This window comes from Haemaphysalis longicornis, unplaced genomic scaffold (assembly GCF_048455015.1).
Source record: "Haemaphysalis longicornis isolate Haplotype H1 unplaced genomic scaffold, Haemaphysalis longicornis Haplotype H1 scaffold_7, whole genome shotgun sequence".
NCBI classification, from domain to species: Eukaryota; Metazoa; Arthropoda; class Arachnida; order Ixodida; family Ixodidae; genus Haemaphysalis; species Haemaphysalis longicornis.
Window position 1 is genome coordinate 119,113,144 of NW_027526422.1, and position 72,089 is coordinate 119,185,232.

At 45.8% G+C, this 72,089-nt stretch overlaps 2 protein-coding genes across 3 annotated transcripts; one reads left to right on the plus strand and one right to left on the minus strand.

Annotated features, from left to right (window-relative positions):
• Nucleotides 1-3,374: 3,374 nt before the first annotated feature.
• On the minus strand, nucleotides 3,375-12,121 carry LOC144146884 (uncharacterized). 2 transcript variants are annotated; one of them, XM_077678843.1, is made up of 3 exons: nucleotides 12,059-12,121; nucleotides 9,936-10,034; nucleotides 3,375-6,303 (listed from the first exon to the last, which is right to left on the minus strand). In XM_077678843.1, exons 2-3 carry the CDS (start codon nucleotides 10,003-10,005, stop codon nucleotides 5,462-5,464), a joined length of 912 nt encoding a protein of 303 aa, XP_077534969.1. In that variant the 5' UTR covers nucleotides 10,006-10,034; nucleotides 12,059-12,121; the 3' UTR covers nucleotides 3,375-5,461. The 2 variants fall into 2 exon arrangements, with proteins under 2 accessions (XP_077534969.1, XP_077534970.1); XM_077678844.1 differs by lacking the exon at nucleotides 12,059-12,121 and adding an exon at nucleotides 11,936-11,955 and having other exon boundaries at nucleotides 9,936-10,036.
• Nucleotides 12,122-48,115: 35,994 nt separating this feature from the next.
• Nucleotides 48,116-56,054, plus strand: LOC144146885 (uncharacterized). Its single transcript, XM_077678845.1, has 3 exons — nucleotides 48,116-48,258; nucleotides 49,031-49,134; nucleotides 55,584-56,054. The coding sequence occupies exons 1-3, from the start codon at nucleotides 48,131-48,133 to the stop codon at nucleotides 55,931-55,933; spliced, it is 582 nt and encodes a 193-aa protein (XP_077534971.1). The 5' UTR covers nucleotides 48,116-48,130; the 3' UTR covers nucleotides 55,934-56,054.
• Nucleotides 56,055-72,089: the final 16,035 nt, after the last annotated feature.

Genomic DNA, 72,089 nt, shown 5'->3' on the forward strand with positions numbered 1-72,089 from the left:
TTGTGTTTCACTGTAACTCTTGCTAAGCAAATTGCACCAAGATGGTGCGCTCGAGCGAGTGATTCAGTGAGTAAAACACGCTTTATTGAGCCGGTGAAGTGGGAGTGGTTCCCAATTTCAGAAAGCCATGTGATGAGTGGGCAGCCTTCGCTCTGGAGGAAGAATTGTCTGGACATCCTGATCGCTGTTAGTCACCGGGTTCTCCCACAGCTCAAGGGTGAGAAGAGTAGATGGAAGAAGGGGAAACTTGCTTTGCTTGCACTCTTAATATGATTTGAAGAAGAGTGCTAGGTTGCAAACACAACTTGAATTCGGCAAGAGATTGCGCTGGGAGCACACGATGGAGGCCCACTGGATGAGGGGTATTTTTCCTCATGGGAAGTGCCACCTCAGCAGATATGAACAATGGTCATCGCTACAGTTTTATCACAAGTAACATGGGCTCCCTACGCGGGGCGCGGGGTTGCAGGAAGTCCCAACAGATGGCGAGCGCTACCCTTTGCGAATTTTGCCGGTTCCGTTTTCTCTTTTAGATTTATGATAAATGATAGGGTTCCAACGGGAGGCGTGTAGTTGCAGAAAGTGCCAACAGATGGCGAGCGCTCTGTGAACACGGGAAAATTCAACTGAATTCCACCTTCAGAGGGGTGTAAATTAAAAAAACCCGCTTGCCTTTTTTGCGTATGTTGGGACAAAATCCTGAATATGAATTTTGTGCATTTGAATGGGCAGCATTTGCAAGCAATAACGAATGAAATATATCAAATGTCTGTGTGGTTATTAACGAATCTAAAAACACATTGTTTTCCTGAAATCTGCTTGCCTCTTTTGGGTGGGTGTCATAGAAAACTGTTGTAGAACAGTGTTCAGATACCTGAGTAAGTTACCTCTCTCAACAAAAACAGTGAAATCTGCTTGCCTCTTTTGGGTGGGTGTTATAGAAAACTGTTGTAGAACAGTGTTCAGATACCTGAGTAAGTTACCTCTCTCAACAAAAACAGTTCAATATCTTAAATGACATCTATAAAAAAATTATTACCTCAAAAAATATTATACCGCTTTTCACTACCCCATGGTGGAATTTCTACAATTTTCAGCAATATTCACCTCCAACACCATAATCACAACGTGCCCATTAAATCTCTAGCCGTTTAAAAGAGCAGTTTGGCTAGGTGTAGACGTCACCTAGGCCTTTTTGGCTCATCGGCCGTGTCATTTGTAAAAACAAATTTGGCCCGTTTAGCAGCGTCGCAGGCCGAAATCCTTATAAATGGTTGATTGCATTTGTATGAGTAACCTATGCTAGGAAAAGTCAGTTGGATAAATGAACCAGTGAAACATTTATTTGATAATCTTTAGGAACACCGATTTTTTTCTGCAATGCGGAATCACCTCGACAGTGTGGTTTAGGTCGAAATCCAAAAACCACTTTTTAGATATTCTTAAGGGCTACATATATCACCAAAAAGTGCTGGAATTGTGAGATGGTGAAGGAGGTAATACGAATTTAAGAAAACACAATTTCCCTCTTTCCCTCGGTTGGGAGTACAATTTCCAAAAGTCCCCCCTTAGTGAGCCTCTACGCCATGTCGCAAATGTACTCCCGAAATTTCAAGTCTCTAGATGTAGCAGTTCTCGCTGGGCGATTATAAGTCAGTCAGTCAGTCAGTCAGTCAGTCGGGCACTTCATTTTATAGGTATAGATGACAGGGCTTTTACGGGAGGCGCGTAGTTGCAGAAAGTGCCAACAGATGGCGAGCGCTATGCGAACGCGGGACAATTCTACTGAATTCCACGTCCAGAGGGGTGTAAATGAAAAAACCTCGCTTGCTTTTTTATCCGCTTGTGAGGGCAAAATCGTGAAATTGATTTTTGGGCAATCGGATGGGCAGCATTTGCAAGCAGAAACGAAAGGGATATATAAACTGGCTGTGTGGTTAATAAGGAATGTGTAAAAACAGTGTTTTCCTGAAATCCTGCTTGCCTCTGTTGGGTAGGTGTCATAGAAAAATGTTGTAGAACTGCGTTCAGATATCTGAGTAACTTGCCTATCTCAACAAAACCCAGTTCAATATCTCAAATGACGTGAGATAAAAAAAAATAATATCTGAAAAACTATTTCACCGCTTTTCACTATCCCCATGGTGGAATTCTTAAAATTTTTAGCAATACTGACCTCCAACACTGTAATCAAAATGTGCCCAATAAATCTCTAGACGTTTGAAGGGCAGTTTGGCTAGGTGTGGACATCACCTGTAAGGCCTTTTTGGCTTGTCAGCCGTGTCATTTGTAAAAAACAATTTCGCCCTTTTAGCCGCGACGCAGGGCGAAATCTTTATAAAAGGATGTCTGTATTTCTACGAGTAACATATGCTAGCAAAAATCAGCTGGATAAATGAATCGGTGAAAGGTTTTTTGGTAATCTTTAGAAACACCAATTTTTTTACCAAACGCGAAATCATCTCGATAGTGTAGTTTAGGGCGAATTCCAAAAACTACTGTTTAGATAATATTAAGGGCTACATATATCAGCAAAAAGCGCTTTAAAATATGAACCGGTGAAGGAGGTAGTCAGGAATTTAGAAAACACAACTTCTTCCTTTCCCTTGATTGCGAATAAAATTTCCAGAAGTCCCCCCTTTGTGAGCCTCTACGCCATGTCGCAAATGCACTCCCGAAATTTGAAGTCTCTAATTGTAGCAGTTGTCGCTGGGCATTGATGAGTCCGTCAGTCAGTCGGTTAGTCGGGCACTTAATTTTACAGGCATAGAATGCCTCTTTGGTTTTGTTTTTTTCGCTCCCATTCTCTGGGGTAGTCCTTTTGTTTTCTGCCGCGTTATTTATGATAGATCAGGATTGTCTATGTCTATATCGCACATCTGTATACTTAGCCTTAGCTCCCTGTCATTATTGTTCCTATTTTCATGCGGGGCTTTTGTGTCATGTAACGCTTGGAGTGCGCTGTCTTTGTAGAGGCCAATTAAGATGCTGCATAGCTCTTTGTGCGCCTCATTCTGCACTTGCGATTCCATGACACGCGCAAAATTCTTCTATTCGCGTCAACTTCGATTTTTGTTATCGTTGCACTTTCATGGTGGTTTCATGTGCGGAAGAAGAAGATACCCTTTGGCGCCACCTTTGAAAGCAGCCTTCTTGAAGTCGACACCTTAATGACCCAACACCACTGCGCGTGATTGGAGGTCATTTCTGAAGTATGGTTAATAGCTGCTGTAGTAAAAGTATAGTGAACTAGAATACTTGGTATTCTAGTTCACTATAATGAAAGTAGTCATTTTTGCGATGCACCTTAAGCATCCATCGCCATTGACAAGTTCATCCACATACCTTAGAAAGTATCTCACAAAACAGCTTCATGTTTTTAATAGTTAGTTATTCATTTATTCAGTTACAGCATACCCTTCAACGCTAAGGCATTATTAAAGCAAGGTAGTGGGCGTGAAATACAAATGGCAAGAAAGTCACTCTCTCAGTCCACTATTTTTAAGTCATAAAAAGCTAAAGAGAAGCACACAACTCAAAACAAAAAGAACGGCATCACCATTCACTAAGCGGACAACCAAACGTTCCAATGTTAGCCGAAGCAAGAGTAATTAAATTTATTGATTTCAACATTGATTGATTGATTGATTGATTGATTGATTGATTGATTGATTGATTGATTGATTGATTGATTGATTGATTGATTGATTGATTGATTGATTGTATGATTGCACGAAGCTACGGGTGTAATGGTGGCGAGGCGTATATGGTGGTACTGGGTGTGTTTTTATGGCGATGCTATTTATAAATGCGTTCTTGAATACAAATTTATTCACATGGGTGTTCTGCGATGTCTGTAAGTACGAATATAAAACAAGAGGCTCGTGACATCTTCTCATTCAGGTTTTCTTTTCACTCAAGACACAGACATGGTACGCAAACACAATTTCTAGCCACGCATTATCTGAAAGACTAAACTACAGCAGGAAAAAAAGGCCTTTAGTTGAAGCTTTTAAGACTATGATGGTCAAAGACCTACTAACCACATAAAGCTTAGTAGCGAAATATTTGGCATAATTTCTTGTTTAAATGTGGCGACGTCGCTCTGCTGACGCTCTGAGACATCGAAAGCAGGTGTCACGTGTCCCTTATTTTCTGAAGGCTATGCCTTGCAGTAGTCTATTCGAAAAAATATCTGGCGATATTTTTCCTGAGTATATGATTTCTTCTATAACGCATGGTATTCATATTATTTTTACCACGTCACAATGACACGGTATCCAAGGCGGTAAATAAAGATAATCTGGTGGTGATGTGTAGTTGTCCAAAAGTATTTATCTCTACGATATAGGTACCAAATCATTACATCCGTCCCGTTTCAACACAGACAAAGCAAAGTTCTACAAATATCCACTGATGGCTATCTTTACAAAAGGGCTCAATAACGTTACAGAAAGTTAAAACCACATGACATAGTGCGTCACCTGAAAGAAGTGTTTGCAGGACATTACTTGCCAATATCGACACAAACCGCGAAACAAAATTGTAATGATTATCCCTTAAGCGTTTAATTCAGCAACAGCACGAAGGAGTATTCAGCCTTTGTAGGCTTCTAACAAATCTAAAAATATTATCTCATCACGCAGTTACTATTTGGGTTCAATGTAAAGGGGATATTTAGGCCAATTGAATAGATGAATCGTAGAGCAATCTCATTCAGAACGTTTGAGCGACAAAAGACACTAACACACAAAATTATGAACACTCACTATAACGCAGCTAAGTTTACTTGATTCATACAGAGCTTCACAAGGCAAGTTTCAATATTTATTTTTTTCAAGATCAGACATTTGACCACCTCCTCATTAAGACTGACAAAGAGGAACACTGGGAGGCCCTCCTCCAACACATTGAAGCAGTTCTTCGGGGCGACTGGTAATAACAGCCCCCCCCCCACCCCCCACCGCTAAACAGACGCTTTATAGAAGCGCAGATGAAGATGTTTCTCTCTCTCTCTCTCTCTCTCTCTCTCTCTCTCTCTCTCTGTCGGGGTAGAGTTCAGCAGGTGAAAAACCAAGGCGTTTTTTTTTCTGCGCACATTGAGCAAGAAATATTAACGATAATTTATTCGCTCAGCTCTTTTTGCAGCGCCTTTAAAAAATCCGTTGTATCGACCGACGCATGTTTTGAAACAGTTGTCAGTGAAACTGAGAGCCTTTCCCAGCAGGAATGGAAGCAGTGACGTTTTGGTATTTAGGTCCGCAATGGCTCCAATCATAATGCCGCATGAGTATCCTGCTCCGCCCGCACAAGTAATACTGGACAAGACGCTGTGTCCAAATTCGCGAGTGCACTTTTTCTGAAAAGCGTGCAATGGGATTTCGGAACTATCCTTCTAAGCCAGTTTTGTTCAGAGCCGACACTGTCATCCTGACGTCCGTAGGCGACTTCTGCATATGCTTCACTCAAGGTCCAGAATTAGTTTTCCACTTTTGGCCTCCAGGGGCCGATCAGTACCCCCACTTCCGGATGCACCTGTTCCTGTAACAGGTCCCGATGCTCCGCTACTTCCAGACCCTCCGGAACCTCCAAGCACGCCCGATGCAATTCCCGTGGGTATCAACACTACTGCGCCAGCACCAGGAACGCCTCCGGATGCACCGCTTCCGGTACCGGCGATGCCCCCCATACCACCCGAGCCGCCGATTCCAGGGATGCCAGCAATTCCACCACTCCCAGCACCACCGATGCCAGGGATGCTTCCGGATCCGCCACTTCCGGTGCCTCCCATGCCAGGAATGCTTCCGCTTCCGCCATTACCAGTGCCACCAATTCCAGGGATGCCTGCCATTCCACCACTTCCGGTGCCACCGATGCCCGGTGTGCCTCCAGTTCCACCACTTCCCGTGCCACCAATTCCAGGGATGCCTACTATTCCCCCACTAATTCCGGTGCCAGCTATGCCAGGGATGCTTCCACTTCCTCCACTGCCAGTACCACCAATGGCCGGAATACCTCCGGTTGCACTACTTCCGGTGCCATTGACTCCTGGTATACCTCCGGCTCCACCGCTTCCACTACCGCCAATACCCGGAATGCTCCCGGTTCCGCCGCTCTCACTGCCGCCAGCACCCGGTATGGCCGCAGCTCCGCTCCCGGATGTCATATTGGTTGCCGCACCACCACCTTCGCCGCCTTCAGAGCCTCCGATAGCACTTTCAACCGCAGTGCCGTTTTCGCCACCGCTTTCATGACCAGATGAAGCAGGCGTTTTATTTTCCATGCCTGAGTCGCCCGTTGAACCTGCATTTATCAAATTTTCTGCTTCAGTCTGCGGTTGACACGTGGTTTGAACTGTCCCTGCCACATGAAGTTTAAATAAAAGTGAGGAAAAGGTAAACAATGTCCACAAACACAACACTGTAACGGTATGTTTTCTCCAACGCGCAACTGTTGTATGCTTACCACAAAACGTAGAACCCGGGCATTTTTTGCAAGTATTCTAAGCATGTTTCAGCAGTGTTTAAAATAAAAGAAAAAACTTCAAACTCCTAGAAACTGAAATCAAATTTTTACATGACGTTTTTGCTAAATACTGACCGTGCTCGTTACTGATTGATTGATTGTAGGGTTTTAACGCGCCGACGCAACGCAGGCGATGAGGCGCGCCGTAGTGGAGGGCTACAGATTAATTTGGACCACCTGGGGATCTTTAACGTGCGCCGAAATCTCGTACCCACGGGCGTTTTTGCTTTTCGCCTCCATCAGAAAAGCGGCCGCCGCGGCCGGGAATCGAACCCGCGACCTCGTGCTCAGCAGCACAACGCCTTAGCCACTGAGCCACCGCGGCGGGTCTCGTTACTGGATATTACCATTAGTTACTTAATTTACCGACAGACTGACTACAGACTCAGACCGTCAATTTTCTTCACTTCTGACTGTTTTGTGTTTTGTTTTATACCTTACCTCAAACCCACCGTCCCAGCACCGACCAACCTGCTTACTGGATCGAGTATTTATTTTGTTCACTTCTGACCATTTCATTTTGCACTTGATTAACAACCTTAGTACCTTCTTAGCTTAACAAAAATGCAGTCATTAGTTTGGCTGGGATTGACTAACAGGCTTCCGCAATTTTTGCTTCTAGATTCTTTTATGCAAATGCATTCTGCGCTATAAGGGACAAAAGACTGGTGTATTCAGTAGCGAGTGTCCCATACTTCGCACGTGCCCTGACTAAAACAAAAAAGGAGAACCTGTCGCGGAAACGGGAATCCAACTCACTGACAACCGGAATTACGGAAATCTGCCAACCACTATTATGCAGCTGCCCCAGTCGAAGCGCGGTTATGAGGAACAATTAGGCCTGCTTGCGTGCTTTGGATGCCAAAGCGTAGTGGCAGTCCCCGGCGATACTTTACTTCTTCATCGCAAGTGTGTCATGCTGTTTTCTGAAAGCTAGTGCAAAACATACTCGTAGCTTTTCAGTACCTACATATTTCAGTGTGACCTTCAGACTGGCCACGTGCGGCCAGTGACGGTGAGAAGGCTTTCGAGGTACACTTATGTCTGATTCCACGCTTTAAATCTGTAAGCTTTATCACTCACCCTGGCTATATTTTCCTTCTGCATCGCGTATCTATATTGCTGATTATATGGATATGCAGTCGTACGTATTTGTGCTTCCTCCGCAAAGACATTCTAATTACACTCAGGGCAATGTTGTGCTCACTCAAAAGAATTGGCCGATGACAAAAACCCAGCTTTCAGAGTACACTTAAGTCTGTATACGCGCTTCAATGTGAAACGGTACGGCTTCTTCCCGGAAGCTCCTTTGCGGTTATATTGGTTGTATTACGCTGGTTTCATGAACATACACCACATCACAAGTTCGTAGTTCCTCAGTACATATTTTCCAATGATTTTCCAAGTGGTCACATACCCCCTTAAGTGGTATTAACCGACCACGATGACAGCCACCTTCGGAAGATCAAGTCAACTCACCAATTCCCATATCGCAGCGTGAGAACATACCCACAAACCATTTCCAGATACCAGATCAGAGAGATTGGCCTGTGCAGATTACAGTTGCCATTGGAGGCTCACGGGCAAATAACCAAATTATTTTGCCGTAATGCTTTTCCATTCCAACGACGTACAGAGACTTAATTTCCCCAGTAATTTTATTGATGAATGCGTGTATTCCATCAACTAGCAAAAAGCGCACTGTTTTGCTGAATTTTCACTGGGTGCAAAATGCGCAAATGTCAGTCACAGTCCGGATACTTAAAGCTACTGAAAATATCAAGCACATTGCATATTTCCAAACTGCATAAAAATCACGTTCATGTAACATCAAATTAAACCCAGCCTTCACGTCAGAGAATAAACGTCTGAAACTCGTCGGTAAAGCAGATTTGAACTCCCCTCACCTTTACCAGCTATTGTTTTAATACCAAAAAACTGACCTCTTCCATTCTGCACTGACCGTAGGTGTTTAGGGAAATTAGTGTTAAAGTGGGGCTTTCTTTGGTTCTGCCCGGGGGTGTGCGCTCGTGATGATATCCTTGCCTAGTAGGTTACTCGCGTGATCACCTAGAGTAGCCTCGCCCGTGCGTCCAAAAGAATGACGCTAAGAATCTGGATATACGGGTGAAGACAGTTCAGCCTTCGCTTGTATATCCTCCTCAGGTGCGAGCGGTATCACTTTCCACTACTACGGGATCGTCTAGGCTGAGAGTAACAAAATACTCCTGTTGCGTCCAATGGACAACTCAATGCTTTTCACAAAGAGATCCATGCAGTCTTGCTCATCCCTCATAGGAAGTATTTATTTTTTTGTGCAAGCATTTTTGTGCGGCTACAATCAAACGTTTATACGACAACCTAAGCAGTTCGTCTGATTTGTGAATTCAAAAGTGTCAATCTATAACTGCACACCGGCAGATCTCACTTGCTCGCGCGGGACTGCTGTGCCTAGGGCGGTAAAACAAGTGACCAGAGTGTGAACGCGAGCACGCCCCGTACTGATAGAAAACTAATCTAACCAGAGGCACTCTTCGATTATACACAAGGCTCTGCGCATGGGCACCTTCCTTTTCTTGTTTATTATTTCTGAAGCATTTGATCTGCCAAGCGCCGCAGACGATATGCAAGTTCTTTTCATTTTTCTTCTACTTTCTGAAACAGACACTATGCAACATGTCACCGACCATTAATGGGATTTCCAAGGCCTGTTACAGACCCTTGCGGCAAATCCAAGGTTTTCGCTCAGTGGGACATCATTGCATTCCCGCTGAAAATAGCCAGGTTAATCGAGTTTTCGGTATGCCGGGCGTGTTATGGAGCCGAAGCACTAATAAGAAGTAAGCAAAATACCGCAAGAACTCGAGGATTACTTATATGAGCATGTACAGCAACACCAGGCACCAACATCACTTAACTTAAGGAAAAGTATCACGCGACGCTTTGCCCTACAGAAACTGAAACGTGTACGTTCTACCCGCCAGTTTATTTCTTACTCTGAATTACGTCGTTTGGACAGGCCAGCTCCAGCCTTTTAGATTTGGCGCGCAGCTGACGTTGGCGCACACTGCTGTACTGGATGTAGGGGCCAAAATTCCAAGTAAGTTGGATGTAAACATAAACAAGCTGATCGTCGTCTAAAATGGCATAGCCTGATGAGGTGTTCTAGTTACGTGATGAATAAAGTAAAAAACAACTTTCTCGTTTCCCTACCTAATGGCGGGATGCAAGTTCAATATACCTTACGTTATTATTAAGGCCACATGCTCTTGGCGGCGAAATACGCCGGACAAATGTTTTCATAATAAGGTATCGTTTTACAGAAAGCTGTTTTCAAATGTGTGGATGGAAAGCAAGTGCCCACTCAAGGTAAGAATGCGCTTGTATTGCTTTATTAAACAAACACTTACTGCAGAGATGTGCCAGAAAGATAACGAGCAGCGCTGTCCCCACGCTGCGCTTGAACAGCCACGGTAGCATGTTGGGTGCTTAGTACAGGTTCGAAGTTTCTCTGTCAAAGCAAGAAGAAAAACAGTAAGTTCGCAGGCCAAATCCTAATGACAGCCCTAGATGTGCATTGTCGTTGTTGCATACGAACCAAAGAGGAGTGCCTTGTGTACGTTCCACGGTAATTCTACGACTATTTTTGCGGTGTGAATATGGGCTCGTTTGTGCCGCAGGCCTACTCCGTGCCGTAGTCGCCCAAGAGTGTGCAGTTTTAATTCGAAAAGATCAAGTGCCCCCTTAGGCGTTTGCTTTTTTCATGGTCGACGTCAATTAATGGCCGACAATGAAAAAGCAAAAGGCAAACAAAAATGGAGTGGTGTATGATATAAACACGGGTACTACAGATTGCGAGTACAAAACGCACCCCTGCACGCGGGGCCTTGTCTTCATAAAAAAAGGTTGACCTAGACCTCGAAACGTTTGTTCCAAAAAGTATTTTCAGGTTTTGGGCATGAACACGTCCAACTTGCACCTCGGGTATAAGGAACGCGGTAGTGGAAGGTTCCGGATAATTTTGTGTCATCTCAGTATCTTCAAAGTGCGCCTAAATCTTGACACAGGGTCCTTTTCACTGTTTCATCTATCCGAAAAGCAGCCTTCGCGGCCGGAGCAAACTCACATCCTCGAGCTGACCAGCATCTCGCCTTAGCCACTGTGCCACCACGTGGTGTTAAGAGATAGATTAAAACCTGCAGATTTTACATGCACATTCCACTTACCGAGTAGCAAAGCACTTTTACCGCCAATATCGAATATGAACAGCTTTGAAGAAAAAAAGAGAAAACGATAACGTTAACAAAAAGGATAACGCTAAGAACAAAGCGAAAAAGGCCCGTGGCGATGCTGATGTGATGACACAGTCGCACCACTCGATTCCTACAGGTGTAATTTATACAGGCTAATCAATAAAGTGGCGAAGCATTTAGTCTATGTCTGTAAATGTAGGGCGAAGAAGGGTGATTCCTCAAGCCTTTCATTCATAGTAACAGAGAAAATAAGGCAACGGCGAAAAAAAATGGTGGTAGCGATGGCGATTGGAGGACACAATATAACCACTGGAGGACTAAATGAGGACATAAACATGGTAATTACCAAATTAGCAATGAACGTATACTCGAATTGTCGTAGTAAAAAAAGTCATACTAACCCACACAAAATTCGGGCAATCGGAAACATTAATGGCAATGGTAACGAGATGCCTGGCAATCACCATATACGCTTTGTCTTTGCTGTATATAATGCGCCGGTCTTTGAAGCGTCTACCTTACCGCCTACGCGCCGACCAACCAACGTTAGTGATTACCTAACCTGGATGGCCACGAAGTACGCAGCAGGAAATGCATTGAAAGGCAAAAATGCACCGCTGCTAGCAAGGAGGCAATCACCCTAACGGGCTCGCTACCATTAAAACCACTACCAGCCGACTCCACCGAAACCGTCACGGAAGAAGGCCCTCCCGCAAAGCATATAAGCATACATTCCACTTGTCACGCAGACATCGTCGCAATATAAGAAAGCAAACGACGACAGGCCTAACACTAGATGCAGAAAATCCCGCAGCTTCAAATAACTGTCTAGCTTTCGCAACCCCACAAATACTGACTTTCAACGGTTCCTCGGAAGTTTTAAGCTACTCTGAATAATGCCACCCTTATCATATGACTGCCACTTAGTCACTGCCGGACAGGGCCCATCGCATAGTCATTCCCACAACGGCTCTCTACCTGAGCCGTTCGAATAAATTCCTTAACCATAGCTTCCATGCACCGAGTTATTTTGTTTCCCTGCATCTTATCGCGTGCCCATGTAGAATTTCATTACACTTGAGGTCCGCAACTTGTTAGTGCACCCAATCACACGGCCGTACTAACCTCACTATGGTGTAACGAGTTAAATAACTTACACTAAAGGTTTTTAACCAAGCCTCTCCGTATTTCTCTTCCGGGGGTAATAAAGTCCACTCAAAGCAAATGCCATTATTCCGGGCATTACAAGTTGCACCCCGCTGAAATCAAGCTATACTCACCAGATATCTGGATGAACGTCTGTCTACCGCCGTCTGTTTTCAAACACTGCGCTACTTCTTTGGAAAACAACCCTGCTTTATTTGCTTCGCAAATACAGTCCACCGAAAATCACGTGCACGTCACGTTGCCGTAGCGCACGCATCGCTAGCGCAGCGAGGATAGCACGCAAAACAACAAACAATACAAGAAAACACAGGTTACTTCCGAAAATGGAGCGGAAATATTAGACCAGCTGGAGTACTGCGCATCGGCGCAATTCAAAATAGCAATCGTAAGAACAACAAGGCTAGAGTAAGGAGAAGGGGGATAGAGAGAAAGCAAAACAGATACTGCGGTATTTTCCAGCCAGATTCCAGAGCGAAAAAACATGTTTCTACTGAACCACACTTTGTGTTTCCGCGAAAAAAGAATGTACGATAGCAAAATTAACCTACCGGAACGCTTCCTACCTGCGTCACGGAAAGGTGTAGTATCGTCTTCTCTGTACAAAACATAGTCCGCCTTGGTGGTTGTTCTTTAGGAAGGAGTACAGCGCTGCCTGAAATAAATCCCACCGCCAAATGCGCATGCGTCACGTTGATAAGCTTTGCTTTCAACTAGTAAAAGCTCAAGTACAACGTCCAACTAGCAGATATTGAAAGAGGATTTAAAAAAACTCACCTGAAATACGCTGTAACAGGCACATATTATTTTACGTAACTTCGGTTGTACTGATTCCGCAATTCAGAGCATGAGCAACAGCTTAAATACCTTATAAGCATGTGTTTACGCTGGCTAGTTAGCGGGTTCTTAACGGGTGGCTTTCAAGTGCATACTACCTAGAAACAATTCCTTTTCCTTCGCTCTTTCCTCATAGGTGATGCTTGAATGTAGCAGAAAGGCAGAAAGGTCAGGAGTGTATGCTTTTAATGACATCGACTCCGTATATGAGCCGTTTTCTAGTTTATTCCTATTTGTAATTTTTGTTTTCACACTTTGTTTGTAATAAAGGAATTATATTCACTGTTTACACCCTCCAGGGGCACAAAACACGAAGCTTCCTTTCTTAAGCTAGACCACGCTTCCTAAACACAACAATCTTGCACAAAAGACTGCAGCCCAATAGATTGCACACTTTAGGACGCTTCTATGGTGACCTAGGATAGGGCACACTATGTTATCGTCTGTCCTTACCGTTCCCATTCTTTTTAAGTTTTCTTCTTTCTTCCCTGTTTTACCCTCTCCCACGTCTAGGATAGCAAACTAGGTCATAGCATGGTCAACATTCCACCTTTTCGTTAACCTCTTTCCCTTGTTTGCATTTGAGTAAGTTTCAAGCAGACAAACAGGAGTGCCTATGTGTGTGAGCCTAAATGACTGTTCTTCTTTTTTTTCGTCGAGACTGCAGAATAGTACTACCACCTGCAGCAGAAGACACAGCAACTAAAGGGTCGATAGTAAACTGCGTACACAGCATAATGCGAATGCCGGTGAGCTCCCGGAAAACAAAGCTAAAGATACTCCTCTGTGCGGCGTACTATCAGCAGCATTGGTGGTAGCCAACGTTACTACAGCTGCGCAGCAGCATTTAAAAAACATGTTTGTATACGCTTGGCGTCTGTTTTTGTTTAGTGCCTTGCAGGTTCAACTCGAACAGCAAGCACGCCATTATACCTTGAATCCTGCTCGTCAGAAGGCCTTTCGCTACGTCGCAGTTTTTTTTGTGTGTGTACCTCAGGAAGGGACCACGCCGCGAAACTAAAGGAAGCAAACTACGAAACCTCATTCAAAATTTTTCTCATTGTTTCCCAAAACCTTTCAGTCTTATCTTTCATAAATATTTCTTGCTTACGCTTGCACATAAGCTTATGCTGTAACTCACAACGCTTCCTTTATATCAGTAGGCATTATTCGCATGATTTCTATCTCGTTGACAGCGTTCAATGAGTGAAAGGTTGATGCCGAGTAATCCAGCCATTTTTGTGGCAGTGATAGTAGGGCCGCCGCCCTCGCCTAACCAGCTGTGTTTCCCAGAGATAAGTAATAAAATCTCAATTGAAAGAGGAAGGCATGAAGGATGCGTGAAGATGAATCACACTGTATCCACAGTCAGAAGTCTAAATTCGCCACAAACGATCACCTGTGATTTGCAAATTTCCTAATGAGTGAGAAAGTAATCAAACAAACTCGCTCCTGATTATTCGATCCCACAAATAACGTTATAAAGCTCAGAGAAAAGGCCTTCGACTTCCCTACTGGGCCCAGTACAAGGAACTTTCCTAAGATGGTATCCCCGTGCTGGCTGCTTTTCCTATGGACGCGAAAGCTAAAATACCTGCGTGACAAGATTTCCACGAACATAAAGGTCACGGGGGGAGGTAAAAATTAATCATGAGATCTCCACTACAGCGCTCCTCATAGCCCAAGTGTAGCTTCAGCGCGTTCAGCTCCACAATCAATCAATCAATCAATCAATCAATCAATCAATCAACCGAGCTGACATCTCAACATTCGATGTGGTGGTTGGGGTGAAGCCCTTCTTGTTTACACCGGCCGAACCAACTCCGTGGCCCACAGCCCGACAATTCACACCGTAACTAAGGGAGGTGTACTCAATCGTTCACATGAAGCCTACAATTCATATCATATCATGGTCCTGCTGGGACCATGGCCAGAACCGCAGTGTTTCAACAAGGCCTGCAAGGCAGTGATGGCATTTTTATAAATCAATGGTTTGGCAGCTAGATTGTAGCCCAATCCCGCTGTGGTAAACTATTGTACCTGGGGAGCTTTTCCAGAAGGCCCGAGTTCCGCCTACTCCCGAGTTTCCAGCTGCTTGGGTTATAAAAGTATAGATAGTGGAGCATTCGAAACACCTAGGGCGAAACCGCCGGAATCGGGCACAGCATGCCTGGCATATTGAGCGCGCTGTATTGGGGACGCTTACGTTTATAAAGTACGACTTGTGTTATCTTCCGCATGCAGCACCACCTGAAATCAATCTGCAATACTCATTCCCTAGCATAAACTAGATAGCCCCACTGCTACTTTGAAATCCCCAGCCTGGCTATTGGCCACGCCCTGCGCTGGGCGGTCCGTTTTTCTCGGTGCTCTGTTCTTTTACTAGAATATGTTTCCTACTTGGCTTGAGAAAAGTCCCAGTGCAGCTCTAGACAAGCACAAACCAAGTAATCAAAGGGGTCCATTGATGCGAATGAAACGCGCCCAGCTCCGACCATCAAATATGGGATTTGGTTACGGCTTCCTTGAGTGTGCACGGCGGGCGTTTATCAGAAATTGTCCGATGTCAAGAGCGTGTTTAAGCATTGGCGAGTGCGTTTTGCAGGGTGGTAGTGAGACCTACCTGTAAAGGTTCCTTGATGTGTGCGTCGCTGCCTGAAGGAACCCAGACAGTTATGTCGTCTGCATAGAGAGTGCTGCGGAGGTGTGGGATAGTGTGGAGGGCTGTAGCTAGGGGGATAAGAGCTATGTTAAAAAGAAGAGGTGATAGGACAGCCCCTTTGGGTGTGCGGCGGGCTGGCATAGGAAAAGGGGGGACTGCAGGGTGCCCAGGCGTATTGTTGCCGTACGGGGGGAGAGAAAGTTCTGGATATAGGCGTACCTGCTGGTGCCGAGGCCGAGTGAAGTGAGTAGACGTAATATGGCGGTGTGGGAAATGTTATCAAATGCTTTGTGCAGATCTAAAGAGAGAATGGCCGCATTGTCATGTGTAGGGCGGTGATGTAGAATGTCGTGGTGGACCTGTATAAGAGCATCCTGGGTTGAAAGATGCGGTCTAAATCCTACCATATTTGGGGGAGAAATGTTGTATTCAAGGTAGTGGGTGATTCGTGCGTGCATAACATGTTCCAATAATTTACCGAGACAAGAAGTCAGACAGATTGGACGGAGGTGCAGGATGCCCAGAGGTTTATTAGGCTTGGGGATAAGTGTTATATCGGAGTTGGTCCAGCTACTGGGGAGAGTGTGGTTGTGCCAGTGTGTGTTGAGTATGGTAGTGAGGTGGTCAATGGTAAGGTAGTCAAGATGTCGGAGGAGTGTATTTGTGATCCCATCCGCTCCGGGAGCAGTATGGCGACGGAGTGTGAGTAACGCGGCTTTCACTTCTTCGAAAGTGATGGAGGCATCGAGTTCGTCATTGGTTGGGCCATTGTTTTCAGGCTGCTCAGGTACGTCGGAAGCAGGGGGAATATAGACTTGTTTAAGTGTGCTAAGAAGTGCGTCGGGGTCCTGATTGAGGGAGTGCATCAGTTGTTGTACCCGGCCGTTGGTGTGGTGTTTGGAGTTTTCCGGATTGAGGAGGTGACGTAGAATGGCCCAAGTGCGTTTTGTAGAAAGCGTTCCGTTGAGGGAGTCACACAGCTGGTTCCAGTTGGTGCGGGCGAGGGTTTGTGCGTGTTGCTGCATGTCCAGTTGGAGACGAGCTAGTTTACGTTTGAGGGTACGATTGTGTTTCTGCTGCCTCCAGCGTTTTTTCTATGCCGCAGTAAGCTTCCCATAGGTGTTGCATGCGGGAGTCAACATAAGGTGATGGGGTACCGGGGTCTACAGGGTGTTCATGTTTGGTGCGGGTGGTAAGTAGTGCTCCACGCCATTCTTCCAGGGCATCGGGATCCTCGGAAGAGGGGGCTGGAATTTTGCGGCTGTCTTGGCGGAACGCATCCCAGTTCGTAATATAGGGTTGTTTAGATTTAGAGGGCCGGTAGGTTAGAGAGGGAAGGGCGAGTTCAATAATGTAGTGGTCGATGCCTAGTGTATGTGGTAGTATTTGCCAGTCTGCTGAGTGCATGTTATATGAAAAGGTCAGGTCTGGGTGGGTGTCTTTTTGTATGCTATTGACGCCTGTGGCAGCCGCTGCTGCAGAATGGTTTATTTTCATGGTCGCCGTAGCAGGCATATTTTCACCCCGACAGGTTTTTTAAACGAAGGAGGAATTTCGAGCTTGTTTTTAGCTCTCGAAGAGTGCTGCGCATTGTTGTGCAGTCGTCTGGTGACAGACCTTCGTTTGCGACCACTTAGAGGCAGCTTTCGCTCCATTACCGTAGAGGAGGAGCAAGTGTAGTGCGCGCTGCGGTTTTACGCGGCGGGCAGCTTCAACAGAAGCGTTGGTGGTGACCGCACCATCGACCGCCACCAGTCACCATCAACTGGTGCGTGCGCAATACGATCAGTGGAGATGTGTTTCCAAGACCCCCCTTTTTTTAGGTGATTTGGCGGACCACGGCCGGACTGGAGCAGCGGCGAGCGCGCACTTTGTGCGCGCCCGCCGCTCCTCCAGCCCGGCCGTGGGCGGACATGGCTTCCGCAGGTTCCTACCGCGCGTCTATCCGTCTGCGGCCGGAGCTTGCGCTTCAGTTATCGTCTGCTCGCAAAATAGTTTTTAACGAAGCGTTGCTTAACTGTGCATTTTGTTTATCATCAGCCCGGCAGACGGGCACCCTCAAGGGGCTGCGTTACGCTCATTTCTTGTGAAACGATTAGTGCCAGGATAGCTTATACGTCTTATATATGCTGTAAAGGAGACAGTCGCCGCATCCATAGTCGGTTGAGGTGGTTTATTCGCAGGGGGAAGTTGATAGGAACGCAAGTCCAAGCGTTGAGATAACCTAGCTCGTTTCTCGCGCATGCACCTGATGGGGTTCATCTTCCCATGACACGTCTTTGGAACATAGCATAGCGTCGGGATAGGGCATATTTCTACCTTCCTCTTCCATATGGCTGATGCTGGTACGCCGCATACCCCAATAGCTTGATGGCCTGTTGCATCTGATCATTATCCTCACTATAAAATCAGTGGCGTGTGCCTATTGTCAGAGGCGATCTTTACGCGTTCCACCGGGTTTTGTTCAGAGTCACCATCGTATGGCAGCAAGCAGAGCATGGAAAGGCAGTAAACGGGAGAGCTAGGAAAAAAGTAACCACGTGACACCAGTGGTAGTGGGAAGGGCGCGAAAAATGAGGGGGATATGAAGGGATTGAAATCTATGAAAAAAACGACTGTGGAGAGCTTCGAGCAAAAGCGGTGAATAGCAAAATAAAATCACGCAAACAAATCCGAAAACCTCTTCTCCTTGTTGCTATTCCTTCCTTCGTAACGCATGGCCACTTGGGGGATTGGCCCGCAATTGGGGCTTTGAGGAACTGACGTGCCTGGTTCGCAAAACTCCTAACACTGTGAATTTGAAAAGTAATAGTGCGTGCAGGCTCAAGCCTGAGCGTGATGTCAGTGGAGTAGGACAGGTGCACACACCCACCCAGAGCCCCGATTCTAGGAAGGATGTGGCGTGTTCGAGACTGCTCACCCACTAAGACGAAAAAAATAAACATAATAAACTGACGCAAACACGAAACAGCAGAAAAGAAGCCGTTTAAATGGTCCCGGCAGGACCACGATAACTTACCCATTATACGGCGCTCCAACCTTCTCTCTGCACTGTGCGTCGGTATTTTTTAAAAGTGGAGCTGTTCAAGCTTCAAGTAGGTCCGGTCACGTATGCAAAAAAATACCATGTAAAAAGACAGACGCTGTGATCCCTGGCGAGGAGGGAGAGCGCGAAAGCAGCGATCCTCAGATCACCCCTGAGGGCCCGCGCTAGCCTCCTGGCCTAGCCTCCCAGCAGGGTTCAACTCTAGTCAGGCCCAGCTTCCAGCAGCGCCGAGAGCTATCCTCGCAGCCGGGCTCCACTCAACTCAGGGGACGCGCAGAAAAAAAAGAAGGTGCGTTTACAAACCCAATAACTAGTGACTCCGCGCCGAGCACATCGTTTGGACTCCCGCAGAACATGAGTTGGCCAAACAACGAAGTCTGCAACTCCCGCGGAAGAAGAAGGCCAGCGCGAACGCCGTCATGTCGCTGCTCGAGAACGTCTTCAGAAATCCGGCAAAAGTTGGCCTCACCTCTCAACACTTAGCCTAGCCTACCATAAACATCGCATAACCTAACAAAACATAGCAAAGCCAAGAAAAACCTAAAATAATTTACCAAAACCGCAAGAAGCTAGGTCGACCCACATCTCTGATGTTTCCCCAGCCTTGAACCAGTAGTGAAATCTGTGCAAATTGTTTTTTTAAGTATTGGGACAGCTTCACAAAGTGCTATTATTCGTGCCTGACATGTTTAGAATCTTGCGTTTCTCAGTGAGATCCTTCGTTTTATCATACGGTTTACAATGGTTCTCTTCCCGCAAATACGGCGTCTATTTTTCGGTTGTTATTTGTTCCATCCTCTATATCCGCATCCTCAACTGCTAAGAGTGCGAGTTCATGTCGAACTGGGAGTGTAAGCCCTGAAATCATGTCACTTACAGATTATCAATCTAGTTTTGTTCCATTTATAGTCTTGCCGCCTCTCCTCTAGCCTACCCTAACTCTGCTGCTCATCCTCGGCTGTAAAATGCCTAAGATAAGCCTCCTAGGACGGCTTGGAATCGTAGCAAGCACATTCGAGGCCTACGCAGTGCAGGAACGCCCTCCGCGTCACCGCAGACGCTCAAACGCCAGGCTCAACAGGCAACATGCTTGAAACCTTAACACAGTTTCTTAAGAAAATTAGCCTCATCCCACAAGACACGTCTTTTGAGGAGCAGTTGCTGCTCTAAATTTGAGATGCCCGACATTAGAATAATGAATTTAACCAATCATACCAGGCACTAATCGCATTCATTTCTCATCGCATGCATGTAGTCTCCATTTGATTGTGAACAATACTATAAAAACTTCAAGGCTTCTGGCAGTTGTTCTGACAATTACAGATTGCTTCTCTTGATGACAACGCGACACTCAACTTGATATTGACAAAGCTCAACGCTAATAGAATTTTAAGCATCCTAGAATCCTTGCTTTTTCTGCTCAGAACCCGAAGACGCCCTCATAAAATGACGGAAAAATCCCACGACAAGCTACAGCGTCAAATATCCGAGCGTCATTGCACTTCCCTTTGGCAACTATTCTTAAACGTAAACTATTCCTAAACTATTCTTAGTCAGGCCATGCAAGTCGTCATAACGTCTTCGATCCCTGCTGGAAATGTACCTTACCTATCACCTAAACATCCAGCAGAGTACCAAGACTAACGCTTCAAATGCTGTCGACTCCGTTTTATGTGGACCCATTGAGTACTTTTCTAATTAGATTCAGATTCTTACGTTAGCTCAAGTAGGCACTCATTATCTTGAAGTTCTCCCCACTCCCGCCAGCATAAGTGTCATTTCACTTCACTTCTTCCTGCTACAAATTCCGAAGCTTGCTGTTGCTTGTTATCGCGAACTTTTAATCGCGAAATATTGCATTGGAATCTACGCTTAAAATGAATACAAAGCGTTCATATCACCCTTTGTATTAGAAGTCCCAACTCGCTATCCTATTTCTAAGCGAGCAAATTTTATCCCCAGGATATAACAGCGTCGCCAAGAAATAACAGAGTCACTAAGACCTTCATCTTTCTGTAGCCGCCACTGTAGCCCAGTGCCTAAAGCATTAGAGCACGAGGTCTACTTTTGAGCTCCCTGCGATAAAGGCTATGTTACCTGGTTCGGGCGAAAAAAACACACCCAAAAGTCGAGATTTAGGCCCGCTTTCTTTCAACGTTTGGTATTGTTTCTGCGCGTAAGACAAAATTCAAGTTCTTTCTTTTTTAAGCGATCCTTATTAGGCTGTGATCCGATATATATGACCTGTGCCGGCCCGCGAAAACCCGCAGTTCAGCAAAGACATCTTACAAAGACCTAGCTTGTCGCCGAAGTAAACGCCTAGCGCCACTCGTATCGTAGCAGAAACAGTCCCCTGAAACGTGAGATGGAATGGAGCGGAATGAGAGTTTATGAGCCAACAAAAGCAAACGCCTACCGCCACTCGTGTCGGAGCTGTGTCGCTCTGATTTTATGACGTAATTTGTGACGTTGTGTGCACCTGGTAAGGCGACCAAACGCACCGTGTTGGAAAACAGAGCCCCCCGTGTGTGCTGTAAAAATCAGTACCAGCCAAAGTCGCAAGTTGTAAAAACATTAAAAACATGACGTGGACCTGAGGCTTATACGTTTGTTCCCTTGTATTTGCAGTGGAATAGTTATCATTTGCATGCAGAATATTACACATTGTGGAGTGAAAATAAAAATGTGTGCGTGCATATATGTGTTTCTTATGGACAGGTACCGCCAACACTCAGCCGAAATGAAATTTCATCGTACCTAAACCCTCATTTCTATTCCCGAAATCTTCTAAAGAGCGTCCGAGACAAACGTTTCGGCCCACTTTCCCAGTTCTACCCTTGTCCCTGTAATACCTGCCGCATCCAAATGCGCATAGTAGATACATGTTTACAATTCAAGAACTGGAACAAACGCACATCCGTCGGACAAGAAAACTGTGGTTTATTCCTCTGTCACAGGAAACGGTAAAACACGAAAGTGAAATGTGTAGCGAAATCTGCAGCTGAGCATGATTTGCGGGTCGGCGGCTGTCTTGTGGGTGTGCTTGGAGAGCGTCTTCCTGCTGGCGGGTCGCGTCGGCAAAGGTTTACGGGCGTCGTTTCCGTGACGGTTGTGACGGGAGTGAAATCGAGGTGTATCCCGGCATAAAACACGTTCGTGTTAAAATATAAAACCCGAAAACAAACAACCCTAAGTATAACGTACTCTTTAGTACTCAAGGTTGCTTCCACACAAGAAGAACATGTGTACACGGGTGCACCTTTTATAGCCCGATTGCTTCCTTGACCTGGCGTCATTTCCGTGACGGATATGACTTAAGTCAAATTTTGGTGTACCCGGGAATAAAGCCCTCTCGTCTTAAAATACAACGCCTGCGAAAGACAACTTTACAAACAAGAGGCCTCCACATCTCTTCTCGCTCGACTCGCGGTCGGCCATCACGAACTACACCAAGAACAATATATGTGAAAGTGCAGTGCACGCGGTGAAGTGCAGTGCGGTGATCAGTGGAGCGGTGCCGGCCACCCACCTTCGGTGGTTCCCGGCGCACACCAACATCAGAAGCAACGTGGGCGACGGTCTCCCCAACCACAACGACACGGCGGACGCAGCCGCGCGAGGACTGACCAACCGCGCGGCGGCGATCTCTTCCCCCTGCCGAGCTCCGCGACAGAGGGAGGCCAACGCGAAGACAACGACGACGAAGACGACAGCGACGACGTGGAGTGGGACCCGGAGCCCCTCCTCACGTACTGGGAGGTGCTGGAGTGGTACCGGCTCGGCCGGCGCACCGCTCCGGCGCCCCACCCGGAACTAACACGACAGCAGGCAGTGCTACTACGCCAACTACAAACACAGTAAGTGATCACGCCGGCGCTCGCGCGTCACGTGTGCCCATACGTGTACGCCAGTGACGTGTGTAGTGTGTGCGGCCAACATCGCGCAACTCTGGCCCACATCCTGTGGGACTGTGCAGTGCACCCTGTGGAAGCTGCCGACCTCTACGGCCGGCTGCCGGATACCATAACCAGTGCCGTATATTCGACGGACCTGGACGCACAAACTCTAGCCGTCCAGCAGCTCGAGGCTGCTCTCGCCAGACAGAAGCGGATCGAGTCGCAGACGGGGGGGAAAGGGACAAACTCCCGAGTACCTTTCGCGCCCCGCTCACGTCGACGCCGGCGGGGCCTAGTCCCGAAGACGTCGTGAACGTGGGTGGAATGTGGAGGCTCTGCGCATCCCGACCTCCCACTCCCTGCTGACCATAAATAAAGTCTTTCTCTCTCTCTCTCTCTCTCTCTCTCTCTCTCTCTCTCTCTCTCTCTCTCTCTCTCTCTCTCTCTCTCTCTCTCTATACCGCAAGCTCTGGGAAGTAGGATTCTATCCGCCCCAGTAGCAGCATTCTGAAATACTTCTCATACCCAAACTGCAATAACTTACAAATATCGAAAGCCTCACCCGTTTTGCTAACGTCGTCGTAGACAAGATTCAAGAACACGTGGTGCTGTACCGCCTGACGAAGTATTTGGAAAATAACGGCCTTTACCCTCCTTGCCCCTCCCCCCCTATATGTTTCTCATCCGCAATGAACTATCTACAAAAGACGCCACCCTTCTAAAAAAATTGGCCGCCTATCTGCGTCTTTCGTTGCAAATGTCGTCAAAAGACGATAGTCTTTATCGACTTTTGCCAAGTAAATTCCTCCCTTCGCTTTCCCGCTCACCTCGCATGTTCTTCCTCTTGCGTCGCGTTCCTCCCAAGGTAAAGACGCCGAAGGTTTGCTTAAATCATTTTAAATTTCTCGCGTTCCGCTGCTCCAAAGCGGGTGTCTCGATGCCAACGCTGCCGTACGGCGAAGGCACGTGTGAATCGAGGCACCCTACTTCAACGTTTATAGAACCGCGTTTCCCTAGTCCACGTGCGTTCCAAGCAGAACGTGGAACTTATCTAGTGGAACCTTTCGTAACTCTTGCAACTTGATTTCTTCAAATGCCGTCAGAAGCTATATGGCGCGGGCGACAGCAGGCGACGGCGGAGTGATATTTTTTTCTTCAGTTCATGAAGTATTTAATCTCGCCAAAATCAAACATCTACGATTCCTTATAAAGGAACGCTGCAAATATCGCTTCTGTATTAATTTGTTGTCTTATATATGCGTAATGCCTTGTTGTTCTTCAACAATATTGACAAGTATGAACATTACACTGGACTTAGACGGGCACATTTAGCTGTGAATATATAAGACTATTGCGCAGGCATTGTTTTGCTTTCGCCGGGTGGCTGAATCGAGTCACAGACAGACAGACGGACAGGCATACAGACAGTCATACAGACATACAGACAGACCAACATTTCTGGGTTTAAGTAGCCCAAGAAAGACTATCGCCTTTAAAATGCAAGTATTTAATAACCTCAGCAAAACACTGCCCAGCTGCATATTTCCCTTTGATGTGCACGGTGCCATCGACAACGTTACACCGTTCTACAAGGCCTTCATGCAGGCAACTGTTCACACGCAATGGAAATTATGTCTCGGCATTTAAAAAAACACCGGAAAACAACCATCCGCCTGGGACCCAATAAATCTGTTCTTTTTCCCACTCCTCTTAAAAGTAGGTACCCCAAGATTCCTACTTCCCCCCTGCTATTGTATGTCGACCTTCTTCGGCTGCCATCATAAACCCTGCATCATTCTGCACCTACACCATGCCTTTTGACACTCATACCTTTTTGGCAGTCTGAGAGGCAATTCAGACGACAGAAAAAATAAACTTAGTTGTCGGAATGATGTAGTCCTCCTACGTTAACTCCCCCTGCAGCCTCCTTTAGAGAGAAATGTTCCCGGGTAACGTTCCCGTGGTAACGTTCCCGGGGTAACGGAGTGCTATGAAAGGGTATCATATTCACACATGTCCGTGTGCTGTGGCAAACAATGAAAGTTACGAACGATTAGGTAAACACATAAGGACTTAATGCGGCACTACGCCGCCTAACACCGCCTAACACAATCGTTTTGTGCGTTGGGCTTCTCTGACACGACACTGGCCAACTGACATAAGCGGCACGACCGCTTGCATAATCCCATTTGTCCTGTCATACCGGACTCATACCGGATCCTATTACTATCAACCGTCACAAAAACACGGCAGGTACAAGCCCGGTCAGAAGCAAAGTTTGAACAGCGATCCTTGAGCGCTATTCTTGCGACAATTAAAAAAGCAGACGATAAACCAGATGCCAAAACGGGCGTCTCTAAGATGGCGGCAACCCTTTGAATATACCGTACGCGCCCTCGATAAGTCTTTCTTTACATCATAAAAAACGAAACCTTTTGAATAAAACATACTTGTTTTTTTATGACCCCTTTATAGATTTTAAATACTCTTTTTTTCTGAGGACATAATGCGTACCTGTGCTTTCCAGTCCATCTTTGGGTCATATCCAGCGCCATCCTATAAACAATGTTCAGGCAACTAGCCCGACACCAAGCCTTACTAAAGTTTCACTGTGACGCGTTTGGTGGTTTTTCCTGACATCGAGTAGTGTATCAGCATCTACTGGAAGTGATGAATGACACACAAATTTCTACATACGCATTTTAGGGTATGACCCGCTGTATTCATCTCTTTGAGAAAAGAGAAAGCCTAATCTACTACTTAATTTGCCATTCCAACCTATTTCTTTCTTCCCTCGAAAGTTTACATATCTTTGAAGAAATATTCTGTAATACGACCTTTTGTAATTTTGTATTTGAAAGGAGCTGACAGTGTTCAACCAACCAGAACACGCCAACCATATCGGCGAATACTCAGTAGATGGAACGACGATTTTACGCAAGTGTACCCAGCTCTTCTATGGAAAAAGCCGAGCCACCTGCGTAGGCAATCCCAGGTCGTCTGGTCTGCGTTGTTGAAACAGCCAATTTTTTTTTTAAATTTTGCTCTGGGTTTTAGAATGGCGCGGCTTGGTTTCTGCAGCGACGAGACACCCACTTCCTTTACCAAAGAGAAAAAAATAAAAAGGGCGCCAAATGTGAGAGCCCCTGCCATGTGCATAACAGAACAAAAGTTCTGAAGCAAAAGTTCTGTGCAACTGCGCTGCTGACACCTGCTTTCATCGAGGATTTATGGCGCAATGGGGAAATTTTCAGAAACGACGGAAGTGCATGATGAAACTGCGGTGTGCTATACGTCGCATTCTTTGTTCACTCGTTCCTAATTCGAATACCTTATCACTGCAAAGCGTCACAATGATTAGGCCCGTCGGTCCCTGTAACCTGCCATGGGCAACAAATACAACGTTTATTGTCTACTGGCCCAGTGAGACTCAAATATTCTGCCTCATAGATGATTACTCGAAGAACGCGTTGGTTATATACCAGCTTCCTGAGTGACAGAGGAAGCTTAGTATTCAGGATATCAGAATTTATACGCTGAAAACAAGGGTTGTGCGAATATTCTAAAACTTCGAATATTGCTTGAATAATAAATACTTTATATTCCTATTCGCTTGCAAAACTATGTATTCAAAAGATTTTTAATATCCGAAAGGGTTAGAATAAGCGGCTATTATCTAATATATGGATTGACTAGTTTAAGGGGGATTGGGGGGGGGGGAGCGCGGCTTTTGACTTGTGAAAAAAAAACCAAAACACGTTTTTTTTTAAAGCCACATATTCGGCTTCCATGTTTTCTATCGTGTGCGTTTGCAAAGTTTTTCCGTCGAAAACCGTTGCAAAGTGGCATAAAAATACTTTTGCCCGCCGTTGTGACAAAATGCCAGCGCAAAAGGGCGAAAAATAGCACAACGGTGCCTCCGGGCGCGGCCATGTTGGTACCATTGGATAGGCCGAGCGATCCTCTTTCCGGTCCTGGCCGTATGTTTTATCTTCGCGCATTCACAAACGAACGAATTACAGTAAAATCAAGATACAGAAACGAAGGCGGAAATAAATTCTGAAGCGCGGTTGGCCTTCCGGTCGGCCTGCGTTGAAACGGCCCTCCTGATTGGACGTCGCTGCAGCAACGCAAGATGGCGACCGCCTGAACTGCGTAGTGCGCGTTTCTTAGTTCATTTGCGCCGCTTCGCTAGGCCAAATTTCTGTTCATTCATTTTACCTGCTGTGGTAATCAACACAGAGATTATCCCGAAGGGAATGACTGAGATCACAAGTAAGATTATGGCAAGTTTCGCGGCTCGAAAGGCGGAGGTCATCGAACGCTTCGTGCTGCGCGTGACTATACCATGGAGGGTGAAACGCGGTGTGCGCGCTTGTGGTACCGGTTCGCGAAGTGAACTTTTTGTCTGATTTACGATGCTTACGCGCTTAGTAATTGGTATGGTAGTAGGCTCGCTAGCCTTGGGAAAGAAAAGGCCGATGCGTCAAAACCTGCGGCGCGCATGGCGTAGCTGTGGCGCTTCAAGTACCGCCTGACTACTCAAAATGGTGCGATTAGACGCCAGTAGTTGTACTTAATGCCTGTGACGTTAGATTTAATATTAATAGCGACCTGACGGGCCATGTAAGAGATAAACAAACTCGGTCATGTTGCGGTGTACGAGTGCCGCGATGCCGGCGAGCCATATCGCTTTTTGCGCAACGTTTTCCGTGCACTTCAAGAAATCATGCAACCAACTCTGAGTCAAGAATAAAAATGTATTGACGGTGTTAAATATGTACCTTACCGTCGTTGAATTTAACAAATTGATTTTTTTAAGAAAAATTATTATTACGAATGCATACATCTACAGTTCATTGCATATTGGCTGTGCTGCGGGGAATATTGGATGCCCTGAATTTCAAGAGTACTAAAGAAAAGCGCCTGCGCTGAAGTTTGAGCTATGCAGAATATTATACCAAGTTTCAAGGTACCTCATTTGTATCCTTGTCGTATGAACACTTCTGGAAATGAACACTTTCACGTAAGCTGCGGCTCAAACAAGGTTATAAAGCATAAAAAAGTCAAATATAAGTAAAAAAAGTGTTTCACTTGTTGCCATGGCAACAGCACTGCAGAAGGAAGTTGTCCAATGCAACACAAGCAACCAACTAACCTACTTTGCATTAAACGCCATCTCCGTCCCCACCCCCTTTTGGTCCGCAAACTGTGCTATGCATACCCTTCACAGAGGAGTTCAAATAGATTTTTTATCGAAATAAAAAGGCCACAAAAAGCACTTCAATTTCAAGACAAGGCATTCCAGAAGCCCTGTGTTCAAAAGGACACGAAAGGATACAACCCTAGTGACATTTGATTGGAATCTATGCTGCACCTTCGGAAGCATTTTTCTGAAAACAGTTTTTCTTGCCACCTATGTCTCTTGTTCCAGTGATTTCTTTGTGACCGCTAGGTCTATTTTTGATTCCGTCCTTTGCGTTACATTCCGTAATGAACAGTTGAGGTCGTGACGCTCTGATTTACAGGTTAACTTTTTGCGAATTTTGTATACAAATAGTCGTTTATGGTGATTACGCCCTTTAATCATTCACCTCTAAATAAACTGAAGACTAAAAAAAATGTGTTCAAATAAAAACATCTAAGACGTACACGACCTCGTCCATTCATTTTGGAATGCAGAGCACTTCGAACGAGTTTTCTATCAGGTTTTATAGGCCGCTCAAGCTCGCTACAAGGTGAAAAGAAAGAAAATGTTTTTAGATGAACTTTTCCAAATATTAGTATGACATTTTTATGGTGTTATCACACAAGCATTTCCAGTGGCTGTGGTAATTTTTATCAAAATCCACAAACAAATAAAATAACTTATTTCTAAAGCCTTAAAAAAGCCCTAAATCTTAATTCCTTAATTATTCGATATTAGATTCGATATTCGAAGCTAGATATTCGTATTCGATTCGTATTCGAAAAATGTGATATTCGCACACCCCTAATAAAAGGCCCGCCACATGCTTACTCTGCGGGGTAATTTTCTCTTCATGGTTAGGATCATCATTTATTACTTGACTAACCTAGACGTATTCGCTTACTGTTTCCAAGATTCCGATACCTCCCTTAAATCCACGGTGTTGGCAAGCTTATTGAACATAATCTAATTTTTAACACCAGAGCTGTTTAAGCCTTCAGTTCCGCCGTCGAGATTTACCAGAAGAGAATATCAAGAAAGAATTGGCGCAGCTTGGCCTAGTAGCGCAAGGCTGGAGAAACAACGGAGCTGGCGGCCACTCTCCCTTAGACGGAGCCCTGGGTGTTGCACCTTACATTTATTTCCAAAGTTGTCTACAGACTGCTACAGTTTTAACATGCAAAATGTATCAAATTGGGACAGACAGAAGGCACAAGACGGTTACACAACGTTTTCGGAACTTTGGGGCTTTATCCGACGCGCTGACACCTGTGTATACAGCCGAGCAGTATTAGAATACTTCGGATTCATTTTTGCATTAAAGATCGTTAAATTGCTCCAAAATATCGACCCATGAACGTTGTCGTATTTTTCCTGCATCAACAGGCCCGCTACCACTGGGACCGAACGCGCGGCATTGGGCTGGTCAGTGCGACAAATGCAAAAATTGGTTGTAGGGAAATCTTCTGGCCAGCTAGTATACGTTGCATATGGGGAAAAAGAGCTTGTGTAAGCAAGAAAATCATGACGTATGAAGAGAGAGAGAGAGAGAGAGAGAGAGAGAGAGAGAGAGAGAGAGAGAGAGAGAAACACTCTTTTGAAGAAGACCTCTAAGCGAGGGAGGTGGCCAGCAGCCGGACCTGTGCGGCGACGTTCATACCCGGGCTATGACGGTCTTCTGTCTCTCCGTTCCAGAGCAGCTGAACGCTGCCATCCAGAGCTCCGAGGAATTGATTTGAGGGAGAGGATCATATGGACAGGCCCCCATGTGATGTTGCACAATGGCATTGTCTCCGCATAGCGGCGAAAATGGAGAGGGATGAACTGAGGGATGTATGTTATACTCGAGGGCCCTACTGGGAAGGGATTCGGTCTGTGTGAGTCTCCATAGTCGTTCTTCGGTGTAAGTCACTGCGCGGCGGGCCGGTGGGTATTTGAGGCTAGAGAGGAGGTAATGAGTAGTAATTTTACTGTATCTCAATAGGCTATCTCAGGCTGATCTCGCACCGTGAGAGGCTACAGAAGATGGGGCACGCTCGGGAGGATAGTGCTCGGGCTGTCGTGTGTGCCGCCTCGTTACCCCAAGCACAGTGCGGGCAGGAGTCTAAGTCAGTTCAACTTGGGCAGTATGTGAGTTTTGAAGGAGTCTTTTTAGAACGCGGGCTGAGATGGTACCCGCAGCATAATTTCTAATATGTCGAAGAAAACTCAATGAGGTTCATGCTTTGCGCGAGTGCTATTTGAGAGCCGCCCGTCAGTTCTCAGTAAGTCCAGTTGTAAATCTCATCAGGTATGCGACACGCGACCAGAACCTAAAAAAAATATTGTCAGCTGAGAAGGAAAATGATGTCTGCTAATGATGTTTTGCTTACTTCTACCGGCCGCGCCCGGCTATCATATCCATCCGAAAGATCCCCTTCCCTCGTCCGTAATTATGAAGCACGCAGTATCTCCGTTGATAAAAAGGAATCTCGTTTCGCTTCGTTAATCGACAGTAGAGAGGTTTAGCTGACAGTTTGTGATGGTCCACTGTTTGCAACGCAGAGTGGAGGCCCAGTAACCTTGTTTCATCTGCTTGCGTGGCTCCGTCTGACGAGCGAGGAATAAATCTGTGCTTCAGACGCTTAGGCAGTGAAAGACGCAGTAGAACCAATCACGAATAATATGACCTGATTATTGAGTAAGCAGGCGCTCTTTTGTTCAATACAAAATCTATGTACTTTGGAATACTATCGTAAGCATTCACTTTTAGGAAAACTAGTATCAGCAATTAAAATTATATGCATTCAGTAGGAACTGAGGCCTGTATACATTATGGATAATTCATCACACGCACTCACAATGCCACATGTCCTTTATTCTTTACTGTTCATAAAAGCACGTGGCAACAGGATTGCGCGCTCACGACGAAACTGCCGTAGAAACAAAGCCTCGGGGCACATGTTCCTGGATTTTTTTTCTTTCACACACAGCACACAGGTATCACGAGCCTTGCTAGAGGAGCTGTCGCAGTAGAGGTAAAAGCCTGTGTATGTAAGTTGGCGCAGCAACTGTGCCACATGTGCGTACAACTACGTCACTTCGAAGTGGTTACTCATGCAGTATGAGAAGCCATAAGCATGCGCCGAATACGGTGAACTCTTCTGACATGCATTCTTTGGGACTTCACCTTAAGTTCTATCTCGGTTTCCATTCAAGTACGTGCATATTGTGTAAATTACACGTACCCCGAAGGAACACCCACAATGATCCCCTACTATTTTTACGCTCTTCGTTTTACTTCGTGAATGTATAAATTGCTTTTTTGAATGGCTCTCTCAGAACGGGAAACGGCACATTTTTAGGTCATCACATGTGGTACCATTTCGAAATAAAGGGAGGCCATGATCATTTTCATAGTCGGCGCGGAACACCCTCCTGAAACGTTCCGCATATACGGAATTATGGGAATGCGGAGTATATTACTAGCATGACACAAAGCCCTCACAAAACAAGAATGATTTTTGAGAAGCACATGAAAATGAAACAGTGCATGCTTATTGAAACATTTGACACCTGTTTTAAGTCGGTATGATCACTAGAACCGCGAAAGCATTGTCCGTATGAATTCCGTATATACGGAGTATACGGAAATCATACGGAGCGTGATTTTGCTTATTATAGAAGATGAAAACACGAAAACTGTGCCAAACGTTCATATTGTGCGAGCTCATATAATTCCAGTGTTTGTGGAACTAATATCGAAATTCATTGGTCTTGTGGGCGTAACACTCCGTATGAACTCCGTATTTTCATAATTCCGCATATACGGAACTTTTCAGTTGGGATTTCATCGCAATTCTAATGATGATGACAATAAACTATATGACGATGATAACAGCGCCAATAAATTGAAAGTAAAAAAGAACAGCTGCAAATTGCTGTTGGCTGTCGCAAACACCACGATGAGACGGGTACCTGAAGTAAGTAAAAAATTGAGGAACGAAGTGTTGCAGATTCGTTCCCTCAGCCGCAATTAAGATATGTGCATAATGTTCAGCATAAATGCCTACTTTAAAAACGTTGTCCGATAACGCTGTGCTAAGCTTCAAAGAACGCGCTCAGACTTCCTGTGGTTGACCCACCTAGTCGTAGAGCACTAAGAGTAGGCAGACCGTACTAATACTGACTAGGCTATCAGTGTATCCCGACACCGCCTAAGGAACAGGTTGGCAAATAACATATGCTTGGGAATATTATTTCTCTGTTGATCATTAAGGGTAAAAGAGTAGATAATTAGAAGGATAAGAATGGGGTGGAGTGCATTCGACAGGCATTCTCAGATAATGAATGGAAGGCTACTATTGTCCCTGAAGAAGAAAGTGTATGACAGCTGCATATTACCGGTACTCACCTACGGGGCAGAAACATGGAGGCTCACTATGAGGGTTCAACTTAAATTGACGGCGACTCAGCGAGAAATGGAATGGAAGATGATAGGTGTTACGTTAAGGGACAAGAATTGAGGGGAGTGGGTCAGGGAACAAGGCGTTTTGAAGCAGTATTAGTAAAAGCTAAGAAGAAGAAACGGATGTGGGCAGAGCATGTTATGGGAAGGCAAGATAACCGTTTCTTGATAAAGACAACAGTGTGAATCCCTAGAGAAGGCAAGCATGTCAGAGGGCGGCAGAAAGTTAGATGGGAAGATGAGATCAGGAAGTGTGTGGGGATAAATTGGTCGCAGTTAGCACAGGACCGGAGTAATTGGAGATTATTGGGAGAGGCCTTTGCCCTCCAGTGGGGGTAGATAGGCTGCTGATGATGATGAGGAATTATTCTCTGAGCTTAAATCTGCGTCTACCACCTCAAGTCCAACACCCTAAACCTTTCAACCCTGGTCATTCAGCTTTGGGACAAGAAGAATGCTAGTCGTTGCATAACCGAGGATTGGGTAGGGAATCACCAGGGTTGCCTTCGTGATATCTTATCTCACATGGTGCGTGCGAACTTGTGTGCATTCTTCTCTTTACAGCGGTTGTGACCGGTCCAACTGGAGCGGAAACTCAACAAAACGGAACAGAGAAGCAACCGCTGCCAATATCGACTCGCAGCACCGAGTTAGCGCGCAACGGCGTGGAGCCGACATTTGACAAAGAACTAAGTGATGCGTAAAACCAGCCTTAAGATGAGAAAAGTGTTTTTACATTAGGCACTACGGGCACTTACGGTTCGACCGATGGCCTCTGGGGAACCCCAAACGCAACCTCTGCCTCCTTGAAATTTATGAGGAACAGTTTTAGCTCAGAAAATCAGCCGAAAATCAAAACAGCCTCCCGACTATTTACAACTACCACGATTACAGTTCAATCAAAGGCATTTCGGGAAATCAAAGTTCAACCAATTTAATCTTAAAATTGTGGGAACAGAGTTTCGTCAATGGAAGCCTCCCAATGTTTAAAAATGTCCCCTGTGGTATGCCCACGGTTTTCGACATAAATTGCGCCGCCAGAAGCAGTGAAAACAATAGCAGTTTCCTGCCCAATCATAGGTTTAAGGAGCTCCCATTATGCCGCCAATGAAGCTATTGTGGACACATCACGCTGCAGGAAGGCAAAATGGCGGTGCTTTAGTTGTGGGACCCAAAGGAGCACATCGACGACCTCGTACTACGACCTCCTGACAAGGAAACATTTTTTTTATATATTGGTGGGTACTATAAATACTCACCACCTACGCTACCAAATTTATCCAAGCTGAATTAAATTTCGCTAAGGAGAGCCTACAGAGATAATGCACCTAGCGGTGTTACGGCGAACACTGATAGGTTTCTTGTGGCAACATCGCGGTCACCGCTGTAATACATGGTTACGCCTTTTGTAGTCCTGACACCATTAGTGCGTGTTTTGATATTACGAAAATAACACATGCTTTCTGAATAAAATATCCAATAAGCGCTGAGCTGCTTATATTTAGAACAGAAAAATTTGGAACTTTGACATTCATGTTTCTTTTTCTAGTAAGCGTTGTTGTGATATCATAAAAGCCTTTGGTTTGTGTTGACACCTTATCTCTTTCCTGAATGTGTTGCCCCGTAAAATCCTTATTCTTATGCTGCTCCTAACTGACTTACGTAGCATAACTGTGATAATACGCGTTAGGAGTGGTGTCAAATGCCACTGCTAGTCGACAAATGTTCAGGAAACCATCCCGTGGTGGATTAAATGTTTCCGAAAAAGGTGGTCATCTATACCTCGCATTTACCCGCAAGTTTAAAAATCAAGGCCACACAGCAAAGATAACTTTTCAGTGAAATACCATGTTCTTGGCATGTGAATTCCCTGTAGCACTCCGGCTGTACTTAGCAACATGAGTAGTGCCTGCCAGGAGACGTTGGGGAGCGCGGGATACCAGGGACTCGATAGAGGAACATGTAGAATAATTTGGAGCAAAGAATGGTCTCGGCACATAGGCGATATGAGGAGCGGGGTATATTGGACGAGGCGTTCGCCCTTTAGTGGACATGAATGAAATGATCACGATGATGGCCCCGCAGTCGCCATTGTAGCTATTGCCTGCTGAAATCGGTTTTATGGGTGAAATAATAAGGTGCAATAGCGATTCCCCATGTCTTGAGCAAATGTGAATCAAGATTGTCGTAGTTTTATTAGAAAAAGCCTTCAGAACTAAAGCACAATGAGAGTGCCACGAAGAGTACTAATATAATTCTGGTTTGGGCATCGAAGACAGCGCATTAAGATATTTCACCCAATACACCGATAGTCCAGATATAATTTCTGAATTATTCAATGGTACCTAAACAAAATCTTCCTGCTGAAAAAATGCTCTAATAAAGCTGACACAACTTAAATGACGCCACAGAGACCATTTTTACTCTTGCTGGGTAACAACTCCTCAGCTGTCTTATCATGAAATCATCGATTTTAAGACTCATGCGTCTCCGTGAGGCTTATGTTCTGGAATTATGGACCCCCTTCTTATGCTGCTCCTAACTGAGTTGCCGAACCGGACACTGAAAGCACGAGTGATAGAGCAGTGTGACGTACAACTGCTAGTCGGGAAATTATGGAACAAACGTAGGCTACACTCCGCCAAGGAAAAGTTACCATCCACCTTGTATATAACCACAACTCTACAATGCAGACCATGCAGCTTGGAAATCTTTGCGGCTGAATACAAACTATTGCTTTCATGTGAGCCTCTTGTAGCCACAATTCTGAGTTTAGACTGGATGTACACGTTGGCCCTGGTGGAACGCCACTGTACTGCGGTCTGAAATAGCTTATACCTACGCGTAAACCTGATGTACTTCCGCAATGATCTCACCTACATATTAATCAGCCGAAAGCCCGACATACCCTAGTAGTAGTAAAACAAGGGTGTTGGCATAAAACTTAACGCTATGTGTATTGTGCGTGGCATACCGTACCACAACATACGCGAGGCTAAGCAAGAAGCCATTGCAGGGCGAAGTGGCCACTAATATTTTTCCGTACAATTTATACAGAACTCTGCACGTCTAAATGTAGGAGCACACATTGTACACAAGTACATGAGTGTAGGCACATGTGAACATTGTACACTCTAAATCACAGAGTAGTAGGTCTTACTTCACAAAGTGTGCAGATAAGCATGCGTGCGCAAATAAACTACGTACAGAATTCATGACCATAAAATTATATTAAGATAACCCTGAAGCAACGACACGTAAGAAACAGAGGAACTTTTGATAAATATGAACAAGTAGGGGAACCAAGTCAAACAAACGGGATCTTTCAGTTACTGTTTTTTTTTTGTTTCAAACGTCGTTGACGCGGGGACAGTGGCTTACCTCTTCCATCGGCTGCATTGCCATGGCAACCGCTCTTTTGCCTGTGGGAACCCTACAACGTAAATACACCGCTTATCACCTCGATTGGTATCTCTTGAGCCTGCCGAATTTCGCCTGCGCCTGAGATTTATTCCAGCTGCTGCGACGCTACCACCCCCTAAAAAACTACAGCCAGCGCAACCAGTCACCTAGCCACCGGCTCGGCTAATCGTTCCCTGCCATGTACCCCGCCTCTAAACACGCCTGCTCCCAGCCCGCACGATCCACTTCTTCACTGAGGCCCGCCATCTCAAAGTTTATAACATGATAAAAATAAGTAACAAAAAATTCCCCTCCAGTGCCAATACACCGCTAGTAACGCTCGCAAGTACGTACGTCAGCCTATGGATGTTGAACAAACTTTCCTGGACGAAACACATAGACAACATCGCAGCAAGACAACATCACACGACCGACGCCCCACAGCGAATGCGCGCCTTCTTTTATATAATACAATTATCCGACCAACTATAGAGTACGCAGTAGCAATCTGGGACCAATTCACAAAATCCGATATTAATAAATTAGAAAGGTTGCAAAAAAAGGCGTAAGATTTATTTACAATCCATATGGATGCACCTCAATATCAGCTCTCCTTGAGCAAAACGGGAAGTTGCCCGCCTCAGACAAAAACCGGATTTGCCGCATGAAGTTCTTCTTTAACTTAATTAGAGGGCACTGCTTCATTGGCACTTCTCGTACTTTAAAATGTTCATCCTGGTATAATACAAGGCGCCGCCACGCATTTTCTATAACCCTTGAACCCCAAAATATTTGTTACAAATATTCCTTTTTTCCTTAAAATATTGTTTAATAGAACAACCTCACTAACGAAACGATTACGCAGCAGCATTATCTTCATTGGAAAAGCGTTTGCAAAAAGATATGTATTTTCATTGTTGTGTATTTTATGTTCTATCGTTTGTTTCCCTTTTTTGTATGTATTTGTTTTTGCTTACCTGTACCCACCATTCAGAAGTGTCGAGAGAGACTGCAGTATTTGCAAATAAATAAAAATAACGTAAAAGATATGGAGCGTCTCAGTTTTACTGTTCCAGTGTTGCCCTCTCTACGCGGTGTTCTTGTCCCTCAACCTCCGACCCCGTGCAGGCTTCAATTTGGGCGTCTTTTGATATCGCACTTAGTTCACCGACACCCTTCTGCTTCTCTTTTCTCGTCTGCTTCTCTTTGCCTTGTCTGTGCAACCCGTCGTTTACTCTTACCATTACTCCCCCCGCCCCCCCTTAGTGCCTGTTCGTCATTATGCTGCGCACCGGTTCTTCCGCTCCTACTATCACTACGTTAACCGTTTTTCTGGGAAGCGTGCAAGCTTTATCTCTTGGCCTTCACCCATTCCTCTCGCATTCTCCACCCTGTTTCTTTACAAATCTCCCACGCTGAAAACCTGACGCTCCCTTTGTCTGTAACTTCGCCGGTTTTTTTGGGGTCGGGTTCCCTGGGTGAATTCCTCTGCATAGCTTTTGCAAGGCTGCGCCGACTTCCTTTTAACCACGGCCATTGACTTCTTTCTTGATCACAGCACTGACATGCCCCCATCGTATCTATGCGTTGGCGAAGCTGTCCTCCGCTTTTTCCCGCCTCGGAGCCAGGGACATTCATCGCGCTTTTTCTAGGGTGGGCGACATTGCTTATCCTAGTAGAGTTCCTAACCGAATTTTGCTTTCTGCTTGCGCTATCTTCCGCTGTAGCGCTTCCCGCTGCTCTTTTTTGTAGCGCATGCTACACTACGCTACCTCGCGCCGTCTTCGCAGGGTGACAGTTTTGCATTTGACCGCCGCAGGTCAAACCACAACCCTTCCGCAGGCCCCCGGCATGAAGCAGCGGCCGATAACGGGGAGAGATAGGCGGCTGGGGAAGAGATAGGCGAGGAGCAAAAGAACACGTACGTGAGAACCCTGCGCGAGACGCGCGGAGGAAGGCGAGGAGGCCGCCGCCACAGCAATAGGCGCGCTTACAGCGCAAAACTAACACCCACCTGTGGTCCCTCGTGCAGCGGCGAGGCTTAAACACCGCCGAGAGACGAAAAAAAAGGGAAAACGCTACTGTTGCGTTCACCTTCGCTACCTTCAAGTCTTACGCATTAGTGAGAGCTTTTCTCATCTTTTTTTTCAATTCCTGCTCTTGCTCTTTGAAATTTACCCTCAGAATCTCGTCATCCCGTTCGTGCCGGTCGAGGCGCGGCTCCATCACACACATCCTGCGCGTGAACACCTTCCCTTCTGCCTTTTTGAATGACTCGAACGTCGTCTCCCTGAGTTTGTACCCACGCTCGCACACGGTGTTCAAAACGCCTCTTCTTCGGTGGCATGTTACTGACCAAGTCTGTACACTCGAAGGCATCTCACTGCCTTCCTAAAACCAAGCAAAATCCGCTCACTGCCATGTTTCCACTCGTGCTCTTCCCTGATTGAAAAAAAGAATCATCATACGCCGCTTACCTAAAACACCTTTCCCCGTAGTCCGCGGCCAACTATACCATTTCTGCAACACATTTAAATACCGCCGGATGTTTCAATAACCAGGTGCAACATAATTTCGTTTGGCAGCTTACCTAAGCTAACTACTCCTTTCCTCTTACTGCTACTGATAAAACTACGTTGTTCTTTAGATGATTATCTCTATAAAATAAAAAACTAAAAAAAATGTAATACTTATCGCATTGTCGTTTGGGCCGTCGCTGACGTCAAACAAGACTTTTGGATTGCATTTGCACTCCGCAAGCGCTGTGTGTTAGGAACGTTTGTTACTGTTGGTCTTTCGGTGCCACCTGGAGCTGGAGTACGACCTTTGATGCTTAGCTTCGGTTCAAACACTGTTTTAACAATTTTTCGTACTTTTTATTGCCAGAATTACCCCGACGTTGATTTTTAAATAAGGAATACTTCTAGTATAATAACTGTATTTCTGTTTTTCACCAGAAGGACGAAAAACAGGAAAAAACGGATAGAACAACCGTGTGGTTAGCTTTTTGTAGAGCCCGCTTTGCTACCCGGCAACGGAGAAGTGTTCAGTGAAAAAACGCGAGGGCCAGCGGAAAGGAGGCCACTACAGCAAAAACGCGTGCTCAATCAAGTCTTTTTTAGAGACTATAGTCGTTCGTGTAGGAAACTTTAGAACCATTTTACCAGCGAAGATGACGGACAGTGTTAAGCCCCAGCTGGTGTCGTCCCTCGCGGAAAAAGAACTGCCTGGTTTTGTCAAGGAAGTGTTGAGTTGTGGTCCTAAATTCTGCGCTGAGTCAAATGTAGGTCCGGTTGGTCATGTCGCAATAGTTAGAAAAGTAGCCCATGAAACAGTGCACGAAGAAAAGTAACGATGTATTTCTGAAGGCGTTGATCGCCTTTTCGCTAAGAAAATTGGAACTAAAAGTAAACCGTTGAGTGTCAAAAAAGCCATTGACTTCTTGAAAGATGAACAACTAGCCTTGCTCACAGCGGATAAAGAAGGTGGTTTTCTAGTTACACCTCATCCAGTATACGAGGAAGAAGCTAGTCATGCACTGGATAAAAACTTTGTCGCTTTCAGCCAGCGAAAGACACATGTTAAAAAAGAGGCAGCTAACTTCTGCGAACAATTGAACTTGCTTCCCCTACAAAAAAGCATCGTAAAAACCAACAATGAAGGCTTGCCCCTAAGGGCCATAGTTTCTGAGGAGGGGTCAAGGCAGGGCGTTTTGTTTAAGTTTATTCAAAAGCATTTAAACAGCCTCTCTGTGGAAGCCCCATTTTGTATCCGCAATTCGCTTGAGCTTGTGGAATTTTTAGCATAATCGGACAGCTCTGGAGCTAATTTTGCCTTCTCTATAGAGGATTTGTTTTACAGTGTTCCTCAAAGAATAATGGTTGACACTGTGAGGACATTAATTGAGGAAACTGGACGAATCGCATTCCTTAATGCTAGCGGGTTGTCAATCAACGATTTTATGAACCTTTTAACCTTCTACCTTGAATCCACTTTTCTTTCCTTTAATGAGCGGTACTTTGTGCAGTGCGGCGGTGTGTGCATTGGTTCATCCATTGCCCCTTTGCTTTGTCAAATATTTTTAGCCTACTGTGACAAACATCCGCCGCGGTGGCTCAGTGGCTAAGGCGTTGCGCTGCTGAGCACGAGGTCGCGGGTTCGATTCCTGGCCGCGGCGGCCGCTTTTCTGATGGAGGCGAAAAGCAAAAACGCCCGTGTGCTCGAGATTTCGGCGCACGTTAAAGATCCCCAGGTGGTCAAAATTAATCCGGAGCCCTCCACTACGGCGCGCCTCATCGCCTGCGTTGCGTCGGCGCGTTAAACACCACAATCAATACTGTGACAAACATATCGAAGCGTGCCTTGACCGTGGTATCGTTAAGTGTTTTAAATATGTGGATGACTTCATTGTTTTTGTGAAAGGGGACAGCAGTCAGGATAGACAACATGGGGTAGAAAGAGTTTTAGAAATATCTAGGAATTGTTGGAATGGCTTAAAGTTCACTCATGAGGAGCCACTGAATGGCAGTATACATGCAGTTTGTAGATGTGAACCTGCAGTTGCGTGATAAGCACATTTGTTGGGCATACCAACCCCGCTCTAAAAAGTACATTTTAAATTACAATTCGGCGCACTCGAAGGTGGTCAAGCGCGCTAATGCGATGAACTGTTGGTGCGGCTCCCTAGGCAAGTCATGCCCGCACAGGGTTGCTGAAAGTGTAGACGTGCAGGTGGGCCACTTGACAAGTTCTGGGTTCCCTCGGGAACTTGTTGCCTCTGTCCCTGAAAGCCTCATCAAGAAGGTTAAGGCGGGTACCTGTCCTCCAACAGGAGACGCCGCCAGCCAACCCAGGTTGCGGCGAATAGCAGTACCGTATGCTCACCAGCTCACGCACCGCTTGAAAAAAGTGGGCAAAAAATGCGGTGTTGATGTACCGGCTACTGCTCCTGGGACTCTGAAGAATGTGCCCAGCCGTCAATGAGAACAAGAGGCAAGACTGCACAAAAAAGCACGCCACCAGGTTTGTCACCTGTAAAATTGGCGTTGTTTAGAGCATTCCCTTGTCCTGCGGCAAATGCTATGTAGGGCAGACGGGGCACTGCATAAATGACCGCCTGAGGGAGCATCGAGCTGCAGTGTCATCGCTTGCCGTGGGGGGGGGGGCACTTGGCGAACCTCAGAGAGCGGTGTCCTGGCTGTGTCCCAGCATTAGGAGCCACACGTGTCTTAGGCAGCGGGCGCCACCAAAGGAAACGAGAAATTTCCGAGGCGTTCCATATTCACAGGAAGGCAGATAATTGTATCAGCGTGCCTTCTAATCGCTCTTATGGCAAAAAAGCTAAGCTTCTTACAAGGGCGCATGCGCGGGACGTATCTTGGCCGCGTGGGTGGTACGCATCTATGACTGTACATTGTTTTTTATCATTTCTACGTGGTATCTTTTTAGCCCTGTCTGGTAGCGGTTTCTTATATTACATGTGTCAAGTAAAAGATGTTCAGTTTAAGTTCCCGTCTACTTCTTTCTAGGTCCCTGTCCGTTTTTTGCTGGTAAAATGGTTCTTAGTCAACACCAACTAGCCCAACTAGCCTTAAGTGTAGGAAACGAAATCCTTTTGTGTGGTCCAATGGAAAGGACCGACGCCCTAAGATAATCGCTGCTGTGAATGGGCAATCACAAAATCGGAAAAACTCTGAGACAGGCACGCTCCTACCCGACGAACATTGGAGGCAACGACAAAGCACATGCTTTATTGTCTCCTCTGCACACGACGTGTCGAAGCGAGCTCTGCTTTCCATCTTGATGAGGGCACCATGAAGCATACCAGGCACCACCGCGGAGAGTATGGCGTGACCGCAGGCGTGTACCCAGACGGTACTTCAGCCCTTTTCACTGTGACAGTGACAGGAAATGAAGTGGTCAACTCTAAGGTCAACTCTAAAGATCAACTCTAAATAAGCAGCTTGTCAATATGATGCCAAGTCAAGTGGAGATTCGCAAGGTTGTAGAAAGATTCGCCAGGGTGTAGAAAGATTCGCCAGGAGATTCGTGTAAGAGATTCGCCAGGTTGCATTACGGCCAAATTTCTACCCACGATGTATGAGACCATCTATGCACGTCTGATTAAAACAACCGAAAAGTGTTTGCCGAAATTCATGGCAGGTTAGCGGGAGTAGGTTACTCCATCGAGACCTGGTGAAGAGCTACACCAGCTGCCTGTAGATCGTCCGGTGAAAATTGGACGCGTATATCTTCATCCCTCCAGAAATGAGCGTGGCATTTTCTTGCAGACACAATATAACTAAGGCGGTAAGTTGGGCGAGTTGTTGCCATGACTATCTCACAGAACTCATCATAGAGGGCCTCATGTTGTCCTGATACTCCATTATCTGTCGTTCCCTCACGGCAAATATTAGCTGGTGGGAATATGTGTTTCCCCGAAGCGTGAAAGACAGCTTACGTTTTTTACACTTGGCAATACGTATCGGCTAGTGTTATGCGCTTGTGGTGAAATAACTGTGTATAGAAGCTGTCGGCGGATAGAAGCCACTACTTTTCCCCTTTTACCACCGGTGGCGGATGTGCCGCCGTGAGAGCTGAACAGCTTTTTTCTGTGAGTAAGCTTGATCCACACAAAACACGAAGCGGAAAGAGAATTACGATTACAAAATGGCAGAGTCCAGATATTTAAAGTTTTAGCCTCTTGGCATTTCACTGAGGACCAGAAACTCTATTGATTGATTGTGGGGGTTTAACGCGCCAACGCTACACAGGCGCTGAGGCGTGCCGTAGTGGAGGGCTCCGGAATAATAACGAATACCTTAGGATTTTAACGTAGGTCAAAATCTCGATCACACGGGCGTTTTCAATTTTTGCCTCCAGCAGAATAGCGGATGGGCCACAATGTCCGTCGAGCCTGGCACGTAGTGGATACAAGGCATTCAGACACAAGAGGCGGTAGGCGTTTTCAGAATATTCTGAAGCGTACGAATGCTGCTGATGAGTGTCCTGCGCACTGTAACGACTTGTAAACCGTCCTTCTTTGACGCGACATTCAAACCCTTCTAAGCGTTAGCCGTCAGGGCTTAGCGAGCCTGCAAGACGAATCGCAGCCTGATCCAATCCTGTAATGGGTCTAAATACTTCCCGGTTTCTTTAACCTTCCAAGTTGATTGATTGGTTGATTCATTGACTCATTAATTGATTTATTGATTCATTCATTCATTCATTCATTCATTTATTCATTCATTCATTCATTCATTCATTCATTCATTCATTCATTCATTCATTCATTGTGTGGTTTTTCGCGCCAGCGCTACTCAGAGGATAAGGCGCGTCGTAGTGGTATCCTCCGGAATCATTTTGACCACCTGGGGATCTTTAAAGTGCGCCGAAATCTCCAACACACGGGCGTTCAGGATTTTCACCTCCATGATAAGAGCGGCCGCCGCGGCCGGGAATCGAGCCCGCGACCTTTGGCTCAGCAGCGCAATGCCTTAGCCATTGAGCCCCCGTGGTGGTCATTGACCACCCCGGTTAAAGCTGTGGCATGCTACTTGTCGACCCTATTGGTAGTGGTGGATGAAAGGGGAAACCGACTAAGGTCAGCGAAAGGGCAAAGTGACTCAGGCCTATGACATTGTGGGATGCTGACTTAAAATATCATAGCCGGCCTTACCGAACGCAGCGCTTGATTGCCTAAGCCGTCGCTATCGCCAGCACAGTCTCAAGGCCTAAACGTGCTAAAACACTGATTTCTGCTATTGCTGTTCCTGAAAAAGCAACAACTCTATCCTTGTACGTGCACGTTCGTAGAGCTTTGCATGGAGCTTTGCGCCAGTTATTTTCACCGGTGCAGCTACGACACGGAACTCCCTGCCACAGTTCGCTATAAACATGTGTTAATAATAATAATAATAATAATATTAATTCCATCCTCAGCGAGCATCTCTTTCGTTCCTCAACAGTACCTTACACTTATAAGTCATTCAGACAATTGTCAAAATTAGTCCAGATCCCTCTACTTCAGCTCTCCTCATAGACCAGCTTCCGCACGTACAACTACCTGTGAAGGACATTCGCCAAACAAATATCTTTTAGAAAGTTAGCTAAAATATCAAAGAAGATCTCTTCGTCGGTTAACTGCGCTTAACACGGTTAACGCGGGCCTTATGTGGGAAGAACCGCATATGGAGAATATTTACCAAGAGTACTCGTTTGTTGGTGACACTTCAAAATAAATTACTCAGTACAACCTTATAACGCCTAATGCACGGCTCACTGAAAGCCCTCCTTTTCTTAAGTCCTCAAGGGACGACATTTGGTACGGAACACCAAGCAATCAGCTGACGAGAAACGACCACAGCGTTCAAACTATTAATACGGTATTACTGACTTCCCGAATTGTGAAAATGGGTTTTTGCGGGCCGTGGTTAGCCGCCAGACGTGATGTAAACTTTTATAGAGTAAACTCATTAAAACATTTTGATCCGAGTGCATTAAAAGGAGGGTTGATACCTCCTACTACAGGCTCACAAAAAACCCGCACTTAATTTGTGTTTATTAACGTCGACCAAGGAAAAGAAGCCAAACTAACATGACCGGTACATCCCAAGATGGAACGTTTAGTGCCTGTGTTTTTATATCTGAAACTATGACATGGTGCGGTGTAGGGCAACAGCCTTTAGGCTATCCTCTTTCAAACGTGAAGAGTAGCACAAGGGTTTTCACCATGGTCTTTGCTCGCCAGAGTGTGTGTGCCGGTAAGTGTGCAGTTCGTTCCTTCTGCTGTTTCTATGCCAAAAAGGCGAGTGGAATAAGAACCAAAAAAGTCGTAAGAACAATGAAAATACTTTTTTCAGACGAACTATTTTACAACAGAAGTTCGGCATAAACATTGCTCGTTTACTGCCATGTAGACCTCCGATGTGCTCGCGTAGAAATCGCTACGTTGCACCAGTGCCCACAACTTTAGCCTCATTAGCACGTCTCAAGCTGATTACACTTTTATATTTGGACTCAAAAACCCACAAATCTCATCTTCACATAACCTTTTCTGCTGACTGAACATTTTGTTTGTAATTTCATCGGTGAAGGTATGTAAACGCCTTGCATTGCAGTTGAAGACCGATTGTTTAAACCTGAACGGGAAGGGCTACGTGCTTTGTTGCTCATTGCTTCGTGGGCCTGCAATGAATAGTCCACTTTCTAAGACCCCCCCCCCCTCCAATAGCCAGTTTCACTACAGCCAGTACTAACAACACCGCAAGGACCGCCCATCAGAAAGCATTCACTTGGTTTTGTTACCCGTCCTTCATCATTTTGGCATGCTCGGGACGGCCGCGACAACGCGATAGCGAATCGTTCTGGGGAAGCTTCCTGGAACCATTCAGACCTATGGCTGGTATAATATCCTGTCGTTGACTGCCCTTCTAGGGTGACTTCTCTTTCCAAAATCTACGGGGCTTCACAAAGTTCTTTCCCACTTATTTCTGTATAAGCCATGGGCCTTTTAGATGCGAATGCATCTCATTCACTCGCCTTGTCCCTCCATACGGCGTTGTCCGCACCTCCCCATACACTATAAAAAAATAATACTTAGCGGCGCCCGGTTTCGATCCCACGACCCTGTGGGCGGAACGCGAGGTACATGGTGCTCGTCCCACTGCGCCACAAAACGGAGAGAGAATCAGATGCTACGAACGCGCCTTATATCCTTGACTCATTCAAACTACGTCAAGAAGATACTGATACAACGCATGATGGGGCAATGATTAACACTTGCAATAAAATAAAAGAAGCTCCCACTTACACTAACAATGATGGAGTAAAGGGCGTTGCGACAGCGAAGCCATAAGCATAACACTTAGAGAGATTGACCAAGATTGGCCAATAAAACATAATAATAATCATAAAACATAATAATCATACGCGTTCCCGACACGTTTCACGCGATTTCAGAATCAATCCAACGGAAACACCAAGTAAACCCCACTATGAGTCGCATCTACACAGGGTTCCCATCGCGGGGAGGTGGGCGCAATTTTTTTCTGTTGCTTCCAACGACCAAGTCTGGCAAGGTTCCGTCTCCACTTCCTCCCAGCCCAGACACTGCCCATGTAAAAGGGGCAGTGATATCTGAAAAAAGTACAAAACATCTAACATAGCCCACACTGTGAATCCAAATGTTTCAAGTACATTTGAAATCCAACACCTGTAACTTCCGCTTTCGGTCACGCCTCTCCATGTACCCGCACATAACAAGGCGATCGCGTACTTTTCTGGACCTCAACTGCAGTCCTCGGATATGCAAAATATCTCTTGTTACTTCGGAGCACAAAGCAGCAGACGCTTAACGGAGATCAAGTCGTAGGGAAGCACTACTCGAATAATCAGTATATCGCATGCAAACTCACGGCTTGTGATCGGGGCAGTAGTTGAAATCGTTACTACAATGAGAACGAAATGGTGAAGTAATGATGACAGTTCCTCGCTAGCGGTGGAACCTATGTTGGTTTCTGGTGGTATAAAACCTGCTTTTACTTGTAATGCAAAAAATAAAAAGCAATAGGCCTCTTACCGCACGAAATTCCCTACACTCGCTATAAAAATTCGGAAAGAATTGTTATATTGAGTGGTTTATCTAATTTGTTTATTTAGTAAACACTATAATCTTTCATTATAATATAAATCGGGACATATTACCCGTATTCATCAATGTGTGCGAGAAATAGCGGTATACAGCTCATGTGCGACAATAGCTGTGCACTGTACGTTCGTTTCTCCGGAACCCAGGATTAGAAGAGGAAAGGTCCCTGTATCCCATTCGCCCTCCTGTTTCAAAAAAACTGCACCCTTCAGAATAAATATTTTGGGTTTTCATCGCACTAAAATAGACGCTACTCACATTCTCAGCTTACTGCCAGATTTCAGAAACACCATACAGCTGTTTCGTCACTTGATGCTCAAAACGTAAAAATGTCGGGAACTACTTTGTAGTTCTTTTCCATTCTGTTTTTCTACTCACAGAATTCTTTTGCATAAGATGACCGTTATTTTCAGCGTTTCTCATCGGATGCATTATGGTGGCTATAATGCTTCTTCCTAAAGTTTCTGTTCGCGAATACCAGCTCTGATCACACTTCGGCCAGAAAGCTAGAATGACCCTGGGCACTATTTATATAGCGTTGTAATAAAACAGGAGGTTGGTACTATCTTTTCAGCGAACACGAAGCATTCGCACAATCTCGCTTTCTACGGCCGCTGTTTTCTTTTCTGCTTACTTTTTTTGCTCGGAGAGCACGATACGCGAGTCATACAGAGCATTTTAATACACAACAGCAAGACTGAAAACAGGAACATTTTCCACCGGTACTTGACGTAGAAGTAAAATTAAAAGGTAATAAAATTATGGAGGAGGACCATGTACAAGAAGACGTATCAAGAAGCGCGTTTTCCGTGAGCACTGCTTCAGAGCTGCTAGTCATGTCCTAGTTAGCTAGTTTAGATATAAAGTATAAGATATAAAGTTAATCAAGGTGTGCCACGCTCGCACCCAAACTCAAGGACTTCAACAAAAGAACACTTCCGAGATTCCTTCTGGCGAATAAGATCCCTTTCGCCCAACTGTTACCCTATGAACTGTTACCACCGCATCCTGTCCCCCCCGTTCCCTTGTTTATCTGACTCAGCGCGTCGCTTCATTACACGAGCGAGCAAAGCACACCTCCGTTCGGAAATTCTTTGCCTAGGCTTTATCCCTTCCGATTGCTAGAAAACGAATCATAAGCGACATTGACTTAACCGTTCACTAAACAGACCTTGTCCTCTTGAGAAGACCTTCAAAAATTCATAAAAAAACCGCCATGAATAGAAATAAGGACGTATAGAGCGGTGGAATCGAGTCATACAGATATGCTGGATGATTCATCACTCCTGTTGAGCACGTCTCTTTTTTCTTTATTGCTCTAGGAGGCATTTGGCAACGGTATCGAGCCCTCCTACCGAAGCTGCATAGGAACAGAAATTCTAGATACATGGTCGTGGCTGTACACCGTTGCACCCAGAACAAAGACAAAATGCGCCCGTCTAGACAAACTGTCACAGCAACGGTGAAAAATGAACCTTGCTGTACAAATTGTCCCAGCAACATGACAAATATGCCGTACACTTTCGTCAAGTACAAGTGGTGGCTTATTCACGCTGTTAAGCGATGATGTAAGCATGCGCCAGATGGGATGCCAATTTCCCGCTTTAGGTTGTCATTTATATTTTTCTCATGCGTCTCCTCACGCTACAATCATGCACACGTTGTTGCCTGGTTCAACCTATGCCAAAAGTGCAGTCGTCTGTAGTTTTAGGTTACAGCTTATCTAGAGGGGAGCATTCCATCTTCGTGGTGTGTGCAATGGCATACAGCCTGAACGCGCACCCAGCAGCCCTGCTCTTACGGCAGCTTCATCGGAAATGCGCAATACTCTTCTGAAATGCGGTGATTCAAGCATACGCCAGATGGGGCGCAAAGTTCCTGCTTGACTCTTTTTTTCATCTTTTCCTTATGCTTTTCCTCATGATGTAATCATTCCCGTGTATGTTTCCTAGTTCCAGTTAAGCCACAACTGCACACATCTTTAATTTTAAAGTCATATTTTTTTTAGTTTGCCGTACGCTAGCACAAATACTTTCTTCGGCTGGCTCGTTCAAGCCTGGAAATGTCACGTGACTATTACCGTCATTTTTGGTGCCACTTCATCATAAAAAGAGGCCCAAATAGTTCCGACCGCATCTGCAGTCCCTCACTCACTGGGCGATCTCTTCACGAGTCGACCTCTGGAATCAGGTATGTCGCACCTCCGATTATCTAAGGGCTCCTTTTTAGTCATGTGTAAGCATCCTCAGAAAAAGCGTTTGAGCCAAAGTTCACATTTTCTTTCACAAATGGTAAGAATTCACCTAGAGCTACTGCATATTGCACTGCTTCAGAAAATGGTTCCATTACCATGCAGCCCTTCGTTAGAAAAATAGACTTCTGGTTAACTCATACCACAATTCCACAACCTTAAGGAAGGTAACTAATAGTAGAAAAGGGGATCGGTTGATGTTCATTTGTGCAAACGCAAAATTTCTACCTTAACGCCTGCTGCAAGAGAAATAGAATAGCTACTGATGCTGCAGCCGTTACCTTTTAAATGCATCACTACCGTGTCTTTTTCATTAAACATAAGGGTGCAAATGCAGGCATGATAATATTTGGCGCATTCAATAGCAAAACTATATTGCTGCAAGCCTGAGCCCTCAAGTAACACTATAGTGTGTGATTTTCCTAACAAGCATGCGTTTTCTAGGGTTCAATTATTCAATTACGTAATATAGACAGGCGCAACGGAAAGTTGTCGATTGTTGTTACAGAGATTGGAGTTACAAATCGAAGAAACAATTGCCCTACATTCCATTTTTCTTTCGTAATCCGACTGAGCAAGACGTGTTGGCGCACCGCCGCCAACACATTTATGTGCCGCATATTTGGTCATCATACCACCGGTGCATCTATGTCTTGCTATAAACAACGCTTACAGGTAATTTACACACAGGTTCTTTTTTCTCCCGTGCAGCTCATCCAAGACCAGCAATATCAAAGTGCTTACAACGATGCCGTCGCGCGAAAGCTGCAACGCAAGGGTGAATCTGTTGGCGACGCTCTCACTTTGCTTGTTGGGTAAGATACGCGTGTTATTGCTGGCCGAATATTGCTACTGCCTTCCACATCGCTTCCTGGTGATTTCCATATAATGGTCACTTGATTCTCTGAACTGAACAAATGAGAATAAATCACACAAAAAAATAATATGATAGTAATAGTGTAGCACATTAGCAAGAAGTGTGATTCACAAAAACTTACTCCACCTTGAGAATTTTGCCCTAAATCTGGTCGATTAACACCTGTCCTTCACTTGGAGTTGTAGATCAATTCACTCTCGAGCTACAAACTACTAGCCTCCTGGTTAGCTCAGTTAGTAGAGCGACTGCTCCGGTTAAGCGGTGGTCCCGGGTTAGAATCCTGGACCAGGACGAATTTTTGTTCACTGCGAAGCTTCTCAAAGCTGTTTAGCTTTCCTCTGTAGCCGTATGGCTGCATTTAGGTGGATGTCAACATTTTCTTCACAGAAACTTTCTCCAACTCGGGAATTTTCCCCTAAATCTGGTGGATTATTAGCAGGAAGTAGTATGCCAAAAAAAAGCTTGTCGTCCCTCTGGGCCGGCAATAGTTCATTGATTTCTCTAGAATAGTAGTTAGCTGGTAACACAGCTTCTTCAGCATGGGAGCTTAAAAGTGTTGAGTCACAGCACAACTTACAACCAGTAGACAAACACCTGGCTACTTGTTATGTCACTCTTCTGGAATTCACGCTAAGAATTTCCACCTTACATTCGCCCACTTCAGTCAGTGTACATGCAGTACGAGCGCGTACTGGGGCGATGTCATTCTTCACAAAACCCAAACAGGGGCAGCAGACAATAGGAAATATTATAGGCATCATTTCTTGAACAAAAAATCAAGCTCAGCGCCGCAGAGATAGAGGAGTAAGGTTTCTAGTTGAGCAAGTTGGTACCATGAACCCGTTATACCGCAAGATAACATGTAGTTACACCATGAGATAGGGAATATTTGGCTGACTTTGAATATTGGGGGAGTAATTTTGGGTGACGTGTGGTCCCTAGTGCGAACTAGCGACAACAGAATGGATCGTGGCAATCGTTACATCCACACCTTACGCGTGTCCCGGGAAAAATAGGAAATTGCTTATCTTTGTGATTGCCACGAACATTCTCGACTAACAGCGCGTTAACCGGTTTAGTAACTAACGCTACGCGTCCTGTCGTAGAGCACCCACAACGGCATCTTTGCTCGTAGATTTATTGGATGAGAGCTGACCCTGAAGGGGGAGTGTTCTTGTGAATGGGTGTTGAATAACGCCGTAAATGGGGGAAAGCTACCTGTAAAAGGGCTACGTGGGAATGGCGCGATCAATACGATCCCATCGTGAACAACAATATTATTCACAAGAGTGAATTGCAACTTCCATACCGATACAGCGCACCACAGCGGAAGTCAGTCAATTCACGGAAGGCGCGGTAATTCCTAGAAGATGCTTTCGGCCGCGAAATATAAGCTGTGAGTAAAGATCTGGGAAGGGGGCTCAAAGTACCTCTGCATTTGTTCCGGGGCTGAGTGTCATACAGTACGTCACTTTCTTCAAAATCCGGAGAAATAACAGCCATACTGTACTAACTTTAAGAGCATTGAGAAGCATTGTTCAGTCGCTACCACCGCATTATTACATTTTCGGCCATACAAACGCGCCTTTTTTGTTGTGCTTCGGTACTGCCAAGCCACACCGAGAATGATTTTGCTGAAAGGACAGATATGCCAGTAACCATTCCCCATGTTTTAGAACAAAGGTCTCAACCCGTCACTCACATGGCTAAAAAGTACAAAGAGATAACCGTCGGCATACTGAACAAGAGCGCTGCAACATTCCCCAACATTGCAATTGTAAAAGCTAGCCACGCCGATGGTTGTGAACAGATGCAACTGTCTGTCTCATACAGCTACTCTAACAAATATACATCCTCTTGCCGCCAGAAGCTCTCAATAATCCTCGAAAATTTAGTACATCTGCTCCGGTATTTTATAGTTATGAATATTTTATAGTTATGACGTAACATTTCTTGACAGGATCTTGCAAGGAACTGGAGCTGTGGAGACTTACAGAAAGAACTCGTGTTAATAATACCACACAGGTTACTTTTATTCAAAACTATAAAAAATGGCTGACGGTTACGATACTGTCTAATGTGAACTTTGTGCGCAGCGTGAACTGCTGTCGTCTCAGGAAGTGACTATATCTCGGGTAATCCTCTGCATACCGTCCTCCCCCTCACACTTTCGCCATACTTTCATCCTCCGCTTACCTGTGCGCTCTACCTGTGGTGGCCTCTTCGTTTGCTCGGCTATCTCGTAGCGCATCACCGCCGGAGAGCGTTTCGGACGACTCAGCATACCACCTTCCTCTTTCTTCGTTGTCTCCTTTGTTCGCTTTTCGATGGATGACGGCGGGAAACCACAGGAGCGGGCGCTTAAGCACTGCGAAGTACAAACGAGTGATACTTAAGGAACTGTTTGTAATGCGAAAGCACTCTTACCCCACTTGTCTTTATTATGAGTTTTGTACAGCCAAACTTGAATATATAGCACAAATACGTCATATTATTTTATTTTTTTATAGCTTTCCTTTGTTAACCTCCACCAATGATGCAGATTTACACTATTAAAGCCATTACATGACTTCATTGCGCTAACAATGCATTTGCTGCAAATGCAAGGCCTGGTGTATGGTTGGTTCTTATTCACATCTTTAGGTGCGGAGCACCTTAGGACCTCACCGAGTTCGTCCGCGTCCGTGCGCATAGCATTTATAATCGCAGAAAATCACGCAGGCACCGGCAGCATTCGAGCCTGTGTCTGGTAGACCAGACAGTACGTGTTAAGGTCAGTCGTCTTACCCATTGGGCTACGACCATGAGTTAGTGCCGTAGGGCCAAACGGCTTACTCTCTCGCCTGTAACAGTGCGGAGTACATTAGGACCTCCCAATGTCCGTCCGTGTTCGTTCGTGCGCACATCACGATCAAGTGGTTTAGGGAATAATCAAAATGCAAATCACGGCTCAAATCGAATGACGGCCGGGGCACAAATCAGATGTTACTCGGGGCGTAACTTCGAGGTTATTTCGAGTTCCCGTACTCCGCACCCTCGCCATTATCCACGGAGTGTGGATGCTGCCATTCGTATTTTCCCCTTTGTTTTAGGCAATTTTTTTTACTTTTGGCTTAGTTTCGTGGGGAGGTTTTTAAAATACACGTTCCTTATTCCGTTACTTTGTTTTTATATCTTAATTTTTCCACTTTTTGTATTTTCAGTTTTCTTTTGGATTGAACAAGACTGCTATTTTAACAGTTAGGGACGTCGGTTGTGCATTTTTGTGCACAAGCCCCTTATTACACGGTGGGGTCTGCGGCTGTGCTCGTCCCTGTGTGCTATACATTAAAAGAACAAGCACTCCATGCAAGCCTTATCTGCGAGCTGACTAGAACAGGCTTCGCAACATGGCCGCAGCCCTTATAAAGGTACTTTGAACTTTTACATTTCATATTACGTTCCCTCAATTATTACTCATAAGATACTAGATCTTCATACCTGTGAAGAAACCCCCCCAATATTGATGTGAAACCTGACGGTTTGGCATGAGTATGAGAAATAGCACACACGTGCGACATTTCACAGGCAGTAAGCTCGCAGTTCACCCGACAAGGACAATTATCAAGAAAAGCGTCCGCAATCTTAATTTCCAGTCCCCACCTCAAAAACAGGTTAAGCGAAATAAACTTAATTTGGAACACAGCCCACTCCGCGTGGGAGGGAACCAGTCCATCCACGAAGCGGGCGGCACCCCATGCAGACCTCCTACGCATGTCGGGAAGGGATGGGCTACTGTCATACAGTGACATTACCGGTAATTATCGCAACCCACACCGGAACCCATCCATCAAGAAGTGACAGTCAATGGTCCCGGGACTCCTACAGACCCACTTGTATCCACGCCAACTTGTGTATAGCTATTGCTACCCAAGGTGCTACTCACCCGAGTGCCATAGGTGTCAGGAACGCACATACCTAGCAGACATGTGAAGGCAATATCCGCAGGCGATGCCGAAAGGTTGCCCATTCACGAGAAGTGGGGATACCGCGCTGCCCAGCTCGGCCCGTAAGAGCAACTCTGGGGCGTCCAGCTGGCTGAGGACGCGGCCAGAGCCCAAGGGCTCACGGCCAACGACTATATATCCCAGTTGGCCAACTAAAAAAACTTTTTCTTCTTCCTTGAAACATTTCCCAACTTTCGCAAAATCCCTCGACATGTACAGTCATGCACAAATGAAATGCGAACACGAAAATATGAACCGGAACACACAAACGGCGCGATTTCTTCCAATGCAGGTCAAATTGACGCGTGGCTTATTTACAGCAACAAAGTTCAGAAATTTGGCTTTCCAAATATGCCAATAGCGCACCAATAGATGAGCTCCCTTAGTAGTATTTTTTGTATTTTGCGTGCGCTCGTTCATATTTATGGTTTAATTTCATTTTTTTTAAATGACTGTGCATCTTCTCAGCCATACAGCAACGGCAACAAAAAAGCCATATATAATTTCAAAAAACAATTTCTTCGACACCGGCAAATTTTATGAAGAAAATAAAAGACGCGTCTAAAAACCTATGCGTTTGACGTTTGGGCGGAGAGGCTGGCACTCGTCAAATTGGTTATTATGACGAATGATGTCCTTTATTTTGACGACGTCGGCATTCTTCAAAGCCTAAGCCGGCATACAGAAAAGATTAGGCTTTTTTTTTACTACGGTTAGTGAAGCTAACATTTTTTTAAATTTACGTAACAAGTAAATAAACAAAAAAAAACACTTACCCAAAGTGGGGACCGAACCCACGCCTTTCGATTTGATCCCGAATGCCCTACCGATTCGGCAATCTGGGATTTTTTTTTCTTTATCGATTCAGCTATCTGGGAGACTGTTTCATTCTTCATTTATATTTGCTACAGCGGTATCTGACGCTTGACGGTGGTAGTCAGCGCCACTATGACTACACGGGGAGAACGGGACCTTCTTTTCAGGCCCCGGGGCGTGACTCGAACGTCTACAGCCTGTCATGAGCGGGCAACTGGCAAAAAACCCTCTTATGCTACCGTGGAATGCTTCTGGCAGCCTTGATGCCAAGGTAGCATAAGAGGCTTTTTCTCAAGTGGGCACGCGCTAGACTTTTTGTTTCTTATATCTATACATATAAAGGAATATATATCGCATATAATGTACTTTTATATTTATATAAATGTTACGTATATTAGAACAGGAGATATGTTTCGTTCTCAATAATATCGACATGCATTATCAACAGCGGAAGTTTTAGACGCTTGGGAGGGTCCTGAATACATATACTTAGTGGTCAAGTACTCTCAACTTTGGCCGGGGGCTGAATCCACTGAAAGACAGACACACACGCAGGAGGGCCGGAATTTGTTAATTTTGGATGCCCGAAGAAGCTCTCGTCTTTGCAATATTGTGACGATGTGACGAAAATTTTTCCGAATTGCCCAAGCAAGCTTTATTGTAATTTGCCTCATTAAGCGGGTTAAATAAATCTCGGTTATTTTCTTTACCATGTGCATCAGCCTCCGCATAAATTCCTCCGTGTAAATTCTCGCCCACCACGTGTCTGGATATGTGCTATCTGTGAGTATGCAACACTGTGGAAGGGCTCAATGTGCGCGCACAGATTTCTAGCGATGCTTGCACAGCTAGAAGTCTGTGTGCAATCAATGATTGATTGATTGATTGATTGATTGATTCATTCATTCATTCATTCATTCATTCATTCATTCATTCATTCATTCATTCATTCATTCATTTATTTTGCTGGCTGAAATGAATGATTAGATTATCAGGATTATACAGCGTTGCCCAATTCACTTCTACGGCCATATGCTGCCCTGTAGTAAGTAGCACTATGCTAGGCCTCAGATTTTGGGTTAGTCCTCACCAGTTAATTTTTTCCTCCTACCCACCTCCTTCTAGGTCATTTTTTTACATCCCCAATCGTGAAGAGAGCAGCCTGTAGGCGACTGTAAACGCCAAAAAAACCGCTTTTTTCTATAGAGTGCTTTTCCTCTATCTGTCGCGGATTACACGCATGTATTTTTTGAAGTTGACAACCGTAGGGCTTGTGTACAAAAATTTGATATACCGCCGTTATCATCGCTCAGCTATCAATAAAATACGACTTCGCCTTCCGAATGTGTAGGCTTAATAACACATTATGTAATATGCATTTCAGTATTGTTTTTCTGAGCTTGACTCTACGCTAACCAGTAATAAATTAAATATCTTAAGTCTTCCATTTTTGCCATTCAGTTTGGCAACGCGTTCAATACCCTTCGTCGCCGATTTGCGGGGTGGTAAGTGATAATTATAGTTGTCTGAATGCTACTACATCTTACATGACGCGTGCAACCTTGTTTGCTTCTGTTTTTTGTAGTTGTCGTGACCGGTGTGGCCGTAACAGGAACTGAGCACGAAGGAAGAGGAAAGAATCCCCTCCCGCTCCCTCGTGGCAATGTACCCGGTCTCAGTGGATCAACGCAGGCGCCTGGATCCGTATCGGGTGGTGCCGGAACTCAGCCTATCGATGAGACAAGCGAAAGTGAAAGTGCACCTGCCGCCCGTGAGGATGAAGCCAAAGGCCTTTCGGGGATCGACGACATCACCAAGATCCCTCCAAAGATCCTAAAGCTTGTTCAGAGCCTAGACACATTCCCAGAAACTTATGGTGAGAACAGCCAACCTGCAGCAGGAAACGGAGGCTCAAGTGCCGCACCCGCCGAATAGGGACGTGAAAATGAGGGCCGCTCAGTCGTCGACCGCCAAGAAACCGTTGATCATCATGAGCCTGTAGGCACTGGTGTAACCACGACAACCTAAAATAAATTGGAGGCCTTTGCTTTTTCTTGCATGCGACAGTACAATAAAGCCGCAGCCACTCTGACGCAGAAGAAAACCAATATGACATTTTTGGTAAAAGAAGCCATTAGAATCCAGTAAACTTGACAAGGCTACGGTGGCACTATTACACTACTCTTGCCGGCTCCCGGTTGGCACGATGGGACACTCGCACCCAATGCAACAGAGCTATTATTCTTGAAATTTTTGAGCTGCTGAAATTGGTGACGGTTTATTCTGTAAACGTAAAGAACTATGTTTTTTTTTATGGCTCAACATTTCTGGGCAGTATAGCAAAGGCTCCCCTTTATGAGGGCACATGATTCCCCCTCAAGCGTGTGTTGAGAATATGGGGTCAACTTTTTATGCTTCTCTTATCTAACTTGCTGAGCGGGACTCTGATCACGTACGTTTTCCTTCTCCTAACTAGTGTTAGGAGGTGTTCAACTCCACCCCTCGGTGGAGTTCAACGAAAATTACATTTCTGCGCGTAAAAGTTACCATCCACCTTGCATACAACCACAAGTATATATAGAAAGGTCATACAGCTTGAGAAACTTTCGGTGGAGGCGAAAGTATTCCTAGCGTAGATTTCGCCGTAGGAGCAGCGCTGGAATAAACTTGGATGTACATTTCTCCTAAGCAGTAAAGCCACTGTCCACCAGTATAGTTTCTGTTTGCAGTCTCCGCGTGTACTTCAGCTAGTATTTGATCGACATTTCTCCCAGCCTCAAACATAAAACATATACCTGGTACCCCACTGTGCTTCTGGCGTTCCATAAGAAATATGTGCGTCATATGCTTGACATTCGGTACAAAAGCTGACACAAGCAATATGAGAGACTGAACCATTATTGCGTGGCACGGCCGCTACGGAAGCTCGTCGGTACAATTTTTTATAACTTACCGTATATCAATTTAGGAGCACAAGATGCTGACAAACGCGCGCTTATTGCCAAATCTGACCATTTTCCGTACGTTTTTATGCCCGGTGAGGCTTGCATGCTCAAGTACAGAGGTACGTAATTGCGTGTAACAGGTATGCAGTGCTGCTTGGTCTGGAAGTAAACACCATCCCTGATACGTTATAAGCTAAACTAGATAGGTGCAACAGTGCAACAAAGGTTATTTGGGACACAAACAACACTCCCTCACCAGAGAAGGATCTGGCTACCCTTCCTGGTGTAGTAGTTGGCGCAACCACTCATGAGTGACCAACTCAAAACTCGGGCCTCAATGCCCAGCCGCTATAGAACACTTACCACGGCGGCGGTCAGGCCAGTGATACGGCAGAGTATGCTAAGAATCTCTGGGTTCGGACAGGCCGCCATCGGAACTTGACCATAGCAACGTTCAACCCACGAACCACGGAGTGGCACGAACCCTATCTTGCGAGGGAAGCGTACGTGTAGCTCTCGGACATTAAATGGGATATTCTTGGGCTAAGTGAGGTTAGAGGAACAAGTTAGAGCAAACCTCCACCATGGTTATGTTGGGAGGATGGATATTGGAAGGGAAAAGCGTGAGCGGTGCTTGGGAGAAAGAGGAAAAGGCGTTACGTATCAGGGCCATGAGAAGACTGTATCTTTCGACGACATTTGCAGCGGGGTGAACAGACACGCTGGCAATGTTTTTCGAGCATTCAGCGTGCGCTTTTGACATGGCGCACGGCCTACTTCTCGACGGAGCGATGCCGGAATCATTTCGAAAAGGCCACGCCAGCCTAATCGCAAATATCGCAACAATTATCATGCGCTTATGGAAACAGTGTAACCAGGTACGGAAAGACAGATAAGACAGATGGTAATTTGGCTTTTCATTGCCAAGAGCGCGACGACTGCGAGCCTCTGTACGATGCGTGCTGCGTCACGTTTCGAGGCGCTGGTCAGCGCACGCGAGAGATTGATGAGGCTACGGAAATGCAGCGGGTAGGTAACTGTGTCAGCACGACGCCCATACCTTTGATTTCAAAAGAAGTGGTCTTCGTGGATAAGCATTGATCACACATGCATGTATGTCGGCTGAGCGTGTTATTCGTTGCTATTTGTATCTCCTGTGGTTGTTATTGAAATTTCAGGTGGTACGTAGCGCTGGTCCTTGTCTCCCACGCCGTCTTTTCTTTAACGCGCTTAACGGAGCAATAATAGAGTTGTAAAATTACATTATCTGTTGTTAAATTACATTAACTAATATCTGCCTGTTCGAGTGGCGTGAAGCGAGAACTTTTTGGACAATCTTAATCGTACTTTTCTAAGCAAACTTAATGGTACTTTTCTAAGCACAGCTACCAATGCAAATGCATTTTAAGAACGCAGTAGTGAACTATCTCAGGTAAAGCACTGCAGAGGCCTGATTTTAAGGCCCGAGCCCGACCCGGGCCCGTAACACCTAGCCCGAGCCCGGTCCGGGCCCGGGCATTCATAAGTGAGCCTGGCCCAAGCCCGGCCCGGGCCCGCCATCTCAAGCCCAGGCCCGGCCCGGCCCGGTAATTTCTTTTTTGGCCTAGGGAGGGCCCGCGCGTGTGTGACCAGGTCCGGTCTTTGACGCTGAAGATAGTTTGTTTATTATATTCCCGGCGATCAGACGGAGCATCTAGTCTGTACAAGCACGTCATGAACTGAACGCAAAAAATAAGGGTTTAAAAGTACACGTAGTTTAGCTTTCACCGTCTGCAGTTCATGCCACATCGGCGTAACAATAGCTCGTATTCTTAGACGAGAGACACCATCACCTTTGATTACCATACTCTTGGCAACTTCACGTGGTTGTCTCGGACACAAGTTGGTATTGCTGAATTTTTTTGATCCGCATTTGAATCAACGAGTATTTACGCGCTTTGAAATACTTCACTTGCAGGTTGTTAAGCTGTGGTGTTTCTCTGGCATGCGTGTTTGATTCCCGGCCACGGCAGCCGCATTTTGATTGGTTCGACATCTAAAATACATGTGTACATACATAGACATAGGTGCACAGCTCCAGGATTTCTGAAATAATTTCTTCCCCTCTTGGGCATTCCTTGTAATCGTATCTTTGGTATGTTATACACCAAAATATAAAATCTTGATGCAGTACAAGAAATGTCACTAAAATTACAGTATAGTGAACATCAGACCTAGCAAAACACGTTTTAAAAACAATGCGTACAACTAACAGCAAGAAGCGCGCAAAAATAAACCAAGAATATAAATTTTTAAGCTTTTCTCTACACTTCACGTCGGACCTATTAACGCCGCGGCTATGAATTCAAGCCCGAGCCTGGCCCAGGCCTACGGCGGCATTGACCCGAGCCTGGCCCCGGCCGCGTATTCCCAAACAATATCCCCTAAGGGCCGAGGCCGACCACAGCCCCTAAGCAGCGACACAGCCAATGAGCTTAAAAAAATTGCAATTTTTTAACCTCCTTGGACGCAGCACCGTTACGCCATTCCTCTATGTGCGCAAATTCATGCGAGGTGGATTTTTCTTTTTTTCCCCTCCCCTCGGTTCGGCTTCATTGCGGGCGGCCGATGGTTTCACTCCGTGGGCGGGGCTGGCCTGCGGTGCTGTGGAAGGTGACGCACATGTGGTAGAAGTTAACGTTTTGTACCTGAGCCCCTGATCTCTCCGCGCTCTTCTTGCGCGCCTGCAAGTTGATACTGACCTCCGATCGTGTTCCTAGATAGCGCTCGGCTCGGTGCTCGAAGTGCGCGCGCGCGGATGGACGCTTTCACGCGCATGTGGCAATTATACACATTCCGGAAAGCAAACCCCCTCATTAAAGCTCATTCTACAACACACAGAAGGTTATACAATTGCATTTGGTGCTCTTTACCTATATACACACCTCAAAACACGATTCGGTGCTGCAGGTAAGGATTACAAGAAAGGCAGCAAATTACCCATGACTGCATTTACAAACTGTCCTACCCTTGAGAAATATTACAGCTGCATGAGCTGCTACATTTTGGCATTTTCATAAACGCTATTACATTTAGTTTCGTTAATATTAACTTCATTGCATTAACTCCTTATCAGGAACAGTGCCACCAAGGAAAACATTGACATTTTGTTAACAGCAATGGAAGGTGTGAAGCGTTTCTGGAAGGGTTATACGTTGATAAGAAAGACACCAGCTCAAACGTACACGTTTTACACACGGTCATGAATGCTGCATAATTTGCACGGCTGGTCATAACAATTTAGGGAAAAAATATCCAAAATATATACCAACCAAGGGCTACGTAATACAGTCGAACACGGATATATCGAACTCCAAGGGGATCGCGAAATAGTTCGATATATGAAAAATTCGATATAAAAAATATGGGCTCTGAGACCTCATTTGTGGCGGACCACCACTTACCGATCTGCGCATTCAAGAATGACAACTAAGTCCGCACTAATGACGCAACAGGATGCTTTCTTTGCGTGAAAAGAAATCGCTCATCTTGGCCTGCTTCTTCGTCCTGTATATGGAATTAAAGACGCTGGTCTCGATCTGCTCAAGGATATCCAGGTGCGACAGCCCAGTTCCTCCATGTTGCCGCAACTACGTCGAATGAAGCTGAACGCAGCCGCCAGTTCACCGGTGGAGTACGATCGTGTATCCGCATCCTCGTCCGGACAATCCTCGCCACTCGAGCTATCAGCCTGGGTTCCTGCAACCGCAGCTACGATATCCTCGTCACCGGCGCTCGGAACAGCCTAAACATTCCTGTCAGCGTTCACGAAGTTGCCGGCAGACACTCCGGCTGGAACAGCAGCTGGGAAAAGGGATCACAGCTCGCGAAACGTGTCGTCCATGCCCTCTTCGTCGTCGTCGCCGTCTTCGCAAGCTTCCGGAAATTCAGACGTCACGAAGCCTGCCTTCCGGAAGCAGTTGGCCACGCTCTGCTTTACGCTGTTCCAGGCACCAGTCATCATGCGTTTGGCCCCCAGCTGGTCAACTTTAAGCTCGGTGCCCATGTGGAGGTTCATCAAAAGCCTATCGAGGAATCGCCTCCTATACCCAACCTTGAACGACTTTGTCGAGTGGTCGAGCGGCTGCAGCCTGGCTGTTGTGTTCGGAGGCAGAAACTTGAGCTCGATGTTGTCGAGCCCGCAGGTGGTTTGGTTGGCCAAGCAGTTATCAATTAGGAAGCAAGCGTGACGCTCCGAGGCCCCGGCTTCTGTCCCTGTCGGTTTTTGGCGAAGGCACTAAGCGACCGCGGAAATCGGGGGTGGAGCGACCGCCGAAGAGCACCTTCCAGCTCGCGCGGCGTTCGATATACCCAATGTCGGAAAAAATACCGTTCGATATAAACGTACGAATTCCTATACTTTTACACAGAATTTTCAAGGGGATAATTCATGAGTTCGATATAGACAATAATTCGATATACCCGTGTTCGATATATCCGTGTTCGACTGTAGTTGGATTGTACAGCTTCTAAAGTACTGGTGGAGTTTGATATATGTCTTCTGTACAGGAGTATTGACCAGTCTCTTCACTGAAGCCATCAGGGTGCAGTCTGATATCAGTAATCATGCGTGCTACCACTCACACTGTTGCCAATGTCGATTAGTGGTTTTTAACAATTTGTGCTTCATGCACGCACAGATTATTCTGCATAAGATACGTTATTTATAAATAGACAGCTCCAGCAGGATCCGAATGGCGCTGATGCCCCCCCCCCCCCCCCTGTAGTCGGTAAGGCACACCAAATTGTTACCGCTTAATTTGGCTCTGTCCATTATTCGACTGTAATCGCCAGCAGCTTTTAACTCTAGGTCCCGCCCCTGCGACTGAACAGGAGCATGTTAGTCGGGTCCGTGACGATCCCACCGCACTAGAAGCAATTACCGAGTACGCCCTTGAAAACGGACTCTACAAATTGGTGTAGCAGCCTGGCCGACTTCCCCGTTCGGTCTACAATGTGAACTGTCTGCAGTGTGCACTGTTTTCAGTGTGAACCGCATTGTCTACAGTATGAACTGTACATTTAAGTGTGAACTGTGTGTTTTGCTGCCACTGACTGATTTTAATGTGTTCATTTTGCGATTAGGACCCCAAGACTGCAACTGTGTTCATTGTGCGAGTTGTGACCTTCCCCTTTTCTCCTCTTCCTTGCTCCCCCAGGGCCACATGGCCTCTCATTTAATAAAGTGTTACACTCACTCAGATACGTATATTCTTTTCGCTGGGACTAATTAGTAGTTGCGCGTGAGCTTGAAGTCACGGTAGTCGCAGCAGAGATAAAACTATGTAAAAAAAGTTATCTCCTTGGCGCACTATTTTTGCGATAGTCATCTGGGAGTCCAAATAGCGGCAAAAAAATGTCACTTTTCGAGATCCACTGATGGGTATAGATGAGCAGTCTGTGTCTGTTTCCTGCGACGCATTTTTAGCTACTACATATATATATATTTCTGTAGTGTCTGGGCTTTTAATTCGCGCGCATTGCGTCACAGCTCACGCCTCAACTGTACGCCACACACACGCAAAAAGTATACAAATGTATAAACAAGAAATAGCGAGAATAAAAATATAAATAGTACAACACAAGTTGCAAAACGCCGCCTCGCGTACTACAACGCTTCGTATCGAAAAACATACCTTTTGCCCCGTTTCTGGACCTTTTGGACAATCCAGGTTGTGCTGGTGCACCCGCTCTACGTGTTCATTAAGGCGTTTACTGCTACTTCGTCAGGTAGGTTCGCGCGGAACACAGACTCATGATTTGTTGACGCGAGGTCATCTCTGACGACCTCGAGCGGCTGCTCGTGCTTATCCATGAAGCAGAAGTTATAAGCTTCGCAGCCATCGCGTGAATGCGCGGGGGACGCGCGTGGGCAGTTCTGAACGAGTGCGAGGCACAGACGAGTATGGCGAATAACACGCTCGCTGATGTTCGCAGCAGACGAGTGGCCGACGTACGCGTGTGCTTTCGACCGAATGAGAGCAAGCGTTCTGTGCTTCGGTAGGGAGTCCAAAGGACCACCCAAGACAAAAAAAACATTTCTGCTTCACTTTATTTGGAGTGCTTGCTTTCCAGAACGTGAACAATAACTACATAAGTACGTGCAAAAGCGTCCATCCGCGCGCGCATTTTGAGCAACGCGCCGAGCGCTAGCCTAACTAGGATTAGTATGGGAGACGGCAACCTGACTGCGCGCAAGATAGCACAGAGAGCGAGCTTTATCTTCCCAGCGCGTACGCCAGGCTTGCTCTCGGAGCGAAACCAACGCCCACCGCGAAAAAGCGCGATCACAGAAGATCAAAACAAATTGTTGTCCTCATTTTTATTAGAGTGTTTGCTTTCCGGAACATTTATAATTGCCACATGTACGTGAACGCATTCTTCCGCGCGCGCCCACTTCGAGCACCGAGCCGAGCGCTAATCTAGCAACACGATCAGAGGTCAGCGTCAACTTGCAGGCGCGCAAGAAAAGCGCGGAGAGATCAGGGGCTTAGGTACAAAATGTGAACTTCTACCACATGTGATGATGATGATGATGCTTAGTGGCTTCCCCTTTGTAACGGGGTGGCGTTACACAGCGGCCTTAGTCGCAACGCCACTGTACAATCACCTCGCCAAAAAATACAAACAAAAAAAATAAAAAATAATGTCAGAATAAAAAGAAAATACTTCTACGAAATGTTTTTGCTAGTCTGCCTTCTTTGTTCGCATGTCTTCCCAGATTGTTCTCTGCTCTTTTCCCACCAACATTCTAACCTTCGTTTACTAACCCGTACTGCTGTCCAGTTCACTTTTCCGCTAACCTTAAAGCCAAGGGCTTCTGGAAGCTGGATGGCTCCATCACTGAGGACTGGACGGATACTTTTGCACTCCGTTACAATATGTCGCATGATTTCTGGCTCATTTCCGCAGCCTGCGCATAGTTCTTCTTGTACCGGCTCGCGGATAAGCGTTTTTGTCCGCAAGCAACCCGCTCGGGCTTCAAAAAGCAATGCACTCCCTTTGGTATTATCGAATAATTTTTCCCTTGTGATCTCCTGCTTCCCGATTCGGTAGATATCTAAGGACTTCTTCGCATCCATCCTCTTTTTCGAAGTCGTTGTTTCTGTTTCTTTCACTTCATTTTTTATTGCCTTGGTCGTTTCCCCTGCACTTCCAGGTTTCAGATACTTTGTCTTGAGCCTTCTGGTTCTTTTCCTCCATTATCTGTCCACGCTTTTTATGTAAAGGTACCGTAACACTTTGGCCGCCGATCTCTGATCATCCAGATTTCTAAGTCATTCTTCAAAACATATTTTGCTCTGTGCTTCTCTCACTTCGAAGGATGCCCATCCCATATCTCCCTGCACTGCCTCATTTGTTGTTTTGCTGTGTGCTCCTAATGCCAATCGACCTACGGCCCTCTTATTTACTTCTAGCCCTGATTGAATCTCTGATTTGACACACACTACTGCGTTTGAAAAGGTGAGTGCTGGTACCATTACTCCCTTCCAGATTCCTCTCACTACTTCATATCTGTTATATCCCCACAGTGCTCTGTGCTTCATGATAGAGGCGTTTCTTCTGCCTTTCATTCTTAAATGCTCCTCATGAGTTTTTAGATACGCCTGACCTTTGTTTAACCATATGCCCAGATATTTGTATTCCGTTACCCACGGTATTGCTGCTTTTTGAACGAATGCCGATTCGTTACGGGCGTTGTCATTAAAAACTAGAACTCCCGACTTTGCTGTGCTAAACTCAAACCCCAGTTCAGTGGCTTCTTCCCCGCAGATATCTGTGAGCTGTTGCAGACACTGTTTGCTATCTGCTAGTAGTAGTATGTCATCTGCATGTATCAGTCCCGGGATATGTTGTTCCACTTCCTGTCCTTTGCGGCTATAACATAGATTGACACCTATTTTACTGCCTTCAAGCTTTCTTTCTAGTCTAGCCATGTACAGCATGAACAGCAATGGCGACAGAGGACATCCCTGCTTTAAACCTCTATTTGTGACTACCGGTTTCGTGCACTTTTGGTTCTCCCAGGTAATTTGCACCTCGCTCTCATTGTAAATTCCCTGCAACAGCTGTATAAAGTCCTGGCCTAATCCCTCCCGCTCAAGTATGCGCCATAGAATTTCTCTATCTACGTTGTCGTAGACTCCCTTTATATCGAGAAATGCTATCCATAGTGGTCGATTCTGAACCATTGACACCTCTATGCATTGGGTTAGGACACATAAATTATCCTCTAAGCGTCTGTCTTCTCTGAAACCACTTTGTAGTTCTCCCAGTATGCTGTTCCCCTCTATCCACGCCTGTAGTTCCGCTTTTATAGCTTGCATTGCCAGCCTGTATGCCACTGAGGTGACTGTAATAGGCCTGTACGAATGGGCATCAGCCCTGTCTCCTTTACCTTTATATATCATCTTCATCCTGCTCTTACGCCATTTGTCCGGTACTTGCTTAGTTTTTATCACTTTTTCGGTTGCTCGAATCATTTGTGCCTTGTTTTTGGGCCCAGTAGGTTGACCAGCCGAATGGGAATTTCATCCGTCCCTGTTGCCGTATTTGCTGGAACATTTTCTTCGGCTTTTTTCCAGTTTAGATTCTCCAAGCTCTCTATCTGTACGCACTTCACTTGCCCCATTCCCTGAATGCTGTAGCCCTCTCTCCGTTCTTCTGAACTTCTCTTGTATCATTGAGCGTATGTGAAATACCGCTTCTTCCCCTTTTAGCACCTGGCCTTCGCCGTTTATGACATGACGTTGTACTTCTTCGGTCTTTTTTCTTAGTTCCTTTACATGATTCCAAAACTTTCTCGGCGCGCCTTTGTCCTTTGCCCGTATATTCGAGACCCATCGCTCAGTTTCTCGTTTAAGTTTTTGCTGTACAAGTTTTTGTACTTCCAGCTTCTTAAGGCGATACCAATGTCACCTCAAAGTTATTTCCTCTGTTTGCATTCCCACTCGCTTGGCCTCCCTGTGCTCTCTCGAGGCTTGCTGCCTTTGTGTTACAGCTTCCTTGATTTCCTTGTTCCACCAGCTTCTAGGTTTTCTTTTTCCTTTCCAGTAGTTGCCTTCTTTCGCGTTCCTTATCTTTCCTTGAATGAAACCAATCAGTTCGCTGCATTTCCAATCTTTCGTAGGTTGTCTCTCGATTTCCGTCTCCAGGCTTTTCGCGATATTAGCCATTTGCTGATGGTTTAATTTCAAGTCGTGTACCACCGTTTTCTGGTTTTGACTTTCTATTTTTCCAAAAGTCAATGTTATCCGTTTATGGTCACTTCCTAAGCTGTGGGCACCTATTTCATCTATTTCCATTTGAGTCAACCTTTCATACACTCCTTCTGAAAGGAGGCTGTAGTCTATACTGGACTGCTTTTCCCCTCGTTCCCAAGTAATTTGTCCCTCACATTTATTCTCTCTGTTTACAACAATAAGATTATGTTCTTCACACATATCTAGTACGAGTTTGCCGTTGCGGTCTGTGTATCCGTCCAGGTCTTCAATGTGGGCATTCATGTCTCCCACTAGAATCACTTCTCCAGATTCCCCAACTGATCGAGGTCCCGCTTAATGCATCCTACCAGTTTTTCATTCTTCTCTCTAACCTCCCTGTCATCACCTGACCACAGATAAGCGACTCCCAACAGCGTTTATCTTCCCGCCATCGTGCCCTTAACCCACATATGTTCTTCGCAGTTTTCGTTTACTCTGTGCCAATTGGCTCCCTGTTTAATAAGCATGCCGACCCCTCCCCCCTTCTAGTACCTACCGTTCTGTTACAGCCTTGCCATATATATTCATGCATTGCTGGGGGTTCTTCTAAATCTCGAAGAAAAGTTTCTGTAAAGGCATATACTTCAGTTTTTTTTTTTCTAGTTGACCGCGAACCTCTAACCATTTTTCTCGTGATCTGCCACCGTGCATGTTTATGTAGTTAATTTTAGTCACCCCACGCTTTTTCTTTCGGTAAATTCTTTTCCGATGTTTGGGATAAGAGTCGGTCACCGGGGGGACGTCGCTTGCGTCCTCGCTTGCCTGCATTGCTACCTCATGCCCCTTTGTAAGCTTTTGTGCGCCCTGTGTGCTAACTTTGGTACTTTCCTTTGCGCTGTAAATTCGACTTCGATCGCAATCGCTTGCCCCTGCCGCATTTTCACTGTGCCTGTTATTTAGTCCAGCTTCCGGGAGGCCCTTGGCCCCCCTAAAAAAGCTACCGCCCGCGCAGCTAGTCGCCTCCCCACCGGCTCCGCTACGCCTTCTGTGAAATGTACTCCGTCCCTAACAAACGCCCGGCCCCGGCCCGCACGGTGCACTTCCCGGTTGAGGTCAACCACTTCAAAATTCATTGCTTTAGCGAGCGTCCAAATTTCCCGGTTGGCTTCTACCACTGCCCTTGCTACGTGGCCTCCTCTACCCTCAACTTCCGGCGCCGTGCAGACCGCGATCTGGACGTCGTCCGAAACCGCCCGGAGTTCATTGACCCCCTTCGCCACCTGCTTCGCTATGCCTCGTCCTCTTCCCTGAAGCACGTCGTTTAAGCCCCCCATTATCACCACTACGTGCTTCTCTGTCATTGTGTCCCACACCTGCTCTTGCAGCGTTAGCTTCCCCAGCGCCGCAGGCTAGCCCGGCCCACGGAGCGAAACCATCGGCCGCCCGCAAAACAGCCGAAACGAGGGGAGGGGGGAAAAAGAAAAAACTCTACCTCGCATGGAGTCGTGCACATATGGGAAGTGACGTCACGGTGCTGCGTCCAAGGAGGATGAAATAAATATATAAACTCCTTGGCTGCGTCGCTGCTTAGGGGGTGTGGTCGGCCGGGACCCCTACGGGATATGGTTTGGGAATGCGCGCCCGGGCCCGCGGCATTGATCCCAGGCCCGGCCCGGGCCCGCCGACAATCGACTTCGGGCGGCCCGGCCCGGCCCGCGGGCCGGGTCGGGCCCGGGCTTTTAGGCCTGCCCGGGCCCGTGCAGTGCTCTAAGTGCTGAGGAATTTGTACTGCGGAGGGAACTGTGGTGTGCCGTGTCGTTCTTTGAAACCGCAACGAACGATGTTTCCATTCTTGCGGCGAGTGCGTTTTTTTGATGAACCATTTGGAGCGTAAGCTGTCCTTGGAGAAGAGGCCTGTCGCTTAGGCTTTACTTGAAATGCTTCATTAAAGTAAAAAAACCGCCTTGATCATCTAAATGAAATCAAAATAATTATTTCCCTCGATTTGGTTGTGCGTCCATCCTCGCATATGATTGCTTTAGACTAGCTGTGGTAAAGGAAATCGTATTTGTGAAATGTTGTAGCATTTAACTGATGTCAACTGTAGAGATCATGTTTCCTGGTGTTAGTTTTTTTTATCTTTGCGTGCAAACATTGTAAATACTGTTCTTTCGGTGACCCATTCAGTATTTACCTACTGCGGATTGTGGTGTTAGATATGTAAAAAATTCTCTGTTGGCATTTCGTAGACACGTGCACCATCGAGAGCTTGCATTCACCGGCGCAGAAAATACACGAAAGCCTAGCCATATGAGCTTCGCTTAATCATTGGTTGGTGGCCTCTTCAGCTCAGATGGCCGCGCGCCGCCGCTGCTTGGGCTGCTCAGTCAGACCAACCTCCTTGGCTCAGACCAGGCTGCTCTGCTCCTGCAGGTCCTTGGCACTGATGGCACAGGCTGGAAAAATTCCCCGCATTTCACCGAGGGGAAGAATGTGAAAGTGCGAGTGCAGGAGTTGAATTTGCGCGGTTACGTAATGTTCGCGAAAGATAGATCACACACACACACACACAACTACAAAGAAAGAAAGATGCATTTATTCACAGACACCTATTTGTGTTGTCGTTGTACTTGATTGCTAGAGCGGATCTCAGCTTTGAAATTTCGTGTCAGTACTCCTTTAAGCGGGTGCATTAGCCCTTCTCACGCCCGATTCCTGGCCATTCCCCCACGTGGGTATGTGCCATGTCAGCGGCCAGGCAGCGCGCGCCCATCTCCCCCCGTTGCCAAGGAAGACGAGGAGCGCGCGCACCCGCAGCTGTTGCTATGTGGACGGACGGCGGTCAACGGAATTCAGGGTCGCCTATAAAGTGCATTCGCACTTAAAATAGGGACAATTAAATGTTAAGCGTGAAAATAAGGTGTGAAAGGGGACAATGTCGGTTTGTAGTTCGCGCCATATTCGGGATTCTTCGAGAGAAAAGGTTGGGAGTGGCGGGGGTATTTTTTTCCGCGCACGGGCTAGAGCGGTGGCGTGCGCGTGTTTGTATGGCCTTCGAAAAAGGACCAGTTCCCGCCTGCGGCCGTCTCGAGGACACGGTGCTGCGGGCCCACACTGCTTAGAGTTCCTCTATATAGAGTAACTCTAACCCTGTTGATGCGCGCGTTTCCCACTTATTTCTCAATCTCTTTACCTCACACTCCGCATGCAAGCTATGCGCCGCTGCTGCTCTTTTTTTTTTTTTTTAGCTACAATATTGGCTACTGGCATACGCAAAAAAGGGAGAGTGGGGGCGGAGTAGAAAGAAAAGGGCGGAGACACCAACTCCACGCCCATTCAACTAATATTGGCTTCGTACTTTCCGATAATTATGTTTCCATCGCACGCTATGCACCAGCCATACGTAGCTTCAATGTATGTCTGCAATTTCCATTAGGAAAATTAAATAATTTGACATTGCGACAGAGTGCGGACTCACCCCTATAAATTACTAGCTTTGGCTTTTTCTGTGGTCTTGTCTTATTTTATTTCCTTCTTTGGTCCCGCTCCCCTCGAACTGAAATCCTGAGTACTCCGCTGTTGTGCGCGCCCGCCACCGCGTGCAACCGATTCGCAGCAAGATTTTGCTAATTTTGCTCTCAGCGCGTAACTGATTTGCCTTCGCTAGTTTCAATGTTTCGCGTTCGTATGCAGGTTTGGAGTACATTGCTTAGAGGCATACTCTAATTGTCATAGGTTGCTTCTTGAAACTATCACAGCATCCGTCAGAATACCACGCCAGAGAAAAAGAATCGGTGGATTAGAATCTGCGAACTGAAGGGCACGAGGTAGACTGGAAACGATTTTATTTTGTGAGAATGCAATGAGATCTCCCAGAACTATGTACAAACTGGGCGAAAGCTTGTCGCAAGCTAGCTAGAACACATTGGATAATTACGTGAAAGACAATTTCATAATACATTGCATCAAATGGTAAAAACACAATTTTACCACTTGAATACGTAAATATTAAAACGTTCTTTAGTTCGAGCACTCAACACAAAAATAATCTCCGACGTAACAAAACAGGTCTTCACACGCACACATACAAAAATGTTCCAGCTACGGCAGCTTCATAGTCGGAAGTGCTTCCTTGACGTCTTGTGTACGTACTTCATGGGCTTTCATTTTCATCCGTGTCTCGAGTGGAGTAGTTAATTAGAGGGACTCTGAGAACTCTCTCAGGGCAAAACTTGCTGACCACCTTTTACGACTGTTGTCAACAATTTGAAACACGCTCAACACAGGCGTGTGTTGACGGTATAGTTTACGAGTAGTTTTCGACAGTAATACTTGCGAGTACTAGTACTTCAATAACATTTGTCCAATGTTGCTCGTCCATTGCTATTATCTCGAAAAAGGTGCATGAGTAACCCATCTAAAAGTTCGAAAAACTATGGCCTCTGATGTACAAGCCTGCCTATATCCTATCGCCTCTCAGAAGCGCATGTGGAGGATCATTTGTGTGGCTCGTAGCCAGGAGCTGGCGTAAGATTCACATCCCAAGCCAACGATCAGTTTTGCAATTTAACCACAAACGTAAATTCTTTCCTCTTCTTAAATGTACCTGATAGAAGGGGTAGAAGTAGGGGGTGGTGTTTTCCTTATACGACTTTATATAGCCCTCGATTAAGGCTAATGCATTCAATTTCCCTCGCTCACTCAAGTAACGAAATGTCGTTGCGTTTTCAGGATCCCAAATGAAAGCCACAAAACAGAGTCCCATGATACGAACAACGTAAAAACCGTAGGCATAGCCTTGAGGGACGCACACTGCCATCGCCGCATATCTGGAACAACGCTGCGCCAGCTGCTTGAAGCTATAGCCGCGTCAAGTGTGTTTACTCGAACCACAAATTCGGGTTCAGCAAATCGAACCAACATGGGAAAATTAGTTGCATTTGATAAGCTGTCTCAAACTTTGATTGTTTGTTGTGGAACGCATTTCGTTATTCTTGTGCCTAATTTTTTGCGTACGTGCTATACTGAACTGACGCATAATTTATATAATTTTCCGCAGCTCGCTTGACGGGCAGAGGCAGTAGCTACGCGCGTTCGCACTTAGTTTTTCTAGAGATGTCCTCGAATGATGCTACTTCGTACTTCTGTACATTATAAGTAGTAGTAAAGGTTTTTTATTACTAGACGTGGCAGATTGGTTGCTTAACCTTTCGATTAATGCAATGGTGTTCCAGTCGCTATTTATTTATTTTTGCGGAAAATTCGTTGATGTCCACGCGAGCCAAACGCGAACGACGATCTGGATTCCTTCGAAGGGTGTATTGGCCAGACATCTCTCCTTTCCGGAACTAGCGCCCATTGTAAAAATCTGTACGTCCCGCCGACTTCAACGCCATTTTTAATCCCGTTTACGTGCTGTCCTCAACGTGAGCGTTTGGTTAGCACAGCCCGAACGATTGGCAACAGGAAACTCCCTGCTGCCGGAAATTGCCAATGATCTTCTTGGCCTCCGCATCTGGACGGGTTTGCTGATAATTGATCGCATAACATGACCTGTATTCAGGAGCATCAACAACCTATTAGAAACAGCCACTAAAAATTTACCCTTTCCAGGGCATCTGTTTCCGAATGAACACATCAGATCAATTGGCTAATTAATCGATTATTCGATAATCAGATTTAAATTTTTATCCGACACCCAGCCCCATTTGTGGCGTTTTAATAATACAAGAATTTACGTAATAGTCATAATAATAGTAAGTATATTATCCATTATTTTTTTCGGGCGGCGGCCAGAAAGGCTCATTGGGAGTCTCTGGGCGAGTATGAAAACACGGTAAAATATTATAATAATGTTATGAATACTATTCTTCGTGTTTTCGTAGAGGGAAATATCACCATAAT

What these genes read in the sequence shown, in the direction of transcription:
- LOC144146885 (XM_077678845.1), top strand. Translation starts at nt 48,131, where the DNA reads ATGTCACGTGACTATTACCGTCATTTTTGGTGCCACTTCATCATAAAA. An exon ending in GAGTCGACCTCTGGAATCAG is followed by an intron (nt 48,259 to 49,030) that starts GTATGTCGCACC and finishes TCTCCCGTGCAG; the next exon opens with CTCATCCAAGACCAGCAATA. An exon ending in GCTCTCACTTTGCTTGTTGG is followed by an intron (nt 49,135 to 55,583) that starts GTAAGATACGCG and finishes TGTTTTTTGTAG; the next exon opens with TTGTCGTGACCGGTGTGGCC.
- LOC144146884 (XM_077678843.1), bottom strand. Translation starts at nt 10,005, where the DNA reads ATGCTACCGTGGCTGTTCAAGCGCAGCGTGGGGACAGCGCTGCTCGTT. An exon ending in CTTTCTGGCACATCTCTGCA is followed by an intron (nt 6,304 to 9,935) that starts GTAAGTGTTTGT and finishes TGATAAATGCAG; the next exon opens with GTTCAACGGGCGACTCAGGC.